At 38.5% G+C, this 72089-nt stretch overlaps 1 protein-coding gene across 7 annotated transcripts; it reads right to left on the bottom strand.

The window, feature by feature from the left end:
* Nucleotides 1-13461: 13461 nt before the first annotated feature.
* TMEM200A (transmembrane protein 200A) lies at nt 13462-69212 on the bottom strand. Of its 7 annotated transcripts, none has more exons than XM_042818492.1 (5): nt 66650-66979; nt 65351-65465; nt 51322-51391; nt 34219-34384; nt 13462-16616 (listed from the first exon to the last, which is right to left on the bottom strand). In XM_042818492.1, the coding sequence occupies exon 5, from the start codon at nt 16598-16600 to the stop codon at nt 15131-15133; it is 1470 nt and encodes a 489-aa protein (XP_042674426.1). In that variant the 5' UTR covers nt 16601-16616; nt 34219-34384; nt 51322-51391; nt 65351-65465; nt 66650-66979; the 3' UTR covers nt 13462-15130. The 7 variants fall into 7 exon arrangements, with proteins under 7 accessions (XP_042674426.1, XP_042674445.1, XP_042674463.1 ...); XM_042818511.1 differs by having other exon boundaries at nt 66692-66979; XM_042818529.1 differs by lacking the exons at nt 65351-65465; nt 66650-66979 and adding an exon at nt 69153-69212.
* Between the last annotated feature and the right edge of the window lie 2877 nt (nt 69213-72089).

The raw sequence follows: 72089 nt of genomic DNA, 5'->3' as shown, positions 1-72089 counted from the left end.
TATCAAGAGAGCTTTGAATTCTGCTGGGACTAACAAAAGTATAGCCCTAAGTCTTTTTCTTACCAGCATAAAGCTTGTCTCTCAGCCACTAAAATTCTCATGTTCAAAGAGGCTGCAGAAGTGGTAAATATGCTGTTTGAGAAAATGTGGAGAAAGAAAGGACTAACATTTTTTTTGTTTTGGCTTGTTTTTTGTTGTTGCCTAGTCATAGTTAGTAAAATTAGTAAATACTGCCAGCAGTTAGATAGCAGATCAAGCACATGTATCAGATAAGCTATAAGAGCCTTCATGGAGATATACACATAAATCCCAAAGAACAGCAGCGATAGCAAGCTTTTAAGAAAGGAAGCCAGCAGCTTAATTCCTAAAAGACGGAAAAGCATTTCATCACAGGAACTGCTGATCAATAAACTATCAGTCAGCTAACAGCATAATTAATTCCTTACCCACATTTCAAATGTGATCTATAAAATAAATGCCTTAATGACAGGCTGAAGCCATTTCCTCTCTTCACACTTGTAGGACCTCATTGGAGTTCTTCACTTGCCTAAAAAAAAAGGGAGAATAACTGATACAAGAACTGCTCCAAAAGTAATGCTTCCTATTTCATTGGTTCAAGATTTGAGAGGTAGATATTGGTGGTATGGCAGTAGGGACTGAACCTTTCCACCAACATTATGTTATATTTTGTTGCCATGTGACAGACAGCAGCAGAGGGGCAGTCTGACAAAATGTATCAGATATGAGTGTAATTTTTTCCTCCACACAGAAGAAAAATTGCGCTTATTGGCATTCATCAACACTTGCTGAACATTAATGGAGACCAAAGAGTGGGTGTGAGCACGGTGAGAGTTGGACTGTGTGGGCAACATTTTCCTAGGAATGACATTGGCATAGCCTCTATGAAACAGTGAGTCACCTCTTCTGAGGCAGATTCTTATGAGTGTGGCACAAAGGCTGCTGTTCATCACCAGTGAAAATGCGTAACTAAAGGTGATGACTGTGTTGAAAAATAGTGTTTTGTAGCTGAGAATTTGCTCTATAAACAAGTGTTATTGTGCTCTTTGTGCCTGTTGTAGTTTCTATGGAAATAAATAGAAAGCATTACTTTCCGAGTGACCCACGTACATCTGGAAGATAAATTCTAGTATTATGAAGCAGATCAGCAAAATGCTGATCCAACTGTCCCCTCCCTAACCTCCTTCCTTACAGTCTAACAGCAGAAATCTCTTAGTCATTAGAACAAAATGCCAAAGGCATGCATACACTCAATACAAGTGCAACTGCTACTTTTAATAGGTTATAAAATCCTTTTTTGTCACCTATAAATCTTCCATTTATTAAAAAAAATAATTAAGTTCTACTTTCACCTGATGACCTTTGCTCCTTCAGCCTGCTGGAGGATCAGCACCAGATAAGTGATTGCTTGCAGGGATTATCACCCTGGATGTTCGCCACTGAAACAGTGTGAGCCAGGGCTCTGCCAGGCTGAAAAGCCATTCTGTCTCTATTCGGGATGCATTTTCTGTTATACTCTCCAAATGATGACAGTAGCCTCCTTCTGTAAACGGTGATGTCTTGCAGTCTGCATTTGAAGGGAAAATTCAAAACACAAATGCACTTATCCTGTAACTTGTGCTTCTTGTGTAAGAATCATCCTTTCTCATGTTGTTTGCCTCAAGACACAGCATGTATGTAATCCTCTCTGCCACAGAGTCTCTCAAGTGTTTTTACTACCTATACAATATCTCTTTGTTTTGTTGTCTCCCATCTCTGGGGGATTGAGGGCTGTACTGCAGTTTTCAAGGCAGGATAGCACTCTGTGTGGGTAAGACTGTATATTTAGCTCTCAAGTAACAGTTGTTGAGGAGCCACTCTGTCTGTCAAGTGCAAACAAGGGCCAGATTTCAGGGCAGTGTACACAGAAATGGCAGTGAATGCATCTATTTAAGGATGTTCATTCCATGCACATTTGCCATCAATCACCACCACCAGCACTAGCTAAAGCAAGTCTTTGACTTGAGAGCTGGGATGGAAGCAGAACACAGTACCTTGTTTCTTCAGACCCTTTGCAGGCTGGCATACCTATGGATATCCGGTTTGTGCACCAAGAATGCAAATAGCTCCATTCTGGTAGCCTCCAAGGAACAAAATATTATAGGCGTAGAAGTCCATAAAGGTTCTTGAGGGTCTTTGCACACCAAGAGTTAATCCAAATATTGAGCAACCTCACTTGAAAATCTGGTGAGCCAAGGTTCTGTAGATATTTAAATGCCTCTGCTGATCTTTGGAGCCTGCAGATGCTCCTACTTCGTGGAGGCAAATATTCTTACCTTTTTCTAGCTCACAAGTCAATTGATCACGTTGCTTTATCAAAACTCTTCTTGGAAATAAATAAGGGATCAGAAGTCAGTGAAAGAAAACAAGGAAATGCCATACAACCAAGAAACTCGTATTTCACCAGCTCCATATTTTGATTTGGCACTCGCTGAATTAACTACATCCGTCATATGAGAGCAAAAAAAAAAAAAAAAACCACCAGATAATTCAGAAATCCAATCCAGAAATAAATCTCTACACAAAAGCGTGGAAACAACACACTGAAATAAGCTTTCATTTCTGCTCTCTTCCACATTCTCTTGAAGGGATACTATAGCCAAAGAAAGCAAAAACTGAGGAAAAAGGCAGTACAGTAGAAATCTCTCCCCTTGCACGTGCAGTAGTGTGGTTAATTCAGCAGGCATGAACCTATCCTATCTGCTCAATTAGATGTTATGAATCCCATTATCAGCACCATGTGCAGCCTCAAGATAGAGATTCAGGCTTGCTGCTGGGGCACCTGTAACTTTTTCCACATAGCAGAATCCCAGAATAGGGGTTGGAAGAGATCACAAGAGATCGAGTTCAAACCCCACCCCCACCCCCAACCCTCCCGCTAAAGCAGGTACCTTGAAATAGGATGTATAGTAGGCATCCAGTTGGGTCTCTCCAATGAAGGAGACTCCACAACCTCTCTGGGCAACCTATTCCATTACTCTGTCACCCTTACTGTATAGAAGTTCTTCTGCACATTTGCACAGAACTTCCTATGTCCAAGTTTTATGCCATCACTCCTCGTACTTCCACTACACATCACTGAGAACTACTACACTACACTAGCCTGGCCTCATCTATTTACCTCCCATCTTCCTTGAGATATATATAAATATCTATCAGATCCCCAATGAAAGTGTATCTTTATTTCAAGTGCACACAGCTCTACAAGGAGTTTCCAAAAGAAGCTGACCTCATAAAGCAGAGACCTTACAGTTGGCTCCAAGTCTCCCCAGTCCAAGGTCTTCAAAACTGGATTAATTTAAAAAATTAAAATTATTTCTCCATCATTTTTTCCACTACTGAGCATCCAGAGAACTCTCAAGCCACAATTCCCAGAGTTTTTGCAGGATCAGGGTAAAAAAAAATAGAGGTGTTGTCTGGAGTTAATTTTCCTCTCCAACCAGAACAGGTTCCCAAAAACAGCAAGAAAATCTACAAATGTTTCAAGATTTACAGTCAAACCACAGCAGTGTGGTAAGAGCAGGTATGGCAGAAAGTTGTTTGGCTTCTGTTATTTTCCAGGAGTCTTTCCACTAGCCTTCAAGCTCTTTCTTTCCCAAGTGTGTAATTCCCATTTCTCTACAGGGCCTCTGTCTTTGAGGGACTCCCCTGAGCTCTGTTCTGGGCCAACTTGTGCTTCTTATGTGGAAAGCCACTCCTCTGACAGCTTTTTTGCTTGCTCAGCAACATGCCCAGTTTACTGTCACCAAACTCCCACCCGGTTCATAAACTAGGGCATGAAATCTGAAATCTCTGGACTTGAAATTGTCTGCTGACACTCAACTTTTCGGGCTGAGCTTCTGCAGTAATCTGCTGTAGCCCTGCTGCTTCCCCACACTTGCTGCCCTGCTCAGGGAACAGTAGTGCAGATAATCTGGTCCCAGATGCAGAGGAAAAACAACAGCACACAGAAATTCATCATGCTGATGTTCAGGAGGAGATATTGCACAAAGAATGGGAGGGTGACGTTCTGTTTGCAAGACTTCACAATTAGAAGCAAATCAAACCCTGATTTGCTTCAAACCTGCAAAAACATGCCTATCATGCTCTCTTTCTTTTGGATTTTTTCTTTCAAGAAAGCAGTCAGTGCCAGGTAGGTAACGGCAAGCTCAGGTATGAGCAATGCCCTGTTGTGACTGCATAAAGATGACCTCTTTTAGTGCCTTCTTAAGAAATATTCCCAATAACATCAATTCTTGGTTTGAAGGAGTTCATAGTTAGGAGAAAGAGTTAATTAAAGGGTAGAAATTACAACACCAAGTGGCTGAAATAGAAAGAATTTAGTCTGAGCAAAATGATTCCCTCTCATTTTCTTATCTGTTACAGACAGCCTTCACTGTAACAGGAAATCACAGAACAGTAACAGGGCTAAGAGAAAAGGCAGTATGAACCTTAATTCCTACTAACAGAAAATTGTATTTTTGTTACTGTATTAAAATAATTTTCTGCAATATCCAACTACATATATGGTGAAGATGTTCACATATTTGTCAATATGTTATTTATGTCACTTGGAGAAAGCAAATGTTGTTTTCCTTTTAGATAATGCTACAGAAGTTGTATGTCTTCTTTGTATTATTTGTGTAGGAGAAAAAACAGATGGTTCCTTTGTACTGCAAAAGGCAAATGCTGCATTTTGAGCTTGAGAATGTCAAGTCATAGGCTTGAGTAACAAAAATAAATAAATAAACAAACAAATCTAAAGGAAATTATTGTAAATTGGACTACGCTGGTCCCAAACTTCAGTGGAAACAATGATAATTTCATGTTCTGGATCCTCTAGTCTTGATGGCCCTTTCTTATATTGCCCAGCTCTTCCCAAGTTATTAGTAGTCAAGAAACTGACATTCTACCAACTGAAATTGACACCAGCTATCATTTTAAAGTTGTTTTTCCATCAGTTGGTGTCACGTCTTTCCATTCAATTTATTCAGAGTTCACTTGAAATTATGGCTTTGACAAGGGGTGAGAGTCTTTAAAAACCATTTTCATTCTACAGGTTCTGTGATGGAACTGCATCACAGAGCAGCTGGTTTTGAAAGCTATTTTATATTCCATTATGACATAATTTGCTTCCGTGTTCTAGGAATAGTAAGAAAAAAAGACTACATTAACATTAAGAGGAAAGACAAAATACTCATCTCGTTTGTCCTCCAAGTCTGTATGGTTATATACTGATTTACGTTTTGATACTAGCAGATATTGTTTCCCATCTATAAATAATAAAAGAATTTCAGCAGAGGGCCCTGTGTTGTTTTGGAGGACATTCAAGTAATCATTTTTGCAGATCAGGTCTGAAGGTCTGAGCTGAGGTTTCTGAAAGCTTAGAAATGATCCTTCACTCTTCTCATAGCATTCAACCTGGAGGATCTTAAATATCTGCCGAGAATGTATCAACTTTACTAGACTGAATTTCACTCAGTGTCCTCTTCAAATCTTCCTGTGCTCAGGTTTTAAATAATACCAATCCTTTCGTCTCTCATTACATGTGCTTGCTTGTGCTGAATCTGTTTTTATTAAATAAAAACACTTTTAAGATAGATTATCATGAAGACATTCAAATTGTATAAAAGGTATATAGTCTTCTGTAGACACTTATTTAAAACCAAACGTTAATGTTATCTGGACATGATCTGTGTATGTGTGCACTGCAGTAGTGCACAGTACTGTAGTACTGTGAAAGTACTTTTAACTGTCACTGTTTTCAAAAGCAAATACAAATAATATCCTTGAAAATAAGGTTAACTGTGACACGTTATTTGTTTGGTAAACAGCTCTTTCTTTTTCTGAACCAAGATTTTAGTCATGGAACAGACCACTGTATTTTATGTCACGAGTTTGGCAAGCCATACATCTACTTTGCTTCCACCGAAACCTGTGCATCCTCCTTAACTAACACTTTTCATCTGCAGATCGCTGTTGAAAGCATAGACTATCTCTGAAGCTCATGCCACTGTTTCTTAAACTAACTCCAATCTTAGTGCCACAAATCATTGTTCTGTAATAATATAGGTGCATAAAAGCACCTTAGAAGTTGTCAAAGCCAAAATTCTGGCATCATCAGATACAAAAAGACTCAGACTTTCTTTACTTTTACACTCTTCCCAGTGTCAGGGAAGAAAAGAAACAAGAAAGGGACTGCAGTTCCATAGAATTTACTGTTTCTGTTATAACCATTAACTCTGCAAGGATTTTTACTCCCTGATCTTCCAAGATACCTGCCTCAAAAAAGGGGGAAAACAAATGTCACAGTCTAATTGCATCAACTGGTTTCAAGGGCACACAAGCTTCTGTTCCAGGAATTCAAATGAAGGAGATTTCTCTGCCAAGAAGAATGAAGAATTTGTGCATCTTAGTAATGGCTTATGCCACGTATTAAGGAAACCATTCTTTTTTTTTTTTTTTTTTTTTTAAACCAATACTATGATAACAGCAGAAGTGTGTATGTAAGTGCCAAGTCTGTTCCCAGTAACATCTCTTTCTGATTCAATTCACTGTTTGTTTGTTCAGTTTTTTTTCCCCCTCCTCTTCTGAGGTTCTCCAAAAATAACAAGGTGATTGCCTTATTTGGAACAGAGAATTTGATAATGTTTTAGACTGTATCCCCTAAGACTCAGTCTGGTAATATGTTAGCCTGCACACTTCAGAATTTTAACTAGCCATAAAAAGGCACTTGAATCTCATTAACAGTTGCCTATTCTTTCTGGGTCTTTCCTCATGATGGTGCTGCAACTAATTCCACTGAGGCAGGAATCAGTTAAGGCAACCCAGCACTTTGGGCTCATCCTCTCCTTACCCTTTGTACCATGTTGCTAGTCCCTGCTGAGCAACAGAACCAGCTTGCTCTGAGGTAATATACTCTGAAGTAGGTCAGTTTTCATATTCAATTAAACATGTATGTAGACAAAGATAAATGTATGTGTGTGCAGATCTTGTGCTATATGATTTAGCACAATAATTCAAGTGAAAGAATTTAATTCAGAAATAATCCTTTCAATCTGTTCTGGAAATCAGTAAGATGTCTCACCTTTCAAGAGGGCTCAGGGACACAGTTGCTGGCAATCACCCATGCCTACCTTTAGAAATCAGTCTGAAGCTGAACAAATGACTTATCAATAAGGCATATCTTTAAGTACATAATAAGTCTTTTTCACAGAATTGTAGGAGTTGGAAGGGACCTCCAGAGATCATCGAGTCCAACCCCCCTGCCAAAGCAGGTTCCCTACAGCAGGTCGCACAGGTAGGCATCCAGGCAGGTCTTGAACATCTCCAGAGAAGGAGACTCCACAACCTCCCTGGGCAGCCTGTTCCAGTGCTCCATCACCTCATCGTAAAGAAGTTCTTGCGCACATTTGTGCAGAACTTCCTATGCTGCAGTTTCCAGCCATTTCCCCTTGTCCTGTCTCCACTCACCACTGAAAAGAGTCCGGCCTCGCCATTCTGCCCCCCACACCTTAGATATTTATAGACCTGGATCAGGTTTCCTCTCAGCCTTCTTTTCTCAAGGCTGAACAGACCCAGTTCACTCAGCCTTTCCTCATAGGAGAGATGCTCCAGGCCCTTCACCATCTTTGTGGCCCTCCGCTGGACTCTTTCCAAGAGATCCCTGCCTTTTTTGTACTGGGGAGCCCAGAACTGGACGCAGTACTCCAGATGAGGCCTCACCAGGGCAGAGTAGGGGGGAAGAATCACCTCCCTCGACCTGCTGGCCACACTCTTTTAAATGCAGCCCAGATGCATTAAATGCAGAGCAAATGCAGAGCAAATTAAAACGTGAAGGAAAGGCACAAAAGCTTTGCGAAATTGCCAGTCTAGATAACAGGTACTGATGTCATTCATAGGGAAAAAATACTTATCAAAAAAGTCAGAGGAAAAGAAACAAACATACTTTATTATTTAGAAGAATGACCAGAAGTGTTTTCTCTGACAATAAGAGGTCTTCTTTTCAGTGCAAGATATAAAGCTTACACATGTAGGAAGCATAGTTTAATGAGAATCTAATTTTCAGTTTATTAATTTGTAACCTCTCTTAATCTATTGTATTCACCTGACTCTTCTGCATAAGATTCAAAGAGTACTGTCATTTAATTTAGTTATAATTCTAGTGCCCTTCTTGGTCCCCATAAAGAGATAATAAAGAACACTTGTTTGCTGGAGATAATACAATGTGCTCACTATGAATATCAGAGTACTTTTTGTCTGTTAAAATATAACGAATTCTGTACAGTGCAAGATGAATTTAATTATATTGCAACCTCTGTTTAATAATAGCTGTTCTTCACATATTTTGAAACCTGTGAGACCTTTGAAAAACTAGTGGCTTCAACTAGACAATTATAAAAATAAACTGGAACAATATTCCTTCAAGGTAGAATAGGATATATTTAAATTTAGAATTATTCAAAAAATGCAATGATATGCACCATGGAAAGTTATGTGAAGTGGTTCTGTACTGCGATCATTTCAAAACTAACTGCATTTACACAGAAAAACAAGACACAGCAGTGGCAACATCCCACTGGAAAAATGCAACAGACAAAAAAAGTGACTCAAGTATGGAGAATAATACTGAAAATATTTTCCATTGCGTAACAAAGTTATACTCTCATCCTAGATACTCAGTTTTGGCTATTATCAAGAATGTAGTGCACAAATATTTAAGCCTTCAGAAAGTCAAATGGCAAGAAGGCACGAGAATATTTTTCCCTGTGATGAATGAACTAAAAGCAGATGTACATTGATTAGTGCTTTGCCTTCACTTTGAATTTTTATCCTTGCCTTGTAGAAAACTTAATTTCCGAGAAGCAATAAGACTGTGAACAAATGATGGCTATGACAACCAAGCGCAGAGACACCTAGATAGAAGAGTGAACAGATGTCACCACAAACAGTCATCACAGAAAGCACTGACTGGCTTTTGTTAAGTGCTGGGTATATCATAGACAAGATGCTCCTACACACTCACTCAAGTACCCCTGAGCTGATCCAATTAACTTCAAGGAACAAGGATAAACTACAGGGGACTCCAAGTAAGGTGCTGACTTGAGCTGAACAAATTTTGATAACTTCAGAAGAAAATAAATTATTGAAATCAGCCAGACAAGAAGGCTAGGGATTTGAGGTAAAGGAGACCTTTTCCAAACCAACAGATACAAACTTATACCCTCACTATAGGAAGCTTCTGAAAAAGTTTGAAAACCTAACTGCCCTTTAACTTTTTTTTTTTTTTAATTCATTAATTAATCTTTAAATAAAAGAAAGAAACTGCAAAAGAAAAAAAAAAAGCATAAAAACATAAAAAGAGACAAGCTCATTCCAGTTTTATCACTTAGGTGTAGGCTATCTTTGTCTCTTTTTTTTCAGCTGTGTGCATTATTCCAGAAATGGCGTAAAGGTATGATGAATAGGAGGAAAAAAAGTCTGGAAATGGGAGACAGAAAAAGTTGAAGGAAATAAAACTGTGAAAACAGAAGATGTATAAATCTTCACCTGTGAGAATGCTAAAGCCTTGAATGCTCTCACTCTGTGGAAGCACAATCTCTGTTACAGTTGCCTGAAAAAGCTGGCAAATGAAAACACATCTTTGCACGGAATTTCAATAAGTGAGTTGAGAGAGATGGAAGCCAATAAGTAATGAAAATAGTAATAACAGTAATCTTTTAAACTGCATTTACAGAATGCAGAAAGAAGGACAGGAGCTATCTGGACACATATAAGCCTGATCCAGATAGGATGGTAGGCTTAAGACAAAGACCTAAACTGAGAATGGGAAATAAGATCAAATGCTGAGATGTGTCAAAGACAGATCATATCACACTAAATCAATATTTTTTGAAATAATAACAATTTCCTAGGTAAAATATGTAATATATCTCATCTGTCTTCTAAAAGGTTTGATACATAGTGCATTGGAAATACACTGGAAATTATTAGCTATACTGGAAATTAAGAGAATTAGGAGAAGAAAAATGAGCTGAGTATTCACTGTCAAATTGAGAAGTGGCAAGATGGGCTGGTAGGGGTAGCTACCATGAGGCTTCAGTGAGGAAATTAATGGAGTTTTTCAAGGATTCATCATGCAGTTAATCTTACCATATGGCACGTGTACCATACTTCATTTCATGCAATCACAGAATTTCAGTCTGGCTTGGGTTGGAAGGGACTTTAAAGCCAGTTCCATCCCCCTCCCATGGGAAGGGCTGTGGCCCACCAGATCAGGCTGCCCAGGGACCCATCCAACCTGGCCTTGAGTGCCTCAGAGGATGTGGCAGTGCATCAAAGAACAACCTCATAGCATTGGTTTGGTTCCTGCGAGAGAAAAACAAGATGTGCTCCAGGAGCACGAGACATGTTTCAGTGGACAGTGGACATTCAGTCTAACAGGACCAGGTGGGAGCTAGTTTGAAGAAAACCCTCTGAAATGCATATGCTGTGGATAATGGGACCCCATCTCCAGCTGCAGATCTGCTCCTGTTGGGCTGCACTGACTGCTAACATAGCCTAAGTAGGGATGCACTGTTAATCAGAGAGTGATGAGAAGGAACACTGAGTTGTCTTAATGAGCTGAAATTTAATAATAACAGTGGAGAAAAAATGTGTATTCAGAGATTAAAACAAATATTTCCTACATAGCATAAACCTATTCTGAGAACAGAAAGATCTGTGTTAAACCTGTTCTACGGTGAATCACAGGATAACTGAGCAACTAGTGTGGTGAATTTAAAAATAGAAAATCCCCAGAAATAAATATCAATACCTACAAGATTATTCTAGGCATGTTGTTCTAACATGTGATATCTCTGATAACTGCAACTAATTCTCTCTGCAGTTTGGTTTGACAAAGAGCATGAACTTGCCTACGAGTAGCTAAGTCATACTAATTGAAGCACTCCTGTATTATAATAGGCCACTTATACCATTTGCATTTTCATGTATGCACGCACACAGTCTTGCTTAAGTATTTCTACTTATTCATGATATTATTATATTTGGCACGAAAATAAAAAACAGAGAAAAGGCAGTGTTGGGAAGATAAAAGGCAGAATTCCCCAAAAAGGACCATAGAAACTCTTCTAGAAAGAACAAGCATATCTGTAAGAATTTAAGACTAAAGCAATCCAGGAGTTCAAAATCTACCATAAAAGCTATTGAGAGAGAAGACACGCTTCAAGTTGAAACTGTTTCCCAAATTTCACTCAGGAGAAACTGAAGGACTTGTATTTCTATATTTTAAAATCAGCATCTACAGAAGTCTTTCGAATATAGTTACACCAAAATTAGGTAGCTGTCTAGTATACGATTAGGGACAGATGTAAATGCCTACCTCCAAAGCCAGTAGACTCCAAAATTGTTTTTATAACATTATTTTCCATTTTCCTTCAGAACCAGATTGGTGAACATCAGCTTACCTTTCCATCATTTACACAGCATAAGCATCAGATCCGCTGTCAGGATAAGGAACACCATACCAAAATCCTTTTGCTACTGAGAAGCCTCAAGCCAAGACCTTCCCCTTTATTAAACCATATTATTTGCAGCTGTGTGCTTAATAGCCTCAGCTGCTGAACTCTGTTCAGCTCTGTGTGTAACAGCTGAGTTCGCTGGCTCACAGGGAGAGTGAACTGGGCTCTGCAGAGGAGCAGTTAAAATATCAGTGGGGCTAGAGCACAGGCCCTGCTTCAAGATTTTTATCCAGTGAGTACTCTATGGGAAGAACAGAAGCAATCCTGGAAGGGATAACACAACTCAGCCTTTCTGCTCCATCACTGCAGCCATACTCTTTATTTAATGATGTCTTGCCTGATGAGCTTTGTCAGGAGGAAGGGACAGATCATAATATCATCCTAAGCCATGGACTGATTAAGATGATGCTTATGTATGAGAAAGAAAATGTGCATTTTTTAAAGATGGACTTATGCAGAGGAAGGAGCTGAGCTCATTGCTTGTACAATATCAACAATTTTCTCCTGGATTAATACTTTCAAAATGCTGTACCATAACATCTTCAGAGTGCTAGATATAAGGCTTAGCTTCTTATTGCATGTAAAGGCTTGTTGTGCAGTTGTACACTTAATTTTCCCTGATAAGAAAGCTAGTTTAAAGCTTCCTGTCTTTGGCTTCGTTTTCATCCTGCAGTTGTACTGTCACTGTGGGGGCTGTATAGAGCATCAATAACCGAAATGAGCAACATCCATAAAAAAAGTCTGTGAACTGAATCAGCAAGAGTGAATATAATATTTATTCTCTAAAGATAACAAGATTTAGGACACATTCCTGTCTTCATCAGGGTCCTTACTTGCCATCCGAATTTGGGCAACAGAGAGTTCAGACCGCTGCACCTGTAGCGGTGTAGGTTTCTGACCTCTACATATGAAGGCTAGTGACCACACTTCTTGAATGTCTACAAGTTTTTCTGACTAGACTGAGTCAGAACCATTCAAGGAATACGGAAAGATGCAATGCCCTTCATTTCCAGACTGATGCCTAACCTTGTGGTTAGTGTATCTGGGCAGAAATAGAGTCCTGGAAATGTTTTAAAAACATTATACCTCTCATCAGACTCAGCACCTTAGACTTTATGCCTTATGAATGATTTGGCACACATCTTTAAAGTCTGGAATCTGAAAACCCAGCAAAACAAGGTTATTGTTACTTTGAAGAGTTATCATGTTACTTAATATTTAGTAGATGAGATCATTTCTGGAACTTCTACATGTCATTACTTGAATGAAATGTTCAATTTTAGGGTAATTTGGGAATCTTTCTGTAATCAATTTGTCAATCACACAACTTCTTTGTATTTGCTATTTTAATTTCTTGCTAATTTAAGTCACTGACTTCAACTTGGTTTCCCAAGCAGGTAATTTTTTTCTGAAGTAAGTTTTTCAGTACCAGATAGTGTAATGTGATAATTAAAAGCCCAATACCTGACATACCTACAAAAAGGACAATTCTCATGTACAACAGGGAGCAAAAACAAATAGTCTTTTAAGCTAAGACTTAATTTAACTATTCATGAAATAAAAGTTTACGTCATTTGTGCCTAATAGTAGTGTCTTATAGTAGTGTCTAATAGTGTCTAAGCTTCCTTATTGTGAAACTAAAAAGGACAGGATGTTCTTGTAATAAAAAATTTCCTTTTATCAAAAGCATTTTGAATAAATTTCATACTACGTTAAAAAAATAAATATCAGAAGAGCAGTAAATTCAGCCTCTACATATGAAGAGGTATCACTGACAGTCATAGTCAAATATCTAGTGGCGGGCTAATGTATTTAGCATAATATTATTTACAGCACTATGATACCTAATTATACTTCAAAATGGAAGAATTGAGATTATTGAGGAAAAAATGTCTTACATAGATAAGATACATAGATACACATTTTATTTTTGTTTCAAAAAATAGCAAATGTCTTAAGAACACAAACCAGAAAGTTATTAAAAGCTTCATAGCAAAATATTTAGCCAACTTTATTACAATATACAGGCTTGAGGTTCTAATAGTTAACACTACGCCTCAATTCACTGAGCAAGTAATGCTCCTGATACATAAACATTGCGCAGTTGAAACTCGGAGCTGAATATTAAAAAAAAAAAAAGAATGTTTTTATCTTTGATCTTTCATAACCAACTGAAGTACAACAACGTTTTTACAGGTTTGATTCTTTTTGGGAAAAGCCTTTTAAAATAATTCCTGAGCATTTAAGTTAAGTGTACATATCCGAAGTGACCAATTAAGACCAGCATCCTGCTAGGTGAGCCTTGCAACCAGAAGTGACATTCTCTACCACGGCAGTCATGGCAGGATTAAAGCCCAAATACCTTAATGAAATGAATGAAAACTTTCTGGTATGCACACTCCAATTCTCACTTTATTTATAAACAGCCTACAACTGCCAACTGAGAAGTTTGCTGCGATGAGAAGAATATTGTTCCAAATGTCACAAACTTTTGCAAAATCTTGTAATGCAAATTACTCAGCTAAGCTTTCAGTGATCCACCGTGCCAATGTGAAATCTAAAGCAAAATTCAGGCAAGGAGCTTTCGTACTGGGTTAGTAGGCATATTGAGTTGTATGCTTTGTATCAGCTATTATGACCATAGAGATCTAGTTATTTATCTTCTTGCTATTGAGAGGCAATATATTCACTTTCCATTTTTCTCTTCGTAATAATGTCACAATATCATTTTACTATATATCACATTTCTAAAATCATGTAATCATTATGTTCCTATGATTTTAAATGAATCCAAATAGTTTGATTTTAAAACTGTTGCCAATCAAAGTGCTTTAGAGAGCTGACCCCAGAAGGATTTTCAGATTTCTTTAATATTTTTTCCTGGAATTACTGGTTTATATAAATTATAATGTATGTAGAAACATTGTTGTACAAAGTATAGTAAACAATTCACAACACTAGTATTCAACTTGATCAATAACAATGAATTAACAGAAATGTTTTTAATTATACTCACTCTTCTTTAACCACCCACCTCAATATGTAAACAAGTTTCTCAAATGATAGTGGCAAGATTATAGTTACTGAGATGTACCATATGTGAAAGACAACACCCAGGATAAAGGCCTGAATTTAACAATTCCAGTATGAACTGCGGCTCACTTCCCATTCTAGAACATGAATACAATTTTTAGAGTATTGCAGTTGTTAAATAAAAGAACTTATAAATAAATTGAGCTTTTATTCTAATGCAGGCTTTTGGAGTCAAATTGGTAGAAACTAACATGCCTATATAGAACAGAAGGAAAAATGAGTTGGAAAAAATTTGGAACAGTTGTACCAAAACTCTCTGAGCACTGATAATGTACAATATTGCAACTGTATGGTACTATGACAAAAAACTTGGCCTTACAAAGATGAAGATCTGTTTGCACAAGCCAATTTTAATATGCTATTAAGCATTTGGTTAAAAACCGGCTTGTACAATTTTCACCGAAAAGGAAACACTTGTCAAAATGTTTTGTTTTGTTTTTTAAATACTGTATGATATCTTGTAGATTCCAATTTAAATATTAAAACCTTGTTTCTGAAGTTCCCCGCTTTAAATTGTTACTCAAAAACTCATCATGTTCAAAACTCAAATTATTATGAGATCTTGATATCATAAGAAGCTTTTCCTTATTGGTAAAGTCTTTTTTTATCACTGCTTGTGGCACAAGTAGCCTATCCATTGGGTCTTCCTTGTTTTCTAATTTCATATATCCTTTACTGTTGCTCCGATCCAGCCTGGGCCAGCTGGGATGTTTCCTTTGTTCAGCTTGGACAGTGAGTGTAGATGGACCCCTGTCCAAATCCAGGGACTTTGAATGTGAAGACAGAAGATGCAAAGATGTGTTGGAACCAAACTGTTTCCTGGCAGCACCAGGGGATAAAAGCTTTCCTGTGCTTGGTCCGAGGATCACAGAAGACTTGAACTGGTCATGTTGAGTGTCCACAAATGAATTATGTCGTGGTAGCATGGCCGGCTTGCAGGATTCATTGGTATCAGTTAATGGAATGGCCAAAGAGTCCATCGAGAGATTTCTGGACCGACTCCTTGTGATCTCAGAGTCCTCAGTTATGTTGTCTATACTGGGCTCATCAATAACACAATTATTCAGTTTAATTACCGGCAGTGTGAAAGCACTAATGGAAGATGATACAATGGATTTTGTTTCACACCTTATAGAACTAGTATTTTTGTCATCTGAAGCCTTGCTGGAATGAGGGCAAAGTCCCAAGACTGAACCAGACTGGTCAGTCAGCAGAGGTGGTAGTAGGCTAGCAGTGGTCCTATCTTCATTTAGAGTAATTTCATCTTCTTCAGCAGAACTATCCATTCTAAAATTACTTTTGAAGCCAGAGAAAGGTGCAATCGTGTTAGCGGCCAGCCGGGATGCACACAAGCTCCCACTGTGCCTGAGTTCTCCTTCCCCTAACAAACCAGCAAAGGCACCACTCAACTGCTTTTGTTCCTTGATCCTCAAGGTGTGGATGTCTATTACAGTGGAGTATATGTCTCTCATGTGTATGATTTTTGTTTCCTTGTCGCGGTTTTCATGTAGAATGGCATTTGCACAAATAAAAATGAAGATTCCAATACCCATGGTAAAAGGGCCCAACATTTTCATCTTATCCGAGTGCACATGCTGCTCAAAGAAACGAAGTAAAATGCTTCCTTGGTTTCTTAGGAGCTGGGTTTCATTAACTGATACACTATCTTCAGATGCCAAAAGCTGTTCCTTTTGGGGCCAGTATCCGAGGACGGCCATTGCAATTCCCAAGAATGCAATAAGCACTCCCAAAACAAGGAAGAATCCTGATGGAGAATAAAGTCGAATTTTGCCTCTGACAATGACTACATCTGCCCTGGGTCGGCGTCTGACTGGTTTCTTCTCCTCACATGCTGGTGCTGCTGCAAGATTTACATGCTGCTGAGATCTGGCAGAGTCTTGCCTTTTCAAGGCAGCCAGTCCTGTTATGACTCCTCCGGTTGCTATCATAGTTCTATGCTGTGTCCTGGGGGAAAAAGAAAGCAGAAATATTGATGCAATGAAAGTTTGTGTATGCTTTGTTAATATAAAAATATTTATTGATAATTAAATTATTAGTACTTTTTAAAAGCTACTACATCTTAATCCAGTTAGAACATAATAGAAGTTTTGATTCACGTGGCATTTTAAAAATGTTTTCATGTATCTTTTATAACTATATATACAGGCAATAAATCCTCCATCAACGATACAGACATATAAAGAAAACTAGTGCTCTTTGTGACGACATATAAGGCTTAAAGACAAAAATATTCATAAATTTGTACAGATGGTTTATGTCAGAACTGATCTCCAGGAAAATAAGTAACATATTATCACCTTGCATGCGTTTCAGATAATTTTACCACTTTAGCTAGTAGTTCTTTTAAAATCTTCCATGACAATTATTATGATTACAGACCATTCCACACATCATCTTTAAGAGATCTTGCCCTTTATGTTTCAACATACATTAATATATTCTTATTCTATCATTCAGAGAAGGTTTTATTAAGCCTATTAAGACCACTTGAATCTCATCTACAGAATAAATTCTGTGTTGCTGAATAAAGCTGATCCTTCTCTCTGCATACCTTTCATACAATCTCCACTGTTACATCACCAACTACAAACTTGGTTTTCAAGCTCATGAATTCAAACCTTCACTATTTTTATGACTTGGTTTCATGTTTTTTCATTTTAGACTTTTTACACCTGGGTGTCTGCTATGTGGAAAACATGAACCAGCATGGCTTTATAAAAAGAAAGTCAAGTTTGGTCATTTATTTATGAGTAAAAGTAATGAATAAAATGACACAGTTCAGGATATTCAGAATATTAATTATTACTTTAAAAGACATCTTATAATCAGAATCTATTTTCAAAATAGATTCTAGGCTTAATTAATGGATTAGAATGAATACTAGACAATACTATAAAATACAACTAAGATGTAATGCGCTGGGTATGAAAAAATGTTTTCTTTGATGGTGTTGCTAAGCTCAGAGATAAGGAAAGGCTGATAGCCTGCTGCAGAGAAAAAGGTGAAATGTCAATGCTGGGGATTGTTTAACAAGCAGATAAAGTAGAAGTTAGACTGAGAGCATAAAGCGAAAGGCAGGGAAGCAAAGGAAAAGCAAACCAGTGACTGCTTGCAATTTGCAGAAAATAATTTTCATCAGATATCTTTAAATATTTAGATTTTAAAAATCCTAACAGTGACATCCACACAAAAAGGAAAGGTCTATTACGGTATGAGAAACAGACAGACTGTTATTCGGACATTATCATGAATTTCCAACAAGTATCAGGTAAGCATATTTCCAAACAGAAATTGCTCCAGACTGCTATTATTCATGACTATGAAATTAATAGGGAGTTTGAGGACAGTGGCTAATGGAAGTACTAATCCAGAAAAAAACGTATCCGCTGTTCATTATTATTTGTTCAGCAGTAATTCAGATAATAGACAAAAAGTGGCAACTTCAATTCTCTCCCTAGACCATCATTATTAAAAGGCAGAGTGCTTCCTCTCCTTCTGTGAGAAATCTTTTCTTTATGAAGGGAAAAACTGAAAAAAAAAGCCTGAGGTACTAAGTATACAGCATTTTCTGAATTTATGAAAGCAGACTTGAAAGGATTATTTAAAGAACTTCAGCAATTTCACTTGTAGTGTCAGGTTTCTGTTCCTAAACTCTCTTATTGTAACTCACTTCCATTTTTATGCTATCTGGGCAACTGCAATTGTTTCATGTCAATTAATTTCTTGAATGCCTCACAAAAAGCCGTATTTTTATGTAATAAATTTTCAAATCCCCCAAAGAAAGTTTTTTGAGGTAGTATTAAAAAAAATGAAAACAAACCTTTTCACATGCTTTTCTATAAGAGTTTCTGCCAAAAGCAAAAGATTATTCTTCCGTAAAACAATGTTTGAGTCTCTGGGCAGAAATAAGTAGGACTTACTCATTAAAAAAGCCATTGTAATTTGTCCTTACTCAATTAAAAGTAATTAGTTTTCTCTATGAAATAAATTAAGATAATTATGACCTATCTTTACTGAAATGAATAGATCATTTAGCTATTATCTAATTAGCTCCCTTACTCTTTTCCACATTCAAGATCTTTGCAGAGTTGGAGCTTCCATATTCCTGTGGCATACTGCAGCCCACATAAACCCACACTGGTCCATCTCAGGGTTGCCAAAAAGCTGCACAGGGTAGTGCTAAATCAAAGCTCTGCTCGTTAGTAGGATTTGATATTTTGTGTACTGTATTGTGTTTATTACATCTACCTGGATTGCATCAAAGAGTGAGCCAAATAAGCTTGGATTTGATCACTAAATTTTTTAAACACACTTTTAGCAAGAGTTCCTCTCTAACTCTGAAATGCACATTGAAAAATACATCTTGAGGTGTCTTCCTATGGAAAAAAATGTCATTTGCAAGATTTACAAATACTGCAGAAAAAAATACATAAATCTAATTACTGATTGGTATACAATAACTTGAAGGACAGAAAGAAACTGAGATCTCTTGAAGTGAGAAAGAGATCTCTTGAGCCACTTCGTCACCTTCCTCCCAGCATTTCACGAGAGCACTCTCCCTCTTTTCACTTTACCTGCGTCAGAAATTGGATGTAGGGGAAACCAACTTTGGCTGCAACAAGATGAAAAACCACTTTATACACAGCAAAAGACTCTTTCCTATTTCTTCAGTTGACATCAATATTATTAAATCTCTTTTCTTTCATGGAAAAAATCACTACCAAGTGCATAAGTAATAATCTTTAATAAGCCACAGTGCTGGGTAAGGCTTCTATACTTCTTAATATTAACAGCTGCATTTTGATTTCTTCTCCATCTAGTAAGATCCACAGTATTAGCAGACGTATTGATATGAGATGATTTTAGAAAGCTTTTCATAAGCCTACTACAATTAAATGCACTTTAAGATGGAAAATCATTTTTTAGCAAATGCTATGTTTAGAAGAAAGTGACTTTGTAGACACAGAAATTATCTTGCAGATCTGTTTAGATGCACCACAGAATAGCCATGGTTTGTGAGTATCAATGACAAATGCTAATTTTCTTATTTAGCTTAGTACAATGATTACATTTACTCTTAATTGAGTGTACTCAAAATTGAGAACTGAAGCTTCTGAACAAACAAACCTTACAAGATTTTGAATCAGATTATGCTAGGAGCTTTGACAGAATATTTTGGTAGCATTGTGAACGACACAGTCTTGCTCTAAAATGCATCGAATAACAGTAAAATGGATGTGGATTAAGAGGAAAAAATATAGAGACAAGTCTGTAAACTGTTTTATAAAACATAACCATCTTGCTGATTCCAAAGCACGATAGCTGTTAATCTTATTTTTAAAGAACAAAGGTGGTGTTGTTGTTTTTTTTCCCCAAGATTCTGTCTCCCTAATCTTGTAGATGTTCTGTTTGTTTCATCTTCAGCAAGAACATCAGTACCTGTCTTGGTTTTGGCCCATACAGAGCCTTTTTCTCCATAATGGCTGGTATGTTGGATTTAGGATGAGAATGTTAATAATACGTTGATGTTTTAGTTGTTTCTGAGCAGTACTTACAATGAGTCAACAATTTTTTAGCTTCCCATACTGCCCTGCCAGTAAGGAGACTGGGGATGCACAAGGAGGTGGGAAAGGACAGAAGCAGGACAGCTGACTCAAATAGGCCAAAAAGAAGTCCTATCCTATCCCATATTGTTCATGCTGAACAAAAAACTGGGAGAGTTGCCTGAAGGTGCAGCCCCTCCTCAAGGACTGGCTGAGCATCTTGTCAGTGGCTGGTGAGCAATTGCATTTGCATAATTTGTTCTGTGTTTGTTTGTTGTTGTTATTATTTTTCCTTCTATTAATCTGTCTTTATGTCAAGTCTTGAGTTCTTCCATTTTTTCGCATGTTCTCTTCCACCCCACTGCAGGGCAGTGAGCAAATTGGTGCGTGGGGCTGAGCTCCCTGCTGGATTAAGCCACAACAGAACCAAAGGCTTAATACTTTATGGGTTTAGTCTTGAAAGAAACAGTGGCCCAGATTTACTCCTATATCTAGCACTGCTTTGTACTGTGTTGCTGTTACCAAATGACCCTTGCACCATCACTGTCAGCCACTCCAAGATCAACTAAGAAAAGCATATCTTGGTGCAGATCCTCTAAAGTAGTTATTGCTAATGCTCACTCTTCAACATCTGTACAAAGCAGAATTGACTTGAGCTCTTAATGCTTCAGGTCATGGCCCTTAGCAAGATGTACTTCACAATTAAGATGGGCTGTGGGCTAAGTGCAGTCCTATGCATCTGTCATGGTTTCTAGATGCTCCCAGAAATTCAGCAGCAAGTGGAGTAACATGTTTTTGTGTGTCCTTTAACTTGAAGAAAGGACCCATCAGCAGCTGCTCCCGAAAGGTTTCTCAGGTAACAAGTGATGGCAGCCTCAAAAGGGCCTTTAGAGATCCATGCAGCAGTGACAAAGAAAGGGAGCCTGAGGGAAAAGCCTGGATGACACTTGGAAACACTTACATGATAAGAAACCATGAGAGGACATGCAAGATATCTAAGAGTATACTTGAGCCAGAAGAATAATTCATACAGGAAAGGTTTGCAAACAGTTGGGTAATTATAAGAGAATAAGAGAATATAAGAGTATATCAGTCTGAGATGTGGAGTGACATCTGCTTCTTTCTTATGTTACACTGACTGCCCAGATCAAGGGCTGCCAGAGAGGCTGAAAGGGATTCTCCTTCATCACCTTTCCACATGGGCAAAAGTTGCTAAGATGCTCAAGAAAGCTTATCATAAAAGAAAATAGTGAAAGAGGGTAAAAAAAATGGCTTTCCTAGAAGTTTTTGGTTGGTAACCACTGGACTTGTATCTGCTGATCAAAGAAAGAGCAGTAGCAGTAAGTGGAATCTGAGCCAGCAGTGAGTCCTGGGAGCCCAAGTGGCCAACTGAACCCTGGGGTACATCAGGCCAAGTGCTGCTGCCAGGTGAAGGAAAGAACTGTCCCACTCTGCTCTGCACTCTGAGGCCTCACCTCTTGCACTGAGTGCAAGTTTGGGTAACACTGCTGCTCAAGAGGGGAGTGGAGGGGCTGTGCTGAGCTCTGCTCTCTATGACAGCAGCAGGACCCAAGGGGAACAGCACAGAGCCACCTCAGGTTGAAAGTTAGGAAAAGGTTCTTCACCAGAGGGCAGTGGGCATGGAATAGGCTCGCCAGAGCAGTGGTCGCAGCCTCAAGCTGCTGGAGCTCAAGGGGTGTTTGTACAGTGCTTTCAGACATAGGGTTTGAATTTTGGGTGGTCCTGTGTGGAGCAAGGAGTTAATTATTCTTGAGGGTCTCTTTCAGTTCCAGATATTATATTATTCTATGATACTGTGATTTTGCTGATTGAGTCAGAAAGTCAAATTCAAATCAACAAATAAATGGAGTAGATTCACTCCATAAAACATAGGTAAGGCAGGGATTAATCATCACGGAAAAATTGTAATTTAGCACAGATGGACAAGGGTCCCTATTTTCTATTTTAATTTGTATTAGTATGTCAAGCTTTCATGGATGATTAAACAGAAATACGGTGTTTATGCTTATAGTGTTACCCATATCTGAATTTGTCTGCCTAGAGAGGGAAGGGAGGCCAGAGGCAGGTGACCGGAGGACTCACTAGAGCAGATGGTGTCTCCAGACAGCTGCAGAGCAAGGAGCAACTTGAATAGCCTGGACATGTCCACAGGGAGGTGTGACAGATGAGAGCAGTCACTCAGAGTCTCTTTGAAGCTAAGAACCACCTACACAAGTAATGCTCAGTTATCCTTTGGAAGCCAAGGAAATGACAAAATGGGTGGGATAGGATTTGGTGGGACTAGAGCCCAGTTGACTCACTGATTGATTATCCCACATATAAAATGTGTCAACTGCAAGAATGTATTACAGATTGCACACTTCTGTTTTAATCACAACTAAGACAATATCAGCTATTTACACAATGGCTCTGCCTCTAGGCAGCCTAGAAAAATCTGAAAGATGTGTATGCAAGAACAAAAATTCAATGAAAGGAATCAACTACGCAGCATGTGGTAGTGACTCCAGATAATTTCTTGTGGTGTCACAAACTACAAACTCCTTATTTCTCTCTTTACCCTATAAAGGGTAATATCCCTCTTTCCTCCCTAACGACTGGCATAATCTTAGCAGTATAGGTACCAACTAACTAACTGTTTTTCAGAGGTCAGGCCATTAAGTATCTAATTAATCTCTCAGAAACTATTTTAAATTTCAACCAGTAGTTAGCTTGAAGCTTGACATTTCTATTTCAGGTGCCTGAAACTGAAATCCATTTTTTTCAACTATTATTGGTACAATAAAAGTTATTGCCACTACCTACCACTTAGTCTTCTGAATAAATATATTGTCATTTGAATATGCTGAGTTCTTACATTTCATTTAAAATGCATATCAACAGCAAAGATGGGAAGTGAAATAAAGGATACTAATATGTTTCTTTAATATTGCTTGTTTTATTCCAGATACATTTCAGTGTCCCTTAACACTTATGACCTTTGCTTTTAGCATGAGTATTTCTTTTGCTATAAAACTGGAACACTTATGGTTTGAAAAATTATTGAAACTTAATTATTTGAAGTTATCTGTACATGCTATTCCCCATAGTTCAGTTTTACCTAAAACTTTGTGAAAAAAAAAATCAGATCTTGTATTTCAGCAAAGAATTAAACTTTGTCACAGTAAGAAGTGTGAAAAAAACTGATTTACATTACCATGGCATTACCTATTCTGCTACTTTACCTGATTAGGAAATTTACTTCCTGTTGGTACGATTTGTTACTATTTAAGTGTCTCAGTTTCAAATTAACAGGACAAAATTTAACATCAAGGAAAGTTTCCTTTATCTTTGGTAAATCTGAAGTCCTAGCAATTAAAGAGGTATGTGTAAATTCTTCTAATCAGGAATGCAAATGATAAAGTAATAAGAGAACTGGTAACATAACTGAGTAAACAAATCAATATGAAGTTGAATTTAACAGAATACATCTAAACTTTATTCCTGATGTATTATATATCCACATGTAACCAATGCACAGACATTATCATTTGATACCATCATTTTTTTTCCACGGGAAAAGATATATTCTTTCAAAGCAATTTTTTATAGGCACAAAGATATTAATCTTTCTGAAAGAGATAACACAGCAATAGCCTAAGAGAGAGTAGTTCCACAAGAAACAGAAAAACCATCCCAAATTCCATTTCTATTTAGTTGCTTAACAAGCAGTCCTCTCCAATTGACTAACACATCAGTGAGACTACATTACGATGCATCTCTCTCCTAATATCTAGTCCTCAAAATACAGTTAAAGAAGAAAAGCAAGAAAGGTATCTTTTGTATTCGTGATTATGGGGTATTTTAAGTGTACTTTAATTGACAATAGGTGAGATGAAAGCATGTGGAATGTGGTATTAAAAATTTTCATAACCTCAGCTGGGATTTTGAAGTCATGCAAGCAGAGCCAAGGACAGAAAATTGCATGCCTATTTAAAACATTAAAGCTTTGAAATTTTCAGCTGAAACAAACCCTTTGGGTTCAAACTCCCTTTAATGTTGCCTCTTTAAGGCTGCAAAGGGATAAGCTTAGGGACTAATCATATCTTTTTAACCTCCTGGTTGCTGGTCAGATTATGGAAGCAGGCCAAATCATGCTAGCCATTTCCCAACATAAAAGGGAAAAGGCAGGCTGCATGTGGGTCAGGTAATGAAAGAATCCAGGGTGTCTAAGGGGCAGCAGTAGGCAAAAGGTTGATAGCAAGGATTAAGAGCTCAGACTCCCCAGATATTGGTAGACCTGTATCAAATGGTCTGTATTTGCATTACATATCAAACAGTAAAATGTTTGCACTCACTGTAAAAAACAAAAGCTTGGAATTAAGGATATATCAAAACTTGTGAGGAAATCTGACATCGGACTGTGATCCACCCATTTAAAAGACCTAGATCTGGCAGCAGTTTCCAAACCTGTACTGTACTGGCCCAAGCAATGTCAAGGGTCTTCATTAGTTACCTCTAAAAAATCAATGGAAAATAACTAAGGAATGGCACACAGCATTATCTATAGGCATTTCTTTAAATATATATATATATCTTTTTTTTTTTTTTTTCTACTTGAAGCAATCTAGGGGGATCACAAAGTATGAAGGACAGAATGCCACTGATCTAGAGAGGGTCTAGAGGATGTTGGGAAGGAAAGAGAAGGAGGTAATCTTTCTACTATTATAAATAGAATACTGAAACAAGCTGAGTGAGGGAAAATATTTAAAACAAAAAACAAAAACAAATACAGGCTGTTAGGAGAGTGAACAGATCTCATTTTATATGTATTTCTATAGCTACTTAGTACTTTAGAGCATATGCACAGAAGAGGAACCTTTGTTGTATACAGAGTTACAGTTCTATTTTATAAAAATGATTTTGATGTAACTTTCAAGTGGTAAATAGCTGTTGAACTTCCCTTATTCTACTATAAGTGCCACTCAAGTGGCAAAAATAGAATTGTGTGGTTATTTGCATATATTTGCTTTATCAGAGAATCATACAGGATCAAAGAATGGTTGAGGCTTGATGGAACCTCTGGGTCCATCCGGTCCAAACCCCACTCAATTAGGGACACCCAGAGCAGGGTGCCCAGGACTACCTCCCAGCAGCTTTTGAAGATCTCCAGTGACGAGGTTCTACAGAATCTGGGCAACCTGTGCCAGTGCTCCATCACCCACATAGCAGAGAAGTGCTTTCTGATATTTAGCTGGAAATTCTTGTGTTCCAGTCTGTTCCCATTATGTCTTGTCCTGGTACTGGCCACCACTGAAAAGACTCTGGCTCTGTCTTCATTGCACCCTCCCTTAAGATATTTATGGATACTGACGAGATCATCTCTGAGCTTCCTCTTCAGACTGAATAGTCTCTTAGCCAGTCCAGAAGATGCACCAATTCCCTCATCATTTTTGTGACTTGTTCCAGTATATTCATGTTTCATAACCACACTGAATATATCATATTCCCATTTAGATTCAGATTTGCTCTATTTTATTAGCAATTCTGAGCCATGGCATTCTCTATTCTGACTTTTATGACTATTCTTGCGTTAAAGTAGGGCTCTCACATCTAGGAAGTTCAGGTATGACTGTGAACAGCCAACTTCCTAAATGAGCCTTCCCCAGTCTTTTATACTAAGTGTCTGCATTATGACTCTGTGGACAGGTTATAAAATTAACCAATTCACTAAACAACAATTCCAAAAATACTTTTATTCTTCACTGTTCCTTTGGGGAAAAAAAAAGAAAAAGAGAGAGGGGAAAAACAGTCTTATAAAATAGCACTTTCAGTGTTTAAGTGAACCTGTCAACTGGCAAAGAACTTGGTCACAAAAGCACAACTGATCAGCACCCAAACTCTCACAGCTGTTCAGTTTGTGTCTAAAGAATGCAAGACTCTTCTTCAGTTAGAAAGCTCATGGAAGTGAGTGTGCAGTGCCTTTTTTTATTTTAAAACAAATATTGGAAAATTCTGCTCGAGACAGCTGCTCGGGACTTAGCAGTTCAGAGCCTGGGTTCATATACACAATGTGGCTACACTATCGTTAAGTTAGCTGGTAACTCGGGCCCAGTGGAACTCAGGAGATCTCTAGATCAACCTTCTTCTCACAACAGTCATTTGCGTGGTCAGCCCTGCTTCCTCAGTCTACTCTCAGTGCAAGGGCAAGGCTCCCCAAGCAACATGGGAGACCCCCAGCTGAAATTGCTTGAGTCTGTGAATGTCTTTTCTCAAATTTTATTGGTACAAAATTTCTTTTTGGAAATTCTCTGGGATTTTATTAAACTATAAACTTGATTTGAAATGTCTATCAATAACTAAATATGCATTTTGAACTAAGAACACCAAACTCAGAAATATTGATAAATATAATTGTACACTAAGTAAGAATGCCTGTTACTCAGATTTTGGGAATGTCTTGACTTCATTCTTTAAATTACACAAAAGAAAAATCCCTTTTGAATGCCTTCATTACCTACAGTATCTGCCATGTACATTAATTATTTCAATTAATATACCAAGGTCAAAAGCAAAGTGAACATTGGGCAATACTGTAGAAAGATGAATGCCCAAACTGCTTGTCCTCTTTGCTATTATCTCTTCTCCAGCCTGATCCTTACAATGGGTCAGATACGATAATTCTGTGCAAAATCAGCAGCATCCAATATTGGCAGAATTACACAGAGCTTGTTAGCCACTCACAAAAGCACAGAGCACACATCAAAGAAAGAAGTAACCTGAGCTCTACACTTTCCTTTCAAAACACTGCTTTATGACTTGGCCTAGATTTGGTCTACAGGCTTTTGCCTGTCTTAGCTGCACTCACTTTTACACTTGCTCCTTCCTCAGTTACATCTACAGACATACTGTGGAAATCTGGTGAGTTTACAGAAGTTCAGAAATTTTATCAGTGTAAAATATGAGGTTGGCATCAGGTATCCAACGTCTAAAACAGCTGCTGAGTCACCATACAATGAACTACATGTTCTCTTCATGGCCACAGAACACCTATCTCATGCATTATCAGCCTGAATCACTGCCACGCATTGTCTACAATGTTCAGGCATTCTGCTCAGCATAGCTGTACCACTTAGCACAGATGTTAGATGATGGATTAGAGAAATACAAGTGCTTAGATACTAGACACATTTGTTTGTTGCATGCCTACTGTACTATCTGTATTCACTGCATTACATTATCTATAACTTGTTTTCTGAAGTATGCACTGACAACTTCCTCACTTATACACAGAACTTTTCTCTTATTATGCATGGTATATCATGTCCTATTCCAATACACATTAAAGAACTATAACAAAAAGCAAGAGACGGCTAAAAAAAAAAAAAAAAAAGACTGCAGAAATAAAAATAGGAAGAAACTTTGTAAGACTTGAAGAAAAAGTGCTTAAGAGGAGACTGACTAATAATAGTCTTGCATTATTTTCTCTGCAGAAGGAAAAACTTGAATATGCACACACAGAGAAAAACAAACTTTGATATGGATGGCTTTATTTTGCTTGTATTTGCTTGCTTTCTGCAGGTGTTTTGTTTTTGTTGTGTTTTTCTACTAAAAAAAAACCCAACAAGTTAGGGATTTTTTAAGCCTAAACTGAGTAAGGTGATAGCTGTCTTTAATGACTAAAGTGATAAAGTGTAGGCTTTTCTAGGCTCTGAAGGCACTTTAAATGTAATGCCTCCTATTTTATTATGTTGGCCCACAATGTCACAAGGAGATGGTGGTAGTATGAGTAGAGGTTTAACTTTCCCACCAATATCCCATCATACTTGGTTGCTATGTGACATGGCAGCAGAGGGGCAGCCTGACAAAATGGCATTGGACAAATGCCTACAAAGCACAGGTGTGTCACTGAATTCCTTCATGTGGAAAAATGGTACCAACTGACATCTACTGATGCATGCTGAATGCTTATGGAAACCAAAGAGAGGATGTGAGCACAGTGAAAGTTGAACTGCTGGGCAACATTGTCCAAGCACCAATGCCATCATAGCAAGTGCAAAACAGCTTCACTGGTGCAGATTCTTAAATGTGTGGCATGCAGGCTCAGGTGAAAATGCATAGCTGATGGTGGTGACTATGTTAAAAAACAGTGTTTTGTGGCTGAGAATTTGTACTATGAAATACTGTTACTGTGCTCTGCATCTGTTGTAGTTTGCATGAAAATAAATAGGAGACATTACTTTTGGAGTGACCTACATATTTTAAAACTTTCATATGAATAAAACCCATTTCCTGGTGAAAACAAGTTGCAAAACTGGAAGTAGACTTGGCTATTCAGCCAAATATTCAGGATTATTTTTGAAACATTTATTCATTCACATTGTTGGTGTTCACATTCAGGTAATAGAAGAGATTCTAGGACAGTTACATTTTAGGCTAAATGATTATTAATTCTTTTATGATCTTCATCTGTTTGCTTTCAGTATGAATAGAAATAGAAGTTTTTTTATTGGAAAAATTATCTTTTTAGGAGCACAATCTAATTTAAAATGTGTATAAGAAGCATGTGGGTCTATATGTATTTATTCTAGTTTCCCTTTTTTTCATTTTACCTTTCAGACATTTCAGAGAATATGAAGGCATTTCTTTTGAAGAAAATGAACACTATAAGATAGCATCAGAGCCTAGCAATACTAGAGCTAAAATTCCAAATGTACTGAATTAATTGGAATTTGGAATCAAGCTTACAAAATGCAGATTAAAGTACTGACCAGACATTAATCATTCAGTCCTGAAATAAATAATATAAAGAGTCTCCAATTGTTTCTGAAGGACTGATTTTGTAAAAGCTATCTGTGACCTATTGCAAAAGAAAAGTTAACACTCCAGAGCTCAGTGTGCCAGAAGATGAATCAGCTCAGTTCCCCTATAAAATAAATGTGAAACAAAATCAAAGATGTTAACAAATATCTTAATTTACAGGCACTAGGACTTGCTGGTTCTTCAGTTCTTGCACACAAAATTTCAAATAGCCAATAAATAAGCCAGTGGCAGGCACTTGCTGTGAAGGCATATAAGAGCAAAAAATGTTGTAGTCCTTTGGTGACGCATCATCTAGCTTAACCACCAATCTGTTACTTGATTTAGTCAGAGTGAAATCTTGAGGCGAGACACACACTTAATGTGGGCAGCGACCAGCTGTCAGGAGACCAAACAAATGTCCTTATGCTCTACATGCTCACTTAATCATGTTAATTAGCATGTTCTAACAACTGTAATTTCTCACTGTGTATACAAATCCAATGACTGTAAGATCAAATAATAGCAGGAACAAACTGAAGTAGTCATTTAAAACAAGGTTTAAATAGTATTTGTATTAGATATGAGTTCAAATCTATTTGTTCTGTAACTGAGGTGTTTCAGCAGAGCCTTACCCCTGACCTAGAAAACACATCACATTATGTAAACCATACAGCCTGAAAACTGCAGGAATAATCATTCTCTGTTTATCCTTAGAGACATAGGACCAGTTTTTCAAAGATATTCAAATAATGCCAGAAAGTAACTGAAAAGTTCTTAGGTATCTACAGGTATCTAAATGTAACCCTGCTACTTGTCAATTTGCGCTGGCAGAATAATTTGAAAGTAATGACCAAAACATCAGACTGTGAAGTGGGACTGTCTGGGTTCCTGGCCCCTCCACCAATAGGATACTTTTTAGTTGCATCATGTCATTTCAGTCCATGTCAGTAGAAAAGTATACACATGGGTCTCTTTGGAACAAGAATTCGAATCTGGGATCCTTGAGTGCCCCAGCCACATGATGAGTGTTTGTTTGTCCAGCAGGAACAGCTGCTTCAGCACAGCTGTGGCCCTTTGCTACAGCTATACTCCCCTGGTCTGTCAGTACCCTTGGAAATCTCCTTTGACAACTATATTCCAAGGAACACTGAGAAGAAGAATGGATCAGTGTTTGAATATTTTTTTTTACTGAAGACCTTTGTGCAAGTCAACCTACCCTGCCAAGAAGACAGATTAGCAATAATAATTTCAAATGCTAGTTTTAAAAATAAAGCAATATTTCACACAGAAAGGAAAGCATGGTTCAAAAATACTTTGGGCAAAATTTGCCCATTAATGTATGTCTCAGAAATAAATCACTATTAAATTACAGGAAGACTCCACCAGGTCTTCAACTGAACACTGGACTTCATAGTGGCTATAGCCATAGCCAGACTTCCATATGGGTGCATCATTAGAACCTGCAAGTATTTCTACCACTCCTCAGTTTGATGACCCATAACTGCAAAGTAGAAAGTACATATAAAAAAACGCAGCAGTTCCAAGATACAAAGACTAGCAAATTAATCTTTCATATATATAAAACTATAGAAATGTCAATATCAGGGTCAAATTAATTCCCAGAATGAAAGTTATCCCTCACAATTTCTTCTTTACTTTTAATCACCCTCATTACCATTGGCATTATAATAACCACTTCTTGTGCTCTAACATCCAAAACTAATAATACTGTAAACAGCAAGAATCCACAGAGAGCCAAGTGATTTATCAATAATCAGGTGCTGAAAGACATGCTGCAATAGTGCAGGTCATATTTATGGAATTGTACATTTATCTTTGACAGACAAATACATATCTAAGTATAGGTACGTGAAGCGCTTAGCAAATCTCTTTTTTTACTTGACTCTGAACAACCCTACTGATGTTCTATCATTGTGGAGGAGGAGGAGTGGGAAAAATGTTTTGTCTTAAATGGTTTATAGGGCAGTAAAGTCTATCCCTTAACACTGATCACCTTTCTGCTTGATTTATTAAGTATTAGCAGCAACAGAAATTCATAACTTGGAACCTCCGAAAGCAAAGGAGATCTGCTAGGCATCCTGTGCTTTTGTTCAGTTTCCTTTCCTGTTAAGAAAAGAGTGATTTATCAACATACATAGTGTGGGTTACTTTTTTCTTTTAAGAAACTACTGCAAAATTATCAGCTATGTATAAGAAAAGCATGATGAAAAAGTAGAGAGAGAGATAAACTGAAAATGCAATTACAGGTTAAGCAGCAGGCAGCTGTTAGTAGTCTGCCAGTGAGTTTGCAGTTCAGAATATAGGGGAAAGGGTGAAAAACAGTGTCACCAGTTATTATTGGGCAGTGCATACAGTAAAGACAGCTAAAAGAGCATAAGAATGGCTTGCTGTCCTGTCTCCTCACGTTTGCTTGCTCCCAGAATGCCCATGTGTTCACACAGTAGACTTCATAGATAACACAAAACTTCCTTTTGTGACCCTTAAATGGTCTGTATCCACTCCATCCTGTTGGCCACAGCTTTTCTATGGCACCAAAACCACTAAAATAGTTTCAATGACTTCATTTTGCATCTATGAATCAGCATATGTCTATCCTGCTGTTTAGCTCCATCCATTTGTTCCAGTTATGCCCTTTACAGATTGAGCCCATAACAGAGAGTTTGTGAAGAAGTAGGCCATCTGGCCTGAGAAAAATGAGAATATTCCTAATACATGAGGAATTATTAAATGGTACCACTTGCTAAAATATGGCACCCTATTAATGACCCTGTTAATGGATATGTTGCATGGATAGCTCAGCTTCAATGCACTCCATTTATGAGGTCTGTTTTAACACATTTGAGCTATCCTGCATAATTTAAAACAAAATCTCAGTTGACCCATACGATCAGGTTAGATGTCAACGATGACCAATGCTAGGTAACATCTTAATTTTAGGAGTAGATAGTCAACTATTATACATAATGTATAATACATATGTACATATATATGTATATAATATATAATGTTTACATTATGTATGTATTACAGACTGCAATTTATTCACAAATGACTTGCAAAATTATGTTTTTTAGCTTCTTGAGGCCTCACTTGCATTGCTATTTTTACATCATCTGAATGCTATTAATATTTTGCATGCTTTCCCTCAGCCTGTGTCTGGTCACAGTTAATTACAAAGATAGTGTCAGTTTCTTTTAATGGAAATCATCCAGAGTTACACAAAGCCAGAATAACACTTACAATAAGGCACTTGAAATATAAGTAAGGCATATTTAAACTCAACTGAATGCTTGACTTAAGTTAATTGAAGCACCTTGTTAAAAACCATTGGTTGATTTGCGAAGCAAACATAGATAGCACAAATGACTGAAAAATAATTTCAATAAGGAGTTTAAGAGTCAAGGAGAGAGAAAATAAAGAGCCATTTTTTTACCAGTTACTGTAAAATTTATATTTGTGTCTTATTGCTTTAGGGTCTTCTCAGTCCATCACAGAGCATTTGTAGCTATCAGTCAGTCTGGTACATCTAAAGCTTTAGCCCAGTTTCTGGACGCATTTATGAGGAGAAGGTAAAGGTCAGTAAAACTCTCTTAGCAGATTATTAAGTATCAACACATATAGTGTGGGTTATTTTTTTTCTTTTAAGAAACTACTGCAAAATTATCAGCTATGTATAAGAAAAGCACAATGAAGAAGTAGAGAGAGAGAGAGAAACTGAAAATGCAATTACAGGTTAAGCAGCAGGAAGCTGCCAGTAGTCTACCATAAGGTTTGCTGTCCAGAGTATAGGGGAAAGGGTGAAAAACAGCATCACCAGTTATTATTATCCAGGCATAACTGAGGGTATCCACTAAAATTTAGAAAAATTACACAGAATATCTTGTAAGAAATATTCATTCATGATTCCACTTGTCTCACAACGGATTTTAAAGGTCACCATTCAATGCTTGTCCTACTCAGCAGAAACACATCACCAACACCAGTGTAATGATAGAGTAAAAGGCAACAGATAAATACAGCAGACATTACAGAACAGTTAAGACTATCAATATTAGTGCAGTTAACAACAAGCAGAGCATGCTATAACAGCTGGCTGGTTTCATAAGTTACTGCCCTAAAAAAGGTCAATTCTGAAGACATATGCTAAGTATTCTCTTCCCTTTCCTTGCATAAACCTTACAAGTTTTGATTCTGCAGAAAAGATATTCAGTGTAGAAAACCCTGGGTAAAGTAAATGGTTTAAGCAGCTGGATTAATACACGAATACATGAGTTTAAGTTCATTATGGGACTAAAATGTGAAGAAAGTAATCACTGCTTGGTTAAGGCAAAGAAAGTACTGCAGCAAAACCAATCAGCAATGCCACAATAAGTCAGATACATGAGAAGACCAAAGTACAAATATTAGTTTTTTTCTAAAAATGTCACTAAGAATTTGCAGAGCAAATATTAGAGGGAAAAATTTCTGTACAACTTGAACTGAGCTTGATATTTGAAACAGTGGTTAATAGAGCTGCAAACAGTAAGGACCACCCAGAGTGAATAAAAAGGCAGACGAGCCTGCAGAGAGATGAACCAGATCATGCAACTATGTGAAAACAGCCTGAGATGTCAGAGATAGAATGTAATTTAACCAACACAAATGAACAAAGATGAAGATAACAAACGAGAACACGATAGGAGGCAAGGAGAAAGCAAACAAAATGACCTACATAAATGATGAAAGCACACAACATATGAGACTGAAACAAAAAAGGAGAGTAGGAGAAGCATCTGGTCATGAGTTTGATTTGATTTGTAGGAAATGTGCAAGGTATGTGGGAGTTAACTAGTCAGATGCAGCTGTTGGCATATTTGGAAGTTGATCACATCCTCCTAGTTCAGCTTGAGGATAAGATTTTGTAGAGCAAGAAACTTCTTTTCCCTTCACATCATACTGTTGTTTATTCCCCTACTAAAAGGATCTCACCCAGAAGCTGAAAAAGCACTTCACAGACACTTATTTCAGGCTTTTCGTTTATTCTGCAGTTTTTGTTACCCTAGTGCACACCAAAGATACCAACAAGTAAAAACAAAAAATACAGTCCTCAGAGAAGTCATGGACTGCTCTGTGCTGATCCAACACAGCCAACCAGTATAGCCTGCATTGGTGAGAAGTCTTATGAACAGTTCATAAGCATTTACCAGTTATGTAAGCTGGGATTCTCGGGAATGTGCTTGCATCACCCTGGTACACGTATGTGGATTCTCACACTGTCTTGACATCCCAGGGTGTGGTTATAATCGAGGCACATCCAAATCAAGTAGTTCCAAATTCCAGCCAACACTGATGCTTCTGCCTTTGAAATAGCTGTGAATTTGAGAAAATGTTTAACACAGTTAAACAATTTTTCACAGTTGAGTTGTTGAGTGGGTGAAATAAGGGGTCAGAAGAGAGGACACTCAGAATGTCTATCCTGTTGCCCTGAAAAGCTAAATTTGGAGGAGAAAGATCCAAAGATAAGATACTTAACAAGATAATCAGAAAGTTTATTCTTCTGTACTATCAGGAAATAGGCTAAATCATGCAGGCATTTTTGTTGGTGTTCTTATTGGCAAATTTCCATTAGTTACAGTGTTTTACTGAGGACATTAGAAGGACTTCTTGTCAGTTGCAAACTGCAAGCATGAATATCCCTAGCATTGCAGATTGGCTGAAAGCTGTGTTTAGATTTTTCACTTGGACAGTCCCGCTTCATCCAGTTCCAAGTCTCATTTTCCAAGCCATGGAAAGATGTTTGTATAGCAGATCTCTATTACTCCATAGTGACAGTGTGACAGTGACACACAGAAGTGCCTCCCATACACCTAAAAACAGTCAATGTCAATACTAAACCTGATGGTTCCTCAAGGGCTGCCACTAAATGCCTTTGTCATGACAGAAGCACAAAAGTCAGCTCCTCACTGCCAAGCATGCTGAAAGCAGGGACACAGATTTAGAATCTTGGTGGTTGGTATTTGTCTGCTTTATTTAAGCTGACTTAAATCAGCAAACAGAAACACAGCTGTGCTCTCTCTTCCTAACTTGTCAGATCATAATCCATATGTAGATCCAGAAATTGAGCCAGAAAATCCCACATCTGACAAGCAAAAAACTGATCAAGTTCAAAGAAAGTATGTGCATATACTGTACGGAACAAGGGCAGCATCTTCATGAATTCTGAAATGAGAAAATCCTAGATGAGTCATCCTGCTTTGTGACCAGTGGGACAGATTCCTAAATCATCCCCACATTAGCTGGGAAGGAATTATCTCTCCTCTAGCTCATAGGTCACACCAAACAAGGCTTTCTTGCATGTAGTCCACATGAAGAACATTTCTTGACCAAATATTCTCACTTACACTAAGATTATTACAGAAACATCACTAAAAAGTGCTAGCATTAACAATAACATAATCTGCTGGTGCCATAAATTTCCCATGTAAACCTCCTCACAGATGACCAGCCTACGTAAGGAGATTACAGCTTACTTTCCACTAGAGATACAACATAGATCACATAACAAGTAAAGCAGGACCATACTGTCACTTCAACAGCTTTCAGAAATGCTGGTATATTCATGCCACTCCAGAAGCCTCAAATACTAAGAGATCTGAGAGGTGGCTAGAGGTTGAGATGTGAATGTGTTGCCTTATTCTAGCTTGGAAACTCCCAATCCACGCATGATGCAGCAAGCTACTTCCCCCCTACTTTATTCAGCTATTGTTATATTCCTGAACAAACAGTGATACCTGTTCTTGGTGAGTATCACAATCCTAATTGCATTTACCCACGGTGTAGTACTTGTTCCGAAAAAGTATTAGTGAGGAATGCTGAAGAAATGACCCACAGCCAGCAGAATATTTCTATTAAACCTTAAATTTTCCAGCACTTCCTGAATATCTTCTGATCTGAGCTCTGTGACCCAGATGAGCATTAACATTGATTTCTGAATTTAATTACAGACACTCTGGCTTGGAGAACTGTGACATGCTGAAACTCAATTGAATTGGGCTTGCCCTGGCCTCCTCCTAATACACGCTATGCTGATTAATCCAATCCTGTTCTAATTTTCAGCAGTGCAGGCTACATTTATCCTTCCCCATTCCTTTACAGTGAACACTGCCTCCCATTTGCATCTGTGGTGCAGCACTGCTTAACTATATGCTCTGCATCAGCTTTTTGTGCTTCAATGAATCAGTCATTTCAAAAACATAGTGCTTTAAAAAAGCAAGGGCAATAAGAACAAGATGAATGAAGGGCAAGTAGAAACTCAACATATGTTTTGGACAGGGATTTACAGACCTAGATTTGTATAAGGCTGCAACAGGTATGTACTATTCAGAACATCTTTATTCTGGTACATATTTATTTATTTTATTCTTGTCAGTAATGTGGTTCTACCGTAGCTCAGTTTTTATGAACCTTTATTTCACTGATAATGTAACTAGGTTACATCCAATGAGTGCCAAGTCTTGAGGGCTGATTTTAGCCCCATGGGATGATGACAAATAATTTGTTTACTCCACTGGCTCATGTAAAGGGTAAGTAATAGATGCTGTTTCAGGCTAAAAAGTCCTGATTCATGCTTCTTAACCATAAAATCATAAACAGACCTCAGCATACTGGAACTTACTTTTAGTCAACATCATGTTCCAGGATGTCCGGAACAGAGCTATGAAAATGTCATCAGGAGATTATCATCAGTAGTATCTATAAAACATTTAATGTGTGTTTCCCCTTCACAGACATAACCAAAAATGCAACAAAAAGCTTAGGGCAAAATTCTGAAGAACTATCCAGAACCATTTGCAGAAGTTACCTGTGAACCTTCATTCAAAAAGGAAATTGAGTCTCCAGATTACTTGGATGTTTTTGACACTTCTAAAGTATGAGCCTGCAAATAAGGCAAGTTTTAGCTTTAAGCATTTGAGCACTTGAAGTGTCCAGTTCCCATCTATTAAGCAGGCCATAGCTCTTTTGCTCTGACCCTACAACACTACCCTCAAATTCCTATTTACTAATCATTAAGTAATTAAGTTCTAACTGTTCCCTTAGACAGCTATCCTTTCCTCAATTCTGTCTTATTCTTCACGCATATCAGCTTTACAAAGAACTGGTTCATAAAACTTCAGGTAAGCTTTCAGCTGATAAACACACACCTTGCTATCTATTGATCTGGGCTGTAAGGCTTTACCCTCTATCAGTCTTTGGTAATAGAAAAAGGTGGAAAACCATTTTAAACCATTTAAAGAATGATATGTCAGCTGTATTGTTTGCTTTAATAATATGCTTTTAAGGTGATGCTGTCATTATTTCAGACAATCTTTTCTAGCTTTCAGTATTTATTTCAGCAGTCCAGAGTAGTGAATTAAAAGTAAATTCAAAATATGCTGAATTATGCCTAAATTTAAAAATTCCTCCTTTAAATTGGAGTAGGCTTTATGTAACAACAAAACACAGGATGCATTTTTGTGCATGTAAGGAAACTTCATTAATTCAGAAAGGATTAGCGAAGTGACTATTAAAAATTTACCAATCCTTTTCCTAAGGGCCCAGTCTAATTGAAAGGTCTTCCAATTTTCACCAACACATTTCCTTGCAATCCATACACCACCTGTGAAATTCTGAAGAATTCTCTAGAAAATTATGAAGGAAGGAAAAAAAACTAATAAATCATAAATGTTCTTGGAAAACGGTATTATCAAATATTACTGTGAAGTATGATCAGCACCAATAGTTTCTTCACAAGCTATCTGTCAGCTGAATATTCATGCTGGTGAGTTGGCATCAATATTATTAACATGCTTAGTAACGGAAATATTGAAATATATGAAAATTCGGAACTATGAATCTTTCTATTGTCATACAAATGATTACACAAGAGATACGGTAGAGCATATTACATTTAGTTTTTATCTGTTTAAACAAAAGGAAAATAAACAAATAAGGCTTTGTTTATTTTTCCTTACTGAGGCTGCTTTGCTGAAATATTCAAGCCGGCCCCTAGACACTCTCTCCTTCATAAGGATCACTTCACATTTAATATTCAAATGCTCAGTAACCATTAATTGTGTTATTTTTCCACACAAAATTAAAATGAAACTCATGCTTTGTACCATGCAAGTATCACAGAATCACAGAATCACAGAATTGTAGGGGTTGGAAGGGACCTCCAGAGATCATTGAGTCCAACCCCCCTGCCAAAGCAGGTTCCCTACAGCAGGTCGCACAGGTAGGCATCCAGGCAGGTCTTGAACATCTCCAGAGAAGGAGACTCCACCACCTCCCTGGGCAGCCTGTTCCAGTGCTCCGTCACCTCACTGTAAAGAAGTTCTTGCGCATGTTTGTGCGGAACTTCCTATGCTGCAGTTTCCAGCCATTTCCCCTTGTCCTGTATCCACTCACCACTGAAAAGAGTCTGTCCTCGCCATTCTGCCCCCCACACCTTAGATATTTATAGACCTGGATCAGGTCTCCTCTCAGTCTTCTTTTCTCAAGGCTGAATAGACCCAGTTCACTCAGCCTTTCCTCATAGGAGAGATGCTCCAGGCCCTTCACCATCTTCATGGCCCTCTGCTGGACTCTTTCCAAGAGATCCTTGTCTTTTTTGTACTGGGGAGCCCAGAACTGGATGCAGTACTCCAGATGAGGTCTTACCAGGGCAGAGTAGAGGGGGAGGATCACCTCCCTCGACCTGCTGGACACGCTCTTTTTAATGCACCCCAGGATGCCATTGGCCCTCTTGGCCACAAGGGCACACTGCTGGCTCATGGCCAACCTGTCGTCCACCAGGACACCCAGGTCCCTCTCTGCAGAGCTCCCCTCCAGCAGGTCATCCCCCAGCCTGTACTGGTGCATGGAATTATTCCTCCCCAGATGCAAGACTCTACACTTGCTTTTGTTAAACCTCATCCGGTTTTTTTTCTGCCCAGCTCTCCAGCCTATCCAGGTCTCGCTGAATGGCAGCACAGCCTTCAGGCGTGTCAGCCAATCCTCCCAACTTCGTATCATCAGCAAACTTGCCGAGGGTGGCCATTATCCCCTCATCAAGGTCACTGATGAAGATGTTGAACAAGACCAGACCCAGCACAGACCCCTGAGGAACACCACTGGTTACAGGCCTCCAACCGGTCTCTGCACCGCCAACAACGACCCTCTGTGCTCTGCCAGTCAGCCAGTTCTCCACCCACCTCACTGTCCACTCATCTATCCCACACTTCCTCAGCTTTGTTATAAGGATGTCGTGGGGGACAGTATCAAATGCCTTGCTGAAATCAAGGTAGACTACATCCACTGCTCTCCCCCTATCCACCCAGCCAGAGACAGCATCATAGAAGGCTACCAGGTTGGTCAAGCACAAGCTCCCCCTTGTGAACCCGTGCTGACTACTCCTGATAACCTCCTCTTCTTCCAGTTGTCTGGAGATGACATCCAGCACCAGCTGTTCCATCACCTTTCCAGGGACAGAGGTGAGGCTGACTGGCCTATAATTGCCTGGGTCTTCCTTCTTGCCTTTTTTGAAGACCGGGGTGACGTTGGCTATCTTCCAGTCTTCAGGCACCTCCCCCGTCCTCCAAGACTTCTGAAAGATGACAGAAAGCGGTTCAGCAATCACCTCTGCCAGCTCCCTCAGCACCCGTGGATGAATCCCATCGGGTCCCATGGATTTGTGAACATTGGTGTTGCCTAGGCGCTCCTGGACCACCTCTTCCCTGACAGAAGGGAGGTCTTCCATTCCCCAGATCCTCTCACTAACCTCCAGGGTCTCAGATTCCTGAGGGGGAGCTTTTTCACTGAAGACAGAAGCAAAGAAGGCATTCAGTATCTCCGCCTTCTCAGCATCCCCCGTTACCAGAACACCCCCGTCACTTAGCAGGGGAACCACATTCTCCCTAGTCTTCCTTTTACTGCTAATGTACTTGAAAAAACCTTTTTTATTATCCTTTATCCCCTTTGCCAGATTTAATTCCAGGCGGGCTTTAGCCTTCCTTGTCGCATCCCTGCAGACCCTGACAACATTCCTGTATTCTTCCCAAGTAGTCAGACCCTTTTTCCACATTTCATGGGCCTTCTTCTTTCCTTTGAGTTTGTGCACGAGCTCCTTGCTCATCCACACAGGTCTCCTGCCACCCTTTCCCGATTTCTTCCTCACAGGGACGCACCGATCCTGAGCTTGGAAGAAGAGCTGCTTAAATGCCGACCAGCTCTCACAGGTCCCCTTGCCTTCCAACACCCTAGCCCATGAGACAGCTCCAAGTAGGCCCCGGAAGAGATCGAAGTTGGTTCTCCTAAAGTCCAGGATAGCAATCCTACTTTTTGCTTTACTTCTTCCACTCAGGATCTTGAACTCCACCATCTCGTGGTCACTACAACCCAAGCTACCCCCGACCTTTACTTCCCTGACAAGCCCTTCTCTATTAGTGAGAATAAGGTCCAGCAGTACCCCTCTCCTCGTCGATTCCTCAACCACCTGCATCAGGAAGTTGTCTTCAACACATTGCAGGAACCGTCTGGACCGCGCATGCCTGGCCACATTGCTTTTCCAGCAAATATCTGGATAACTGAAGTCCCCCATAAGCACCAGCGCCTGGGATCGTGACACTGCTTCCAACTGTTTGTGGAAGGCCTCATCAACCTCCTCCTCCTGATCAGCACACACTGTAGCACACACCCACAACGGTGTCAGCCATACCAGCCCGCCCCTTGATTCTTACCCACAAGCTCTCCACTGCTACACCACTCTTCCCCAGGTGGAGTTCAATACATTCTAGCTGCTCTCTCACATAAAGAGCACATAAAGTAGAACACTTCTACAACACAAACTCTTTTCAATTAAGTGAAAACGTTTCCTCAACTCTTTTAAAACCTCTTTTCAATGCTGCTCCTACAGTCAAACTAAAATCTAGAGAGAAAACAAGTAATTTAGTTCCTTTACTAATGACAAAGATAGCATCAGGTGTTGTTTTAAAATGTTCAAGACCAGAAAAGATCTCAAGTTCATTACATCAAAATCAATATCATTTTATAGTATCTTTTAATTATTCTAATGGCTCCATTTTAAAAGTAAAGTATTTTTTCCAATCCTCCCACATGGAACACTCTGACCTGACATCTAGAAATACTCTGCTTGCTTCCAGCTCCATTTTATTCCTGGACAGTTTGTCCTTATTTGTTTTTGTGCCACATTTTCTGAGACAGTTGAACCCAACTACATTTTTGTGACAAGCTATATCTGATGTTTAAATAGCTCACTGCTGTTTCTCTCTCTAAAGAAATAACTTGTTGCAATTTTTTTCTAAATTCCAAATGGTATTAAACAGGACATATTCATCATTTTATAAATTCTCTGAGCGCTTCATTGATCGATCCACCAATACATTTAAATGCATAATGAACATCAAGAATCTGAATATTGAAGCTGACCTTGCCAGCATTATATCCTCCATAACTTGCAGACTGATGCCAATACAGCAGGAAATCAGGGTTGGATTGGATCCTAATATTTTCCTATTACTTTCCCTGAGAAATCCTGCTGATGTTTTTTATATAAAAGTTCTACTCAGAGATGCTAAGGAGCTCACATAAGCAATTGCTATTGAATGGGAGTGGTTCTTTCAGCTAGACTGGAGGAATTAAAATTTCCACAATTTCTGCAATTTATTTTTTTACTAATTGATGAGGACATCTGTGGAAAACATTTGATCCTGTCATGCACAGGGCTACATTTTCCATACCTATTTCCTTTTGCTGATTTCTGGGTTCTTTGGGAGTTTGATTTTTCTCCACGCTGCCCTGTATTTTCCTCACTATCATCTCAGTTATCTTTTGAAACCATTTAACATGTTTAACAACTATGATTAACTACGATTACATAGAAACAAAAACAAGGCATGTCTTTCCAAATCCTGAAGACATTTTTACTCAGCTAACACACATAGCTATCTTCAACAAACACTAAATATCTTGAAGTCTTCCTCTAACCATGAGGACCTGCTTCCTTCATAACAGAGAATACACAACATCTTATATTCCAGACTACAAGTTGATAATAACATAATGAAAGCATATATATCTGCTGTATAAAAATTTACAAAATCCAAATTCAGGACAATTGTCCAGTTGTAACAGATAAATCTGTGGCAACTTGACTGTAATGCAGATAGAATCCTGATCATTTCCCTAAACTTTATTTTTGGAAACCACACTGGTGAATTATGGCAGCAGCACATTAAAACTCGTAAGTTCTGCCTATCACATAGCAGCACTTGCATGAAGCCCTGCACTGGGAGTTGCAATGCATGCGAACCACAGAAAACAAATTTCTCCCTATTTATCTTTCTTATAACATAAAGTGACTTCATTTTAATTATCACTGTAACTGCTAGAAATACCCTCAGTATTTATCTGACCTTTTGAAGCTCACAAAGTTTTTTATTTTAAACTTGAAATATGAAGTATAATTTCTTTTGACTAGTCATTTGTTTACTGTAGTCTGGATCTCACGTGTGTGATGAGAAAACACTCTGAAGGCTATCTCATAGATATTCTGTAAGAATATCTAATTGGAAAGGACCCATGAGGAATTTTGAGTCCAGTTCCTGGCTCCACATAGGCATAGGGTTTGAATTTTGAGTGGTCCTATGAGCATTGTCCAAATGTTCCTTGAATTCCAGCAGATTGAGGCCATGACCACTGCCTTTCAGAGCCTGTGCCAGTGCCCAATCACCCTCCTGGGGGAGAATCTTTTCCTGCCTAACCTGACCTTCCCCTAATTAAGCTCTATGTCTTTCACTCCTTTTACTCATCAATCTGTGTATGTTCATCTTGTCTTCTCTTACATGTCGATTACATCTGAGGACCAGTCTTTCCAGTAGTTTCTTCCAATAATTTTATCCTTTATGAGAACAGTTCTTACAAAAATGTTCCCACTGCCATTCTAAATCCTGTTTCTCATAGTCTTCTGCCTCTTTTACTACCAGTTGCCATTCATCAGCATAAAAGAAAAGTAGATGTATACGCCTATGCTAGACTATAAACTGTGGGGCAGACAAGCTGAATGTGATTCTTTGTTGTCCATCAAGCAGTGCAGGATTTCACAGCTGATTATGTACATCACTACCATTATAATGCAGCAACGCACTCCTTCCCATTTTGCATTCCCTCAAGTTGACAGCAGAATAATAAATCAATTGAATTTTGAATCACTTTTGAATCACTAATAAATTAATGGGTGCTTTTTACATGTTTTCTGTTGCTAGAAGTATCTCATAAAATAAAGCAAAAACTCAGAATGAATTTTGCTATGACATGAATTAATTAAATCCTTTCAATAGATAAAAAATAAAATTTACGTTCAGTTCCTTAGTCATTGGACAAAACTGGCATTACTGGAATCATTCTGACTGATATTTGCAAAGTCCTGACATCAGAACTATACTCTCAAGAGAACATTATTAAAAACTAAAATAAATCTGCAGATAGAGAGATTTAGATAGACTCTTTGCATTAAACATAAACACATACGTTTTCTTGAGTGACTGCCTGAGTCCAGACGCCTCAGATTAACAAAAATTCTCTTATCAACATAGCCAAAATACAGATAAAGAATCTACTGTGTGCTCTCATAAATCAAATAACAGGTACTTAAGAGAAAATATGTTGCATAACAGCAGCGAATTTAATTATTTTGTTTATCTGTGAACATTTATGCGAAGATATATATCTTCATATTTGCATCTTGACGTGACTAATGGAAGTAGAGGGTTTCTCTGCATGTAATTCATTTTAACTTAATATGGCAACGACTGATTAATTTCATTTTCTGGTGTGGAGGGCACCCTGTAACATAGCTGATGTTGTTTCAGTACCTCTGAACTTAATTATCTCCAAATAGAAGGCAAAGTAATAGGTACAATTTTTATCTCTCTTTTTCTCTTTCTTATCTGTGAAATCACCTGCTGTGAATCAGAACATTTTTCAAAGATTTATGGTTAAGCAAATGCTACTCTTACTCAGTACAGAGTTTTCAACAGGAATTCTGCATTAGTAAGGCAAGTAAAATTTGGTCTGGAAATTTCTGATAGTTCTTACTATAATTTATTTAAACTAAATTAGAAAGAGAAATACTCTACAATTAGAAGCTCAATCCTACTTTTCCAAGTACATATAAAAATGTGATTAGCTTTTATTTAAAACTTGAATGCACAAGGAATACAAAATGGTGTTAAGGATATAAAGTTTTTCAGCTATAATGAAGTAGGTCCATGAATACCAAATAACTACCTTGTGGTCAGAAGACACTGATGATGAGATCTCTTGGATACTGAGAAAATATATTTACGAATGTACTCTCTCAATAGGGAACAAAGGTTTTTTTAGTTCAATCTCTAATTGTTTTAAATAGCATTTAGAGACATTTCACATTATCACCTAAGTATTTTTCCATTCCATACTCGTGGAATGGAATCTTGAATTCTGAGGTATTATTGAAAATAATAAATTAGATAGGATGACTTACAAGAACTAATGTGGCTGCGACACTTCTGGGTAAAATTCTAACTATTAACATCAGTTGCAAAATTTGCGTTGACCTTAACAAGGCCAAACACCTTCACTTGTGGGTTGGAAGTTTATTTTGTGTATATTTTGAATCATTCCTTTCACACACGCTGTTGTAACTTGGAAGCTACAAAAACGTAGACAACACAGGCAATGAAAAAAAGAAGCATGCAGGAATGAAATTTTTTTTAACAGTGGTACAGTTTTTCAAAAACAAAATACAGCTATTTTAAAGGAAATTCAACAACACGTGCAACACACTGCAGCATTCTGAATCTTTAGTTGCCTTTATGCTGGAAAACTTTAGGCACAGCAGCCCTGCAGTGATCCTGAAAACATAGCAATATGGAAAGTATTTGGGCTTATTTATAAATAACTTTCAGCTTTCTCACCAAAATCATAATCAACCTAAACTATTTCTGCGTCAAACAAAAGAGTTTCTGTGTCTTATCACCAGTTTAAAAATATGAGAAGTGCTCTAAAAATAATGCCTCCTGTTTTATTATGTCAGCCCAGGACATCAGAGGAGGATGTCAGTGATATGGCAGAAGAGGGTGAACCTTACCACCAATATTCCATTACATTTTGTAACAGACGGCAGCAGAAAGGCAGTCTGACAAAATGGCATCTGACATAGAAATACATATGAAACAAACTGGAATTCCTCCATATGGAAGTAATGGCACCCATAAATTGATCAACATTTGCTGAATGTTAATGAAGACCAAAGAGTGGATGTGAGCACAGTGAGGCGGTCGGTGAAGCATCTCAACATTGGTGACGGCAACATAAAAGACAAGCCACGTTCTGGACAGTCATACAGATCCTTATGAGTGCAGCACATGGGCTCTTGTTCATCACTGGTGAAAATTCATGGCTAACTGTGGTGACTACGTTGAAAAAGAGTTTTGTAGCTGAGAATCTGCTCCAGCAAATAGTGTTATGGTGCTCTTTTGTATCTGTTGTAGTTTCCATGGAAATAAGAGGCATTATTTTCAGTAATGAAGGAAAAAAGGTTTCATTTTCAAAACACCAAAACTATTTTGGCTGCTTCAAATTTTGTTTTTTAGTTGTCATTAAGCCAAAACCACTTGCTGAATTTAGTATGGACACTCATACAGTTGCTTTAAAGAAAAACAAACAAACAACTAAATCACCTTTTTTGCAAATAGCATTAATTAGCAATAATGCTGTTTAATATACATGCAGTGTACTCTATTTTAGTTTCACCTCATTACAAATTTTTGACAATGTTTAAATAAAAAGATGATAAAAAGAAACACTACAGCAGCTCTTCTTTCATATTATTGTCAACACTGACTCTGAGTGAAATGTTTCACACGTAAAAGTGACTTTTTTAACAAAAATATTGCATTTTTAACCAAAATAGAGCATGGAATGACTCATGTTATAAATCACACAACTTCGTCAAAAGAAGGAAAAACGTTGCACAGAACTGACATTTGTCAGGTTAAGAAAAATTAACTGTTTTTATGAAATGTGATTTTGCTCTCCCTGGATCATGCTGCTCTTCAGAAACGTTTTTACAATACATAAACCATTTTCAGATGCATGTATTACCACCTGTCACAGATTGCAGCAAAGATTGCTCCATGAGGTTTTCCAAATTCTTGTCTTTTCTAAGGAACATCCTTCAAGCTTGCCAAGAACTGTAAAGTTGCTGCCCAAATACAGTAGATTTATTAGAAGTGCTGAAGATATTTATGGCAGTGAATTTCTTCAGTTATGAAGTAGCCAGTTATTTTCCCTCAATGTATCTCATTGTTCTCTCATTGTAAGCTATCCCTGGTTGCCAAAATTCGTTTGCTGGGTTTTATGAAGAATGGAATTTTAAGCAGAAGCTGCAATGCTACTTCAAATCAGAAAGCTCCACCAAATGGATATTCTCTAAGGGCAATTGACTTTCTTAACTTTATTTTCACTACAATTCTATGTCAAACAGTACACATCCTATCCTAGACAGAATGTTGCTAAGGAAAGCTTCCTCACAGGATATTAAAGTTTATGGCAGCCTGCTGCACTTTCCTCCCCTTCAGAGAAGGCCATATGTACCCACTGAAACTCCACCTGCTGCATGGGGACTTCAGAACACTGTTAATTGAAACTCCATTAAAGTTCTTTTTGTTCCTTGTTTTGAGCTTCCAGCCTGGGATCATACGTGGGATGATAAGCAGAGGAATAGAACAGATGGAGGAAACAGATGCCATCTCCAGACACAGGTGAAAGGCTATGGTTAGACTCACAATCCCACAATTGCTAACTTTCTTCCCATGCATCATCACAAATATCCCTGGCACTGGCAGATGTCCCCTGTACCTACCCTAAGTGTAACTGATACGTGCTGTGTACTTCCATTTCCCACCTTTGACACTGGTAACAATGTTCAGCTTTCCAATTATGAAAGTTACTTCAATTTGAATAAAATACCCTGCGTATAATTGCAAATACTTGACATGGGATAAATGTTAACAAATAAAATATCAGTTAGAACTGAGGTCAGCATAGAATGATAATAATTCTAGGTGACCTCCAATTGAAAGCAGTAGCAAAACTACTATAATAATTGGTACAGGATTGGCCTATCAATTTCCAGGGATCAACATTGCAATGCGCTGTGCATTTTGGCTCTAGTTGATCTGAAATTTTTAGCCTGCAACATGTCATGGGGAAAGGAAGTTGGTTAAATGGAGTTCTCAAAACACACAGGATAAGTCTAAAGTCTTAATGAAGCCTCTTAAAACTTAACCATTACTAATTTAAAAAAATATTAAGCGTTTTTTTCCTTTTTATTTTCTACTACTTGTTTGACTTGTTAAATTAACAATTGAAAAGAATTTGAAAGTGGTCACATTTTATTTTTTCTTAGTATTGTGGACTTTGTGTATTTGGCAATTTTTTGGTGTACAGTAAGTTCCTGTTTCCTATGTGATTTGTTCAGATTGCACTTTTTAACATTTTTTTTTACATAGTAACATAGAGAATGCAAAACAGTGTTAACATTTTCCAGAGCACTCAAGTTCCAACATTGGAAACATACATTAGGCACTGATTTCCAATGCTTTTTGTCTCCTGTTATAATTTTGAATATACAGACAACATATATTTGAGCTAGAAGTACATCATAATCACTTGTGCCATAAAATCAGCAATGAAAAAAATTATACATCTTCCAGGAAAAGGTTTAAGTAACTGCATGATGCAGTATTAGTCTATTGAACTGCTGGATAAAAGGCAAATAAATTCCATTTTCAAAAGCTACACTGCTTAGGAAAGACTAAGGTAAAGAGAGGAAAGCCTGAGCACCTGTAATTCAGCTATCAAGATATTCAGATTCTAGATCAGTGATTTTTGAACTTCTAATGCTTTTAGATGCCTAAATTTATTCCAATGCAACCTTTACAGTTTGTTTTCCTATTCATCATTCATGAATATCTTAGAACTTGTTCAGAGCTTTCTACTTCTCTTGCAGACCAATAATCACATGCTGAAAACCACAATTATAAACTCAGGAGACAAAATAGACTGACTTTTAAAAACAAAACTAATTACAGTTTTAGTAGAAAGGTAACTTTTCATGGCCAAATCCCATTGTCCTCATCCCATAGTATGCTCAGATCTCCAAAACTTTTTGGGCCTTGATGGACTGCTACTGAAAGTCACTGCCCAAGCAGGTCTTATCTCTGTCCATGTCTCCATCAAGTAACTCTTTAAATCTTCCTAACAATCTGTTATTCTAAAAGCCAGATGTCTTAAAACAGTCACACTTGTGCTAAGAAGCAGATCTTCCACTCAGATGGGTCCAAGTCCTCCATGCTGCCTATGACTGAATCATGTACTCCTTACACTCCCTGCTAGGAAACCCTTGGCAGTGTCTGAGATAGACAATTTCCTTCAGCCAAGAAGATGTTTCATATGCATGAAAATGTGGAAAGTACTATAACAAATTAAGATATGAGCATACCTAAACAGAAAAATGAAAAGTGAAAATTAGAAGAAACCAGAGGTAATGAAAAGCCTAGTATAAAGCCTCTACTCACTAGAATAAAGCAGCCATATATTAACCTTAGACTAGCCCTGAAAGTCAGTGGAAAAAAAGGAGATAATGTCTGTCTCTAAGAAGATTTTTTTTCCTGTCCTTCACAGGATTTTTAAAATATATACCAAGCAACCACAAATGTTCACATTGCTTGCTTATTATTCAATTAATCTGTGTTAGTGAATAAACAATCACACTTGCTCAATTATTTTGTTCAAAATAATAAATCAGAATTCAAGATTACATTCCACATTTGTGGAAAAACACTTAGGCAACAATGTAAAGTCTCTGAATGCTGCTTATTAAAATAGTTACATCTGAAAATGAATTCAAATACAGAACATCCAGATCCTACTACTGTAAAAATCCAAAGCTGTATCTAAAGCCGTACACATTCTCTCAAGTTATCTGCTGAGATTAGAAAAAAATCCAACTCAACAAAGAAAGAGACTCTAAACAAGACTCCCCTTTAACAAAGATATTAATAAAGATGTGGATGAAATTCGGTTCTTTAACATAATCAGTACTTTTCTGGTTGAGGCTAGATTCTGTTGCTGTGACCAGTACAGGATACAACTATACCACAGAAGAAATTCTGCTGTGATTTACATTCCATTCAATGCAGGAATATTACAGTAGCTCATAAGAAATCACTCCGCAGTCCTTAATACTTGTATTACAAACAGCTCAAATAAAATTGAGCAGTGCCACTTACATGAGTACTTACTATTAGTACAGATGCCTTCTAAACTTCTTAAGAAAAATACATCTTGTAACGCATAGTACATAATAGCGATTATACTCACAGATTATAAAATCCTTGAAAAGGCTCAAAAAGAAGACATTCAGCATTTCAGATGTTTCTTTTGAATGCCTTCTGATGCTTTTGTAGAAGAAGGTGTTTCCTTACTTGCTTCCCTGTCCTTCACTTCACTACGTGCCATCTTAACATCTTCCAACATCTCCCTCCTTCCTCAGGAAGGGTCTGACTGCCTCTCACTTAGTCACCAATGATCTCTCAAATCATACTACCATGTTTCCTTATTAATCCTTTAGGAGACAGATGGACCTCTACACACTTCACCTTTCCCCATAACTCTCTGTACTTGGGTCTGTGTGCCACTAATCCTGTCTGTCGTATCTGTGCTATGTGCTTTCTCCATTTATTTTATTCAAGTTTCATTTTTTTCCTATTTAGGAGATGAACCATTCTGGATGCCAATTTTAGTGGAAGAAATGTAAGATCTGAGATAGAGATCTGTTATGCCAAAAATGCTTGGAGTTGGCACCAATTAGCATTGTAACCACTATAATGTTTCCCATGCTTCTGATCTGTGCTTGACAGTCAATAGGAGATCAAGGAAATAGAACAAAAGCATCTCTTCCATTTTACTTTTTCCAGTCAAGGATGAAGTGCCAGCAACTAGGGGAATAGGCGAGTGGACTTAGGTAAGTCAGTCTCTACCTGCCAAAAGGAGGAAGAATCATAGGGATTTGAGATTTTAAGGGACTTGGCTCTTACATCAATGTCTAACTGCTGAAAGCAGCACCATGCCTACAAAAGTCTGTATGACTGGAGGTGTCTGAGTGCACGTCCCAAGGGTAAGCATTTAGCCTCGCTAGTAGTGGAACCTGCAAAAGAGAAAGCAGCAGTCCTGTCCATTTGTCTGGGATGGAGAACTGTGGGAATGGCCATTCCTAACATCCCTTAACAGTTTGCTTAAAGCTGGTGTATAGATGCCTTCAATCCTGCAGTCATATCAACATTGCTTAAGTCACATCAAGGTCTTCTCACATGTCCCATACAATGCCTTCCATTTTAAAAAAACCTAATTCATACTGAGAGGAGCTCACCTTCTCCTGTGACATTGCTGAGGATTTTGGAACAGAATAGTAAAGCAATCCATCTTATTTATCCCAAACAAAATACAAAGATAAGACAATGCATGCTATAAAAATGAAGAAGCTCATGCTCTGTCCAGCCATTTAGTTATTGAGCTGTTAAATGTATTGACCTAAGTTGAGAGAAGAATTTAGTGAGGAAGAGATAGGGCAGCTAGTAAGCTAGGGATAACATTCTCCAGATTTTCCATCTGTCCACCAACCATGTTTTGTAAGTTCTGCATAACTTTCAATCATCTGTCTTAGCAATTCTGAATGCACACATGTGCTTTAAAAGTACATAACAAGACAAAAGGTTAAACCTTAAGTTCAAGCAACAGGAAGCTGTCATCAGTTCAGATGGGATCAGAATGTTATACGTGATTCAATTTATTTATTTTTATCAGTAATGCCTAATGTTTGCCTTGCTGCCTCTTCAAAATAACTGCTACTAGGGTTTATTATTTATAAGCTTAGAAGTCTTTGGATGCTGTCCATTTCAAACCCTAAGAGATCCATTCTTGTTATTCGTTTTTAAACATTCATTTTTAAACATTAAATTGGCTTATTAAAGAATACAATGATAATTGCTGTGGAACTTAAAAATGCTGATCTTTTCATAACCCTGAAAAGTAAAAGACTCATTTTAATGTACCCAAAGGAATTATGGAACTTAAATTATTATTTCTATGGTGACAAAAGAATGCTTTATGTTTACAAATTTAGCATAAACTTCTACAGAGAGCCTAATTTGTAAATGTCTACTTACCTGCAGTAGCTTCCTTCTTCATTTTGAGGTCACAGAACTATTACAGTAAATTCTTCAGAGTTACTGCACACTGTATGTAAAATAAAATTACAGTCTTACAATTTGGATTTTGGAATTTGTTCATTACTGACAGAAGGAGAATGCCTTTACTGAACCTAAATTCCTGGAATTGCCTCCTTTAAAATCAGAGTGATTTTCTGTGATGAAAGGCTGTTAGAACTGGCAAGAATTTGCAGAAGTGAGCCCAAAATACTACAGTTTTCTATTCTAGTGTTTGAATGGTGGGGAAAAGTTCTGTCATTCCATGGAAACTAGCAGATCTAATCATATGTGAAATTTCATATGGTTTTGCTTATCAACAAAACAGACGAGCTATATGATGTTTCTAAGTTAGTATTTTATTTGAAAGAATGACAACTTCGACAAGACAGAATGAGTCAAAAGGAGACACTTGAACAAAAAGTTGAATAAATATAAGTAGTACTGTGTAAAGTTTCTACAATTTTTAACTTATGAAAATGATTTAGCCACAAGGTTATTAGCAGCAGGTAATCTACAGGCACAGTAGCACCCTGATCTTATTCATTAATCAGCACTACACTACCAAAAAAAAAAAAAAACAGCAGCCCGTATCTCAAATAGAAGTACTCATTTCTTAAACCTTAAATACATTATTTTTTTCTCACCACTTAATACTTTCAATTTTCCTTTGAAAAAGTTCAATTCTAAAAAAATAAGTAAAGAAGTACTCAACACTACCTTTCATTCACTAAGTTCTGGTGATTGCAGAGAACAACCCCTTTTCTTCCTAAAGTCACATCTGTGTACATTCTCCACAAGAAAGGAATATATCTGTAGTTCCCTGAACTCTCCCTACATTTTCACTTTCTCCTGCAGTGCAATGACCATCCTGAGAAGCTAATCCTCAACATTAATTAAAAGATGTAACATAGACTCACAGAACAGCTTGGGTTGGAAGGGACCAGTAATATATTCTCACGCTCAGCAAGCTGACTGCAGTTAAGTATAGTGTGATCACAGAGAAAAATATTTTCCTTGAATATCCTTTTAACCTAGGCTTGCCACATGCTTCTGTAAAGTAAAAGCTTTACTTTGGCCTGCTTCCAGACTTCCTTTAAAACAAAACCTGAGCTCTCATTAGAAGGTTATTTTTCTGCGTTAGTGTGCATATTCAAATTGTTGGAAATAGGGCTGGTAAGTTCTTCACTTCCATAGAGAAACCAGGAAAATTCCTGTGACTTTTTTTTTTTTTTTTAATCAAAGTCAGATATTCTGAGGTATATGATGAAAGCCACGCATTGCCTGATATTCCCAGAGAAATGTTCTGCTTAAGACTGATGATAAGGACAAAGCAACCTTAAGACAAAGCAAACTCTAAGATCCACTAAATGTACGTAGCATAAAGCACACTTTAAAAATATGAGCAAGTAAAACAACATTTTATTACAGGGAGAACAAAGACTTAATATTAGTAGCTCAGTATGGGTTCTCACTCTTCTCCTTGGCTTCCCCTGCTTCTACTTGCCATGACTCAGTTTTCTGTACCAAAACCTGAAGGGTTTCACACAGCATAGTACTGAACAGATTGGTTGGCTGATAAACATCAGTATATACAAATGCTAAAGACACTGTACTGAGTTAATGCCTGCTATAGGTGAATGGTACTATAGCTTTTACAGAAGTAGAAATAAATAAAACGTACTTTATATTAATAATCAGTGAATGTGAAGATTTCAATAAATGAAAATTAATGACTAAATCCTAATGTTCAGATAAAACTAAAAGCTTTACAGATAAAACTAGCATGTATTACCAAACATTTGGGTTTATAATTAGCATATACTTTACAACAATCATCAGATAGTCTCTGTTGTCAGGTGTTTCAATAAAGAACCAACATCTTTTGAGCAGACCATGAGTCTTTTCCCCTTTCATTACAAACCAGAATTGCAGTCTCTGGGCATAATTACACCATGCAATGAGGTGCTGTAATCTGAACTCTGAGCTACAGCTTATAAAAAACAAGCAACAGCAACAACAAAGCAGGTAGAATCCCACCGCCCTGGATAAAACATCTTTTATATTTCTTCTTGCAGAGATGGTATTTCCAGATGGCATGACACAAGTTAAGCGGATAAATAAAATGTCTGACATCACAATATGTAGACAGAACCAACCACATTTTGCACAGCCAGCTATTAGATGAAGGGCACTTATGAAAACTAATAGACCTGCCTTTCACATGCTGGTATCAAGCCCAGCCATGTCTGAGGAAGCTGCATCCTAAAGGAAGTGCAAGCTAAATCACTCTTATGTCTGTCCTCACATTCTGAAATCCAGTGCTTACCCACATTCATCCAATGGGAATTATCTGTCAGCATGTCTCAGCATGATTGACAAAGTCTTTATAAACCCATGTGATTAAGCTGGACATGAAGTGAACAGTTCCCAGGAAAGATCTTTATGCTCCACTTCTTTCCACTTGCTATTCCCTAATTATTTGATATTAACTTAGTACTGGGGCAAGTGTATAAGACCAAGTGCCTCTGACAGTGAAGCCTAGCAATTCACTAACAGATAAGTAAAAGATCAAAATATACAGTTACCAAAATATTTAAACTACATGTATTAAACATAAATTCTTAGATTTTGGGGAAAACTACATTAAACTAGAATGCCCATTTTTAAATCAGTATGAAAAATTGAATCTCCACATCAAGGCTGCTTGATGTTTTCTGTAAAGCCTCCTACTTTCTCTGCTCTCAGCACTTCAATGTAAAACGAAGCCATTGTTAACAGTCATTGCAGTTACACGTACTCCAGATGAACAGCTTTTGCAGTTAAAGTCAAACTGAGCATAATGAAGTCTCCCATAGTCCACTAAGGGAAAAAAATGCACACAGAATATGACTTGCTTCCCTTTCCCTGAATACTAGAATGAAAAAAACAGTTACAAAAATTTGTCATTCTTTGGCAACTCTTGTATTCTCCCTGCAGATATTTTTCAAGGATATCTACTAAAGATGTAATCCTTCTTCAATACTTTTCTTCTACCTTCACCATCCACTGATGCCTTCAGTTCACAAGAAAGATGTAATTTAACATAGGAAGACCTAAACAATTGCAAATGTTTTTGCTTTGAAAGATAATCAAAATGAAAGAAATCAAATCATAGTGCTTAAAACTATGCAGATCTTTTAGCTATGGGCTAGGTATGAGAATGAACCATGATGGCTTGACAGTTCCTGATCCAGTAGTTTTTGGAACTGATTCTCCCATGCACCACAAGAAATACTGAAACCATCACTGGCCTGGAAAAGAGAAGGCTGAGGTGAGACCTCATTACAGCTTTCCGGTGTTCAAAGGGAAATTACAAACAGGAGGGAAAACAACTTTTTACATAGATAGAGAGAGATAGGACAAGGGGGGGATGGTTTTAAACTAAAGCAAAGGAAATTGAGATTATTTGTCAGGGGGGGGTTTTTTTTTTTTTTTTTTTTTTTTTTTTCCCGAAAGACCAGGAGATGCTGGAACGGGTCGCCCAAGGAGGTTATGGATGCCTTGTCAATGGAGGTATTCAAGGCCAGGGTGGATGGGGCCCTGAGCAATCTGATCTAAACTCGATCTAGAGATTGGCAACCCTGCCTGTGGCAGGGGAACTGGAATCTGATGATCCTTGAGGTCCCTTCCAACCCAAATTGTTCTATGATTCTATGATCAATGAACATAAAGTGAGACACCTCACACTTCGATCTAACCCAGAAAATATACAAGCAACACAATAATTCTCCTTAGTACTAACAGCAAGTATCAGTTGGAAACTTTTCCAACTGGTTAACTATCCCATAAGCATGCCAAAATTATCTTTCCGCAAACATGGAGACTTGTAATTTTATGTCAAAAATCTATCAGTTAGTAGCCCTGATAGACTTGCACTGTTAGGTAACACTAGGCATAAAAACATTATTATACCAAATACAAGAGGCTTTAAGACACAAGAGGAGTGCACATTGCTGGGCTGTCATTCCTTTGATTCCAAGGAGAAGTGAGGTTCAGTTACTCCCAAACTGCTGAGCCAACACAACCAGGAATGCAGGCAGAAGCTCCATTTCACAGGGTGGAAGTCGTAACGTTCACAGAAGTGAGATACAGACAGCAAACCTCATCTCCACAGCCACTCAAAGTGCTCACAGACTCCTTTTAGAAAGGCTCCAACTATATTTATGCCTAACTACGTGTCTCTGAATGGTGTAGACTGATTCACATAGAAAGCAAACACACTTCTTAAATCACTTAAATCACTGAATTATAGAATAATTTAGGCTGGACAAGGCTTTCAGTGGTCATCTAGTTAAAGGTCCTGCTCACTGCAGGGTTAACACCAACATTCAATCAGGAATGCAATTTCCATTAATTTTCCTACAGCATGCAAAGGAAGACAAAAGAAAGATTTCTATTTCAACTTAGAAACTGTTTAGAGAGTACTGAAATGATCCAGTTGTGTGCCAAAGACGACATATGATTCAAATTTTTGAGTTATCAAAAATATTACCAAGTTGCTGGTATGAAGCATTACACATTAAATTTATATTTGTAGTGTGACAGCTGTCTCTGACTTGACAGTGTTTGCAGAACTTATTCAGCCTCATGTCTGGAACCATTCCTGCAGAGTTCACTTGTGAAAGTCACCCCATGTCTGGCGCCCATATTATCTCAGGCATCACAATGGAGAACCACATTTTGTCAGGCAGGCTTGCCAGCATCAACCCAACTTTTGCCATGTATAAATAATGCCCTAAAGGCATAGTGTGGTGTTTCTAAAGAACTTCAAAACTACTCAGCCACATTTGTTCCATTCACTACACCAAGCTTGTGCAATCGAAGTTTTATCCAAGGAGTTACACACAGAAGAGCAGCATTCTCTCTTCAACTTCAGTCTCTCCAACAGCTATTTACTGATACAGCTGGAAATTTTTGCCTAAAATAAACATTAAGCCATTACATTTGACTAAATAATGAATTTAAATAATCAATTTAAAATAATAGCTTTGATGGAAAAGTATCATTTAAGTACAAATATACAACTGCTACACAAAAAATAAACATACTCATGGCCAGAAAAGATCACTGTTGTCAGCATGCTGCATACATAACTAAGGATATCTAACTCTAACTTCTGTATCAAGCCTATAACTTCTCCTGGAGTTAGATCTTCCAGAAAGATACCATTGGTTGTGGGGGGTTTTTTTGGGTTTTTTTTTTGTTTGTTTTTTGTTTTTTTTTTGTTTCTTATTTTGTTTTGTTTTTTTAAAAAGAGACAACTCAGCTCAAGGATGCACTTGAAGAATTGAATCTTCTCACTATTAAAAATGTAACCAATTTCAATTGTTAATTTTTGTTTAAATATTTTGATTTCCAATACAGTTTGATGCATGAAGACAGCATCTACTGCTAAACTCTGTTCAGGCATCAGCACAGAGCTCTTCTCAGTCAGCATACATAATATTGATTTGATTTTGCATAGCACTTTTCATTCAAAGGTCTCAAAAAACCTTCATGAGTATTTATGACTGATAAGTCTCATACAGAAATACCTCCATTTTGCAGAAAGGAAAACAGAGGGAAAAGACACTAGAGACCATATTTTCCAAAGGAATAAAAATAATACATGGATGAGGTGACTGTGAACTTTTGGGAAGGCAGAATCAGGCAAGCTGTCCAAAGACACAGTTTACCTCTCCACAAGGCAAGAACAACATCCTCATCATCTGATTCTTATGCTTCTGTTTCTGTAGTGAGACAACTATGATTTGAACATCTTATTTTTATATACTGCTGTATAAGGCTTAGGTATACAACACCACATTTAAAACAGCTCAGAAATGCACTGTGAATACTGGTTCTTGAATTACATTAACAGTACAAACTGTTCAGCACAGGAATGCAACAGTTTTTATTCTGCTTAAACAACTCTTTTTTCCTAAACCTGTTTTCTACAAGACCACAGTTTAAGCCTAATGAATCCCAGCCACATACTCAGAGCCAACACAAATCCACCTTGGCAGCTGCTGAAATTCTTACCTATGGCCGAGACAATGAAGACCTCAGCCTGAGCCTAGTGACATTCCCTAGTGGGAATGGACACGTGCACACTCTGTCACCTCTTTTCACTGAGGAGGAAGGGCCTTTTTTCTGGATCACTGAACACTGCTGAGCAGATAAAATGACTTAATAGGTTTACTCCAAAACGCAGCTAATAGCTATCAGAATAGCTATCTTCTGAGAGAAGCCTTGTTAGCACAGACCTCTTACCCTCACAGCCTCTTAGCATGAGAAGCAACAGGTCATGTCATAGAGGGGGGAAAAAATTCCAGTGCTTCTGTCCCGACAGATGGGACAGAAACAGAAGAAGGAAAGTAAATTATCAGCACATTTCTACATTCTCTCCTACAACTCTAAGCTTACTGCTTAAGTTGACTGGGATTAAAAGGTTATTGAGATTTTTCTACTATTTTTGAGGTAGGGGATAGAGACTTCCATGAATGGGCAGCTTTTTGCCAAGTGAACATCTGACCTTCTGAGATTTAGTGACCTCGGACAGTTTTTTCATATCAGTGTTAAGGCAATTCTAGAAGTTCTCTAAAAAGTATTTGTCTCATTCAGTCCAGGGCATCCTCTCCATTACACTGCCATTACAAGTTTGAGTATCACAAATAAGAAAATTTAAAAAAAAAAAAAAAAAAAAAACAATCTATTTCATACACTGATTAATTTACTTAACCATTCATAATGTTCTACTATAATCAAAGGCAGATGAAAATAATCTTTACTACTATTCCAGCCAGGCATGTTAGATGTGTCATTTAGAAATTTAAAAGATGTTTTAAAATCCACATTTACAAACATTAAAACAACAACAAAAATACCACTTTCACACAGCTTAGATAAACTAGAAATTTGTCTTTGCAGAAAATACATTCCAGAAGGCTTCAGGGGTTTTCAAGATGGCAAGTGATTAGTGGAAACTGATTCTCATGGCTTTGAGCTAAAACCTGTTCAGCTCCAGAAAGCTGTTTTGTCTTACTTGTGTCATGAAGGCATGACTCACAGAAAGCATCTTTGACATTTTTGGGCCATGTGAAAACCAGTATACTGTATTCACTAGGACCATGAGTACCTAACACACAGAATTAAATCCTAACCTTGTAAAAATGCATGGGAATTCTGCCTTTCAATTCACATGATTAGGATCTCACCACATCACCGCAGCAACAGCAGCCAAACAATATTCAGGCCTTCTATGGAGTTCTAGAGATCACAGCAGGAAAAGATCATTGCTAACTTGCATCATCCAGTTCTCAGTGTGTTAACCAATCTTCCAACATTTTTGTGACCTGGTACACTAGCACTCCATTAAAATTAAAGATTCAGACTGACAGAAACGTGAGCGATGACAGCAGAAAACCAATTTTCTTATGTATTTGCTGACTGATGTAAGTTATAAAGCTTTATACATTAACTTTGCAGGAGTCACACAGGAGGCCAGCATTTATTTCCCCATGCATTTGCTTCTCTTAGTAGCAAAAGAACAAAAAGAAAGAAGTAAAGCAAAAGAGGAGGGGATAGACCTCTTATATACATACTGGACAGAGAATTGTACGGACATGGAAAATCTCAAGTGTTTAAAGAATTATTTCAGAGAGGAACAAAGTCAGCTATTATCAAGCATTTAATGCAACATCATGCTCAGAAGACTCTTACAATGTTGTAATACACACTGGTGTGTTGCCCATATCTACACAATATGGGGGGGGGGGGGGGTGGTTTGGGTTTACTACTTCATTTACTTTTATTTCTTACAAAACAAGGAGAAACAGTTCCCTAACCCCCCCCACCCTCCTCACAAGACTATATATATAAGGAAAATATATATATATATATACACGTGTGTATATATATATATATATATAAATAAGGAAAAGACACTTCTTCCATGAGGAAAAATGGAAAATATCATCAGATGAGCCAGAATAGCCATAGTAAATTCAGACACACTCCAGTTATGCAATACTAGCTTGGCTACAGTCATATTTTCTTTAATGCTCCTTGTTCATGAACTATTCAGACAGAACAGAGATTTGCAGCACTATGTCAGCTAGTCTTAGCCAAAACAAACAAAACCCATACTGAGAAAGAGCAATTCTAAAAGTTTGGCAATAAAGTATCCTAAAACACAAGCCAAACAAAAAATGATTAATATGAGACATTTATCAGCTACAATTTTATCACTCTCCCAAAGCTACAACATGAAGTCATATCATCTTTAGGGGTTCGATGAAATCCAGGATGGTTTCTTGGTCTACTTCGCAGATTCCCACTGCGGCTCGTACTTTGTTTTTACAGTTTGATCATAATGACTAATAGCCATAAAAGCAGACCAGACTTAGGACTTTTTTTTACTGCTACATGTCAGAATCTTTGCTGTCACTGCTGAAGACCTGAGTGTTAACCCACCACGTCTTTCTCTTCTAAATTACTAACCGTGGCAAGTGACTACACATGGTCTCATCAAAGGACTGACTAAAAGAAAGGAAACAGTTCTATGATATTAATGCCACATGCATTTCCAGCCACATGGCACGTTAAGACCCACTTCTCATAATTCCAGTTACTCAAATAAGAAAGAAGTCTCCCAGCTACTTGTCTACAACTTTATTTGTGAATGAGGGCTTACCCCTAGAAATTAATTAAAGTCTGTGACTACCACTATAGTATTGACCTATCTTCCCCAACATCTACAGTTCTGTCCTCAGAGCATCACTATATTCTCAGTCCTGAAGCTGCCAAAGAACGAACTGACTACGTAAGTTTTTTATGTAAGGCAAAGAAAGTGTAATAGTTTGTGTCAGTTTCTATGAACTTTCTGTACAGCACAGAGCTACTGAATGTGAGCAACTGGATCTAATCCATGCAGTTAGGCAGAACACAGCAACAAGATTATTAATATAAAGCAATGGATGGATCTGTACAAAAAACATTACTCAGACCTCCAATAACTGTGTCTAAACTAAAAGAAAAAAGAAAAAAGTACTGGAAGGATTTCAGTCACTTGGGTATTCCCCAATGGAGTCTCACTGTTGAAGCGCAACATCCTCAGCTAATTCCAGAACAAATGACTCATCAGAAAAATCCTCCAAACCAAACTTTCCACAACACCACTGTCCACCCTGGCTCTGGTTTTACCAACCTTTCTCCCCATCTGATTTCACAGCTTGCACTACTAGAGCTCTCTCCTTTTTTCCTTGCCTTCCCCATTTTCCCCAGTAGATGCTTCTTCAACTGTAAAGGAAGAAGTACTGAATTAGGAAATAAAGTTTAGAACTCAATTTTGAAGTCCATCATTTCAACAAGGTTTAACACAGTTAACCTGTGGTTGATGCTAATACTAGCTTCTCACTGAATATTAAGCAATGTGTTAGGCTGTTTCCACAGCACTCAATATTCTGAGCTGAAAATATCCTCCTTCACTCAAATCTGAAAACCATGCATGCCAAGCTTTATTCAAAACACTGTACAATAACAATTAGAATAATATACTACTAAACATAAATCTTGTAAGGAAGGACTGCAGATTATCTTCTCCAGGTGCTCCTCTTGGGTTCTGCCTTCTCTATCATAGAGTAAACACCTAGCATCGTGTACACTGACAAAAAATGACCATAAAAACAAAGGTTGAGTATTCTCAAAATTCTTTGGAGAAGGCAAGAAATGTAATGAACTTCACACATCACAAAGTCATGTCACAAAGCACAATAATAAAACATCTGTATGCTTTGAAGGCAGCATAGGAATACCCTGGTGAAAACATTAATGGAAAGCTACTCCATCTGGGCTCAGCCTCCCATAATTTAATCCTGACTGTGTGATAACTGCATTTTTTTTTTTTTTTTTTTTTTTTTTACAGTAATTACATAATGTACACAATGACACCTCATCAGAATCTCCGGGTTTCACAAGAAAAAAAATTCTGAATAAAAAATGTCACTTTATCAGGAACTAAGATGAAAAGGAATCTGTCTTAACTATAAGCCATTCTCCATTACCTCCTTTAACTCCACAGGCAGGACAATGAAAAAAATTACAAACTGGAGTTCTGCAAAACACAACACTGGTTGTTCTTAATAAATAAATGCTTCTCTCTGTAATTTCATTGGTAGCTGTATTGTTTGCAAACTTGGTTTGGAAAACAGTGACTTGTCTTCCTAATATTGTATAGCCCATTGAACTATGTTCCATCAGCATATGTAGGACCCAATAGTTATTCCTCCATGGGCACTAGCTCATGAGGCCACGTCCCAGGAGAATAAAGTTGAATTAGAAGAAGAATGGAAATAAATTCAGAACAAGAATATGCAAAATAATTTGGAAATAAATTTATTTCCTGCCTGGCAAAGAACAAGCAAATATTTTGCAGGGGTTCTCAGAAGGATCTGAGGAAAGCACTTAGGCACCAAATTGACATTAAGAGATTCTACCATTCTAGAAGTTTCTGAACTGTCTGCTAAGCTTCTGAACGTCATTAATATTTGTTGGTCATTTTTTACTAGGGTACTGTTACAACACTGATTATTGTGACACAAAGGAACTGTCAGTTAGAAATGTATTTTGTGTGAACGTTTGAACTTGTTTAGCAAATTCCTCATAATCCATTTGGGAGTGCGGTGCCTCAAGATGTTCCACCAACTCTAAGCATTCTGTATATCCAAACATAATGAAAATGACCAGATCACTCTGACTGGCCTCAAGGCCAGAGAATAGGCCTACGTATCAGTATTTTTCTAATACAGACCTGGAAAAACCATACTGGAAACAAAAATCTGTGCAAGTATACGGTAGCTAAGCACTCCCTTCAAATAAACACCATTTAATTTTCCACTATTTTGAAGAAAGTCCCCATTGTTCTTATTGTGCTCATTAGTCTTCTGTGAGACAGAAACAGATTACACAGATTTACATAGTAGCAACTTTTGAGTTCAAGGCATTTGTTTGATTGCAAAAGGAAACAACAGCTGACCTAACTAACAAGAACAGAGTGAAATGCCATTACTTAGCAGCAGTTCCTGTCTTGGTAAACATACTGTACTCCTTGGCTTTCTTTTAATCACTGAATCACAAAATATTTGGAGTTGGAGTGTCATGTTCAACTCCCAGCTCCACACAGGACCATCCAAAATTGAAACCCTATGCATCAGAGCATTTTCCAAACGCTCCTTGAACTCCAGCACTGAGGGCAGTGTCTGGTACTTTGGGCAGCCTACTCCAGTGCCCAATCACCCTCTGGTGAAGAACCTTTTCTTGACTCCCACCCCGACACCTTGATCCTCCCCTCCACAGCTCCATGACACTCCTTTGGATCCTGTCACTGCCACCAGAGAGCAGAGATCAGCACTGCCCTCTGCTACCCTTGTGAAGAGCTGCAGCCACCATGAGGACCTTCAGCCTCCTCTGCTCTGGGCTGAACTGATGGCTCTCAGCCACTCCCAACACGTCTTGCCCTCTAGCTCTAGATCCTTCATAGTTTGATTAAATTAGCTTAAGTGCATCTTCTGCAACAACTGTTTAATGTCATTTTTGTAGATCAATATATTTTGATACACAATGAAGAAAAATATAAATTGTTTAAAATGCACCTTCAACATGCAATTTCTTCATTTTCAGTTCATTTCAGAGTTAAAAGACAGGAATGCATCAGAAAAGAAACACCACCATATATTCTGTTTTCGATTTTCTATTTATTATTTGAGCCTATTTCCATGTACATCATCGAATCTAGCAATATTAACCTTTAAATATGCTACTTATGAGCTCATAATTTTTCTGCCTTCATTTTTTCCTTCAACTTCTCTTTTGACATTCACTTTTTCCTCTTCTGTCCTTTTATTTTTTCCTTCTTACCTCACCCCTTGCTTTCTTTCTTATTCCTACAGAAATATAGTCATACCTCAGGTGAAACAAGTCAACTGTTAAATACGCTGTCATGCAGGTCCCTTCCAACCTAGATGATTCTGTGATTTATAGCATAAAGTACACATCTGCCAAATCTCGCACACAATATTAAGTTTATTTAGTTGATCTCAAACAATCCTACCATGGCATCCATGTCTACAGGACAGTGTGGTTCCTTGGTGCATATCTTATTCCAAGACCAGGAAGTAGCCTAACACCTTATATGCTGTCTGTGTAGCACAAGATAATGCAAAAAAGTTGTAGCAACCAAGTTGCGTACACTTTGCCTGTTCCAAGTAACACTACATTAGGAAAGCTTCTTTATTGCAGTAGAACGCTGCCCCAACACACAGTGCTACTCTTTTCCCTCTTCAGAAAGTAATACATTAAACCTACATTTCTCTGCAGTGCCAATGTAAGCCAAACTTCCTATCTGAGCAAGAGAGAAAGATAGATTGTATCTGTGCATGTATGCATGCAGAGACAGGAAGATACAGGAAAAAAAATGAGTAACTGGATCAAGCCAACTGCTGGGCTAGTATGCGACAATCCTGATTGCATGACAATCCTGCCAACTTCTATGAGGATAAAGCCTTGCTGACACAAAGTTAATTCTTAATTATGAGTTTTCCAGTACATAGAAAAATGATATAACGTTCTAGCAGCTCTGAGAGCTATTCATTTACCTGCTGTTTCTCACACACGGAATTCTAATAAATTGCAAATAGGTGGTTTTCAAGTAATGGCAAATCAAAATTGATTGGTCTTTCTTTTGTTTGCTTTAAATTACAGCGTACCCTTTTGCCTTCATTATTTTGAATTACACAAAGGAGAGAAAAAAATACAAGTGCTTTGAATTGCAATTTTACACATACAACTAGATGGATGGGCAAGTTGCAGTACAAGTAAAAGCACTCTTTTTCAATTCAATACATAGCAAGATGTAAATGATAAAATTAATTAGATATAAATTTGTTCTTCAACAATGGGCTGCTGATTACAAATAAGCGCAACCATTTATTCAGATACACTCAAAAGGAAAATCTGAAAACAAAAAAAACAAAAAAAAAAAAATCAAATTCTATTACTGCTATCACCATCACACCAAATTCACCAAGACTAAGTAAAGGTTCTTAACTGCCTCCTAATTAATCTGCTTTGATGGTTAAAAAATAAAAAACAACAATCAAAGTGACCTTTGGAGTTTCCCCTCCCCCATTAGTGGGGAAGTTATGCTACCATCATTGTAAATCACTAAACCACTTCTTTCAAATTCATATCTGCTCCCTCAGCTGATGCCACAGATCCCAGCATAAGTCAAAAGTATTAAAGTGGAAACCTCTCCTGCTTGGAATTAAAGAATTAAAAGCTGCTAAACAATTCCTACCAGTCATAGGACGTTAGTGCCCAACTGCATCAAACTTTCATTGAAAACGACCTTCCCCTTTCACAGCCAGAGTGAATTTATGGAAATATACAGTTTCAAAATGCTCAAATATTAATGCTTTTTACTCAAGGGTTTTCAAACTGGGATGTCCAATGATCTTTGTGAAACAGCTAAGAAGAAAAAAATAAAGTCATAAAAGGAGACTTTTCTTCTTGAGTTCTCTGCCTTTAAACTAGTGGCAGTGAGAATAACTTACACTATGTCATCCATCTCTGGTGATTTCTAAGATCTGCTTGGTTAGAGCTTGTATCTGAAGTGGAAACAATCAAATCCTCATTCCTCAGAATCAGTAAGAGTATCATTGTGAAGCTCAGTGGGAGGAATGAAACAAATGTAGGAAAGAAATGCCCTTTGATTCTACTTAAATTAATTGGAGGAAAATAGAAAGAATAATTGAGTACAACTCCCGTGGGATACAAATAATAAGATGTTTTTCAGAATGGACACCACAGAGTGAAGCGACAACTGCTTAACATTCCTCCTAACAACTCCCAGTGACTGTGCACAGAAAAGCAGTTCACAGCTTCATTTCCCACCAGTCTGCTTTGGCATTACCTTCCCCAAACTCTTTGCTGGATCTCACTGAAGATGACAAGATCCTCAGGTGCTCAGTTTTGGTTAGGTGGCTCTGCGCTTCTTTGGCACACTTTTTCAGCTACAACAAACCTTCCTAGCATGAAACAGGAAAAAATAGATACGATGACTTAAAGGAAAATTATCCTCCCTTTTCACATCTTCTGCTTATTGAATTATTTTCAAAAAGAACCAAATGCTCTTTGTAATATTTCTATCAAAAGATCAAAATAAGAATACTGAGTGATACAAACACACTGTGTCAGTACTGTAGATGAAAGGTTACAAGCAGCTTTGTTATGGGAAAAAAAAAAAAAAAAACATTTGATTTTTAAGGAAAAGTAGCCAAGCAAAAACACAAAGTTTAAAACCACTGATCTTACAATAAAGTTCTGGTAGGATAATGTAATTACATCTATACGAGAAGACCAGCCAGTATAGCCTGAATATTTCAGTACTGTGTTCAGCCATCAAGTCTACCTTATCTGCTCCTGCTGGGGTACACGGAGATGAGAAGAGACTACAAATATAGTGACAGTGCAAGTACTGAACCGTGTGTCAAATAGAAGCTACTAGGAGTGGAACAGAAGAACAAAATTTCTGTACAGTCCCAAGAAGGAAATTGAGAACAATGCTTATTCTCACCAACTCCACAAAATGAAGACCACTAAAATAGTGGGTAGGGTAACAGCTGTGCCAAACATCTGTTCAGCAGTTTCATTCACTAGCACTGTCAGCATTTCACCTCTCCATGCAATCTACAATCCACTTATTAAGAACCTAATTACCCATAGATTGTGTGGGCAATGTGTTAGTAAGGGAAAAAAGCTGAAATTTCTCCTTACTTAATTCTTATTTTAAAACAAAAGCACTAACTCAATGCCTTCCATTTCTAGTGGACCAAGAATGTGCGTATGTTTTAAAAGAAAGAGATATGTATGAACCTTCTAAGAAGGTTCTAAGAATTATTACATTATTGATTACTATTCATTACTACTTGAGCAACATAAGGCAGGCGCAGAGCAGGAAGCAGTACAAAGACTCTGCTGGAAAACACACACCAGGAAGAACCTCCCTGAATCCTCACAGCAATGGCATATTTGGGATATCTTCCCACATCCATCAGATTGCAGCATCACAAATCTTAACTACAAGGTTTCTGCAGAACAGATTCAAGTCCTTTTAAAGGCTTCTGTGTACAATGGTAGCATAAAGATTATCTAATTGGATTTTCTATCTGGCCTTTAGCTGCCTTTCTACGAGTGGTCAGGTTCTCCTTACATTCTCTTTGCCAGCCGCATGCCAGCATCTGAAACATCTTACAGGATCTAAACTGGGACAAGATGTCCATGCCTTCACAAACAAATCCTAGTTTCAGTGTCTGTTCCTGCACGCTGAAAAGTGATTTGCAATTTTCTCTTTCTTCCAACACCACGAGATCAAACACCTGTAGGCAAAAGTAATTTATCTGTTTAAAAAAAGTATAATGACACCAAGTCAAGTGTAGACATCATCACTACCTAAGATATCAAGCTCTTATTTCCACTACAGCTCTACTGCTATCGTAGACAAGACTGACAGCATTCTTAAAAAAAAAAAAAAAATAGGAAGCTATTCATGACAGCAACTCATAGGTTTTATACTTCTTATATCATACCTTTATCTGGTTTCAATGATTCTACTCAAAGTCTTCACAGATCTTCAGCATTTCAGATTTTTGGCTCCTAAAATATACTGAACAAACTATGAAAACAGTCTCCTCCTGCTGTTTCCTACATACATTCTAGTCCTTAACTAATTTTCACTTTTTTTCCCCCCTTTTCATTCCCGGAAAGGCATGAGTCAATCGAGACCATATAACCCACAAGATGTGGCTGAGGTGAATACTTGTGTATAGCATTGGTGTTTTGTGTTACACGCCTAGTATTCAAGAAAATGGAAGAAGAACCTATCACAATACAGCTTGATCCAGGAAAGGTCCAGTAATGCTGCTAAACCAGTGAACAGTTTCAATGGAGTTACCAATAGAGTTACTAGCCTATTGTTCTAAGCAAAGAACTTAAACCACCAGTAATCATTAGAGATGGATCTTGGTACTACTCACCTGTTTGAGGGTCAGCATACATTGCAGTGCTTCAAGAACAGAGCTCACTCAGTCCTTACTTTACAGGATTAAATTCAGACAGCCCACCACTTATAATCTGATTACAGAGCTTCCATAAAAATGAATTCTGCTGCAATTCCAGTGAGACTGTATTGGGTTTCTGTACATGAAACTGTTTCTATACATGGAATAAAATGATTCTAGTGTGCTGAACTCCTGCATCATTATTCCTTTTCCAGCTTTCGTTTGGATCACTGTTGCAAATCAAACGAGCAACAAACTTGCTATGAAAATAAAAATCATATATGATTTTGTTTCTTAAACTGCTACTTACCTACCACACATCTTTTCCCATATCTCCAATTACTGTCAAAAAAAACTGTCTAAGTTATCTTCTAGCAAGTATTTTGCTAGAAGAACATTAAAATGTTCCAAACTCAAAATACCTTTTGGCTTCGTTGCTAAATAATTCAAATTACTTTCAGCAGAAATATTTTCAGGTTTTCTTTGTACCTTCTACAAAGGAGTACCAAAAAAAAAAAAAAAAAAAAAAAAAAAACCAACAACAACCCACAATTAATGGAAGAAACGCACTGTTTGCTTCTATCTGGGTACTCACTCGGTTTCCCTCACAAATGGAAAGTACCATCTAGCAGACGAAGAATAACAGAGCAGTTGCCAGAGTACTGACATTGAAACAGGGTGAGCCAGAGGCTACATCAGCTTTAGTGGCAGTACTGACTTAAGTGATACAGCCCTCAGTCCCATAAGCACTATAAGTACAGCGTCCACCACATGACCACAGGTTATTTTGAAGCTTATATTATACAAAACGACACACTAGAAGAATACTTTTGTCTGAATGCTCTTGTCTTCAAAGAGGAAAAGCAGTTTTATTTTTTATAAGCTCTGTATGAAGCAGACAGCAGTGGTTAATGGCAATCAGTCCCAGGTGTCAATGGACATCACTCCTGCAACCTCAGCTGCGCGCCTGCTGAATACAGCGACAATACAACAATGGTTGTGGCAATGGGACATCAGGAGAGCCCATTCCGCACCCCCAAGTTGCTCCTGACCACTCTGCTTCAAAGTCTGCTCCAAAGCGGTTTCTGGCTGCCCGAGGAGAGATTTATTCGAGCAGCGAGGCGTGCTCCCACCGAGGGAAGCAGTGCAACCCCCCTACTGTCCCCGCGCTTCACCCTTTCAGCACTCAGCACACCACCATTTTTCCTCAAACAAAGCTGAAGATAATCCGAACTTGGGCGGCAATAAAAGCGAACGGGGAACTTCTCGGGGCGGGGAAGGCAGCGGTGCGAAGCCCTGAGGCAGCTACCGAGGCCGGAGAGCTGCGGGCGGTGGCAGCGCGCAAAGTATTCCGGAACCGAAGCAGACAAAAGAGGGTGTAGCAGCTGCACGGGAGCGGCAGACCCGGCGTGCCGCCGGCTCCGCGCGGGAGGAACAAAGTCTATTTCGGGGAGAAAAAAAAAAGAACAAAAAATAAAAAAATCCCCCTCCTCCCTTGTGTGCCTCTCCTCCCCCTCCTGCTTGACCCCTCGCCACCCAGGGCTCCAGGAGCGCCGCCAGCCCACCCAGCGCCGGAGCTCAGCCGGGAGCGATCTCCCCGCGGAGGCACTGCAAGTTCGGGGACGCGGAGCACCCCTCACACCCATCAGCGCTTACCTGCGGGGAGGAGCGGGGCGTCCGCCGCTCTCACGGCGGGGAGCGCTGCGGGGCTGCGCGGCGCGGGGAGGAGGACATGGGTCCGCTCCGGTGAAGCGGCGGCTGGCTCAGGCGGAGGCTCCTCTCGCCCGTCCCCATCCGCGGCGAGGCTCGGGCGGAGGCAGGCGGACGGCGGGGCGGTCACTGCCGCCCGGAGAAGGACGCCCGCCGACCGGGGGCTGCGCGCCCCCCCTCCGCCGCCGCGCGGACAGCCGGAGGCGGCCGCCCGCTGCTCGCCCCGCGGCGATGGGCGGGTGCCATAGCAGCGGGGCCGGGGACGTGGGAGGGCGGCAGCCACAAGAAACTTTGCCGGCCCCGTGGAAAGGCGCTTTGCCGCCTCACGCCGGTCCCAGCAGCAAAGTTTCACTCCCTGAGCCGCTGGCTGCGGATCAGACACCTTGGGGACGACCCCTCCAATCTCCCGCCGCTCCTCACGGAACGAGGAGGAGGGAGAAAGGGGCAGGCAGCACGCGGCGGGACGGCACAGAGGCTGGGGCAGAACTTTCCTTCTCCTCTCAGAAGGACGCAGCCACCCCAAAGAGCAGCGCTTCCTCCTCCCAGTGCCTCTCTGCCCCCCGCCCTGCCGGGTGCGAGCTTTGTAGGGCGTCCGGTTCCGCCCCAGCGGGCTGCGGGGCCGCGGCCGCGAGGGAGGAGCCGCAGGGCGGGGGCTCGGAAGTCGGGGCCGGGAGGTTCGCCGTGCTCGGGTGGGTGGGGGGTCAGAGCTGAGTGATTCACTGCGGTGGGTTTCGCCTCAGAGCTCAGGGACGACAACACTTCTGTGATTCAGCTCTTTTCTTTTTTTTCTTTTTTTTTTTTTCTTTTTTTCTTTTTCTTTTCTTTTTTTTTCTTTTTTTTTTCTTTTTTTCTTTTTTTTTTTCTGCTTATTTGTTGTTGTCCACTCACTCCTGGTGTCCAGCCCGGGACAGTTTGGCTACCGGCTGCTCGCATCTCCCGGCCACGCGAGATACAGCCAATGGATGGGATCGGCGAGGGGATAACTCCTACTTGCACGGGATTTTACCCAGCGTGTACATCGGGCATATCTCGTGGGGAAAAAAAAAAAAAAACAAGAAGAAAAAAAAAACTGCACCTGTTTAGAGTCGGTAGCTGGTTTTATTTGATTGTCAAAAATTGTCTGGACCTGAAAGTTGCCGTTGCTTTTCATACCGTTATTCTACTTAATGCTTCTCCTAAAAAGACAGAAAGATGTTGAACTTGGAATCTGCATATCTAAGTGTACCTGAGGCTTGAGATGGCAGCGGCCTGGGTGCTCCTGACCACCATGCAGTGAGATCTCACACCTTGAGTGCAGAGAGTGCTGGGTTCTCAGAGCTCACATTGTGATGACTGCACCCCTGCCTAATGGCTGCGTCAAAGACAGCTGTCACCCAGCCCTAGCAGGACTAGCAAAGGGCAGAGAAACATTCAGCAGAAGTAGGAAGTATCAAATTTCCAGCTTCAGCATTTTTTTATTTGAGGAGGAAAGAACAGCTTACAAGTGTCAGGTTTCTGCCTGTTTGCTCAGATGTTACCAGACCTGTACTTTGGCTTGCCCATTGCAGAGCAATTGTGTTTGATGCCAGCAAGGGAGGGGACATCCTGCAGACAGAGGTTCTCTGACACCACTGCACACGCCTGGGGGTGAGGGAAAGGATGATGCTTGTGCACACCAGATCTCTTTCAAGAGTCAGTGTCTCTGCATAGATTCTTTTTTTTTTTTTTTTTTTTTTTCCCACTAGAATTTATGGGAAATGCCTCAGAGGTAAAGGTGTGGAAACTTCACTCTCCTATTCTACCAATAGTTCACGACATCTGGATTAAGGGCATGATGTGAGCCAGCACCAGCTCCACCACTGTCTCCTGGAAATGCTGGGGGTGGTAATGCTGCGAGGAAAGATTTCTGCTCAGTTCTTGCTCTGTCTTTGTTTCTGCCAGATCTCTTTTTTTTTTTCCAACCCCAGACCAAGTATGGTATCACCACATCATCTCCATTTGTATTTTCCTGCCACAAGATGCTCCTCAGGTCCTTTGGAAGTGTTTAGATGATTTACACTCTCAAACAGCCCCTCTCCACAAAAAGTAAAAATTAACGAGAGTTCAGAGGCAGCAAGGTTGTGAGGACAGAGTAGTGAGCTAGGGGATAGGTGTCAGCAATGCTACGAGGTGGGGAGCATCTCTGTGTCAGATGGAGGTGGGTTAGACCCTTGTGTGGTACAAGCACAAAGCCTATGTTCCCACTGAACCACAAAGTCATGATTCTTCTACATTACCCATGGGTTATATGTATGAAAATAAGGTAGTTGTGATTTTAAAATGTGAGCAATATGTTTTGTGGGAGCTTGCCGTGGATGATGGCACAGCAAGTTCTGCCCATCCTAGTGACTGGGATTTGACTTGTACAGCTTTGCTTCTTATCTGGTACATTTCAGTTCTTGCCTATTCCTTTTCCTACTTACAGCAGTTTGATATGATCTGAAGACCATTGATTTAAGGGATTTACTCTCGATATGCAATGGAAAAGGAAGAAGAGAATAAGGCTCTTCAGATCCTAGACATCTGCAAATCTCTGGAGTCAGTCAGTGTCAAAACCAATATTCCAGGCTTTAAAAGTCAACATGGATATTGCTCATCCCAGTAAAACAAACATGTTAATGCATTAATTATGATGGTGGTTGCTTCTGCGATTATAGAAAGAATCAGTAATTAACCTCAAGAGTGAGATCCTCCCTTTTAATTCACTTAAAGGCATGGAGTACTTCTGTTTGAAAAGTGGTATGTTAGCAGCATTATTCTAGTTTCCCTTCCAACCTGCATCTTTCAGCTCATCAAATGAAATCATTCATTTGCTTCCATAAACGAGGCAGTGGGTGGGTTAAATGATCAGCAGATCTGTAAATT

The sequence above is a fragment of the Centrocercus urophasianus genome, unplaced genomic scaffold (assembly GCF_019232065.1).
Source record: "Centrocercus urophasianus isolate 14NV4802_14NV808 unplaced genomic scaffold, USGS_Curo_1.0 seq_10, whole genome shotgun sequence".
Classification (NCBI taxonomy): domain Eukaryota; kingdom Metazoa; phylum Chordata; class Aves; order Galliformes; family Phasianidae; genus Centrocercus; species Centrocercus urophasianus.
The sequence above is the reverse complement of the archived record's forward strand: the minus strand, read 5'-3'. Positions and strand labels throughout refer to the sequence as shown.

Coding starts and splice junctions, on each gene's coding strand:
- TMEM200A (XM_042818529.1), bottom strand. CDS start 16,600: ATGATAGCAACCGGAGGAGTCATAACAGGACTGGCTGCCTTGAAAAGG.